The sequence below is a fragment of the Myxine glutinosa genome, unplaced genomic scaffold (genome assembly GCF_964187855.1).
Source record: "Myxine glutinosa unplaced genomic scaffold, kmMyxGlut1.1 SCAFFOLD_2599, whole genome shotgun sequence".
Lineage (NCBI taxonomy): Eukaryota > Metazoa > Chordata > Myxini > Myxiniformes > Myxinidae > Myxine > Myxine glutinosa.
In genome coordinates, this window is record NW_027618693.1 from 1 (window position 1) to 64,205 (window position 64,205).

Genomic DNA, 64,205 nt, shown 5'->3' on the forward strand with positions numbered 1-64,205 from the left:
GAGATACTTCGCTCACAAGGTTCAGACATATATATGGTGGTGGCCATCTTGGATTTTGGCGTGGCGACCCAATTTTCAATAGCGTTCGTCCTTATGCCGAGATACAACCACACACCAAATTAGAAGTTGGTACTTCGCTTATTTTTCAAGATATTCATCTCACAAGGTTCAGACATACATGGCGGCGGCCATCTTGGATTTTGACGTGGCGACCCAATTTTCAATAGCGTTCTTCCTTATGCCTAGATACACCCACACACCAGATTAGAAGTTGGTACTTCGCTTATTTTTCAAGATATGCAGGTTACAAGGTTCAGACATACCTGGCATCAGACATACATGGCGGCGGCCATCTTGGATTTTGACGTGGGTTGCACCCACACACCAAATTTGAATGCGGTCCTTCGCTTACACACGCACGCATGCACGCCGGCAACGCACGCACGGACGGACGGACGGACACACGGACGGAGGGGAAAGCCATAGTCCCCCTTTCGCTCCGCTGAGCGACGGGGGACAATAACTCCATATCGGGAATAGGTGTTGTTAACGATAACGTCATTGGTGCCACAATGACGTCTTAATTTGACAGGGACAATGCTTCGTCTGATCAGTTTGAAATTTATTGAGCATGCATGATCTCTGCAACAATTATATTAGAGAATATAAATTTATGATGTCATCGCTCATGTGATCTGGCAGCCATATTGAATAAAAATAATTTTAAAAAGAAATGTTCAAAAACAGAAGAGTTGGCTCACACCAAGTTGACTGCGCAGGGTAAGTATTCTGTGAATACCATCTTTTTCTTTTTTTTTAAAAGTGATTATTCTTTATTTATTAGCAGGGCCAAAAATTATGCAAAGCATGATATTTCAAAAAGTTGTGGACCGATTATGACAAAACTAGCTGGACGAGTTGATTAGGTGACAAGAACAAGCCAATTAGAATTTGGTTCAGGTCAGAATCTAGATATGGCCTATCAATTGAATAAAAAAGTAAACTGTTTAGCCTGGCGGATGTACGCCCTCCACAAAGTCCGGATCGAGTTTGACCCTGCTATATCCCTTTAAATGCTGAGTGTTAAAAGCAAGGAAGCAGCACGTACCATTAAAACAAGACCAATAGTGGAACAACGGTGCAGCAGGGCTTGTTTTATACATTAGTTGTTGTTATATAGCCCCACCCAGTTCTCTCAAACAAGCCCGCAGCACAAAGACGGCCGATCGATCTCGCAGGAGCGACCGAGAGATCCCCCACATCCAAGATGTGTATCCACACCTTCACGAAGTCAGGGTCACAACAGAGTGAGAGAGGAAAAGAAAGAGAGGAAAAGAAAGAGAGGAAAAGAAAGAGAGGAAAAGAAAGAGAGAGGAAAAGAAAGAGAGAGGAAAAGAAAGAGAGAGGAAAAGAAAGAGAGAGGAAAAGAAAGAGAGAGGAAAAGAAAGAGAGAGGAAAGAAAGAGAGAGGAAAAGAAAGAGAGGAAAGAAAGAGAGGAAAAGAAAGAGAGGAAAAGAAAGAGAGAGGAAAAGAAAGAGAGAAAAGAAAGAGGGGAAAAGAAAGAGAGGGGAAAAGAAAGAGGGGAAAAGAAAGAGAGAGGAAAAGAAAGAGAGAGGAAAAGAAAGAGAGAGGAAAAGAAAGAGAGAGGAAAAGAAAGAGAGAGGAAAAGAAAGAGAGAGGAAAAGAAAGAGAGAGGAAAAGAAAGAGAGGAAAAGAAAGATGAAAAGAAAGAGAGAGGAAAAGAAAGAGAGGAAAAGAAAGAGAGGAAAAGAAAGAGAGGAAAAGAAAGAGAGGAAAAGAAAGAGAGGAAAAGAAAGAGGAAAAGAAAGAGAGGAAAAGAGAGGAAAAGAAAGAGAGGAAAAGAAAGAGAGAGGAAAAGAAAGAGAGAAAGAGAAAGAGAGAGAGAAAGAGAAAGCGAAGAGAGGAAAAGAGAGAGAGAAAGAGAAAGATAAAGATAAAGAGAAAGAGACTGACAGTAGAAACTGAGACTTGCTTACTTCGACCAGTGTTAAGCTGTGCCTGAAGCTGTTGTCCTGTGAGCCGCCTATCACGCAAGCTGTTGACTCTCAGAAACTTGTCTTCTGATTCTGTTGTGGCTTTGGGTCTGCCAGACCTCTTCCTGTCAGAGTTTCCTCTATGGTTGTCATAATTTTATTATAAATTATGACTAAACCTAGGTTTAGCAACCTAGGTTTCATCATAATTTCCAATATACTACTTCCTGCAGTGCAATATTGTCCAAATAATGCTTCAGAGGGTGTAATGACAGTCTGTTCCAATACTGCTTTTATACAGACAGGGGGTTTTTAATCAAGTAATCAGCAGAGGTTGGGACACCTGCAGGAATTGTTTGCATCACCTTTCAAGGCTTAATTTACTTACATTGCTGCAGAACAGCTGTAAGTTGTTAACCCATTACTTGTTCCCTGAAGAAGGCCTTTTTTTTTTTTTGCAATAATTGTGAAATTTAAATTATTTTCCCATTTTTGCGAACCTAAACTTTTTTTTTTTTTAACCTCAAGCAGTTACTGCTTACCTTTGTACCATTTCAGGTTATTCACCAGACTTGAATTGCTGAAATTCAATAAAAACTGGAAAAATTTAGGTGTTCTAAAACTTTTGACCGGTAGTGTATATAGATCCAGGTAGATCTGCATAGGTCGGTGCTTCGATCGTCGTGCTGGAGAACCTCGCCTGTAATAAGTTTGTTTAGGCGGTTTGTCAGATTAAGCGTATACCTGTGATCATACAAGGATGATCGTGTGATAAATAGTTGCAGGGATTATGCTAATTCCCACGTGTGTGAAACCTGTGATCATCCCGGTGTCCCGTATGGCAACGCACTCAGATACATTAGCGAGGCCCATCAGCGCATACACACTAATTAACTTCCCTCTCATAATAAAACCTGACTGGAGGAACAGACCGGAAGCAACCACACACTACGGCGGCATGGCAGGCAAACATCGCACAGGCAGGCGGGGAACCATGCCCAGTAAGGCGCTTGACTGGCCAGGGGGAAGGGCGAGCAACAACCAGAACACCGATTGGAGAGGAAGGTGAAGGACGTGCCACACTGATTGGCCACCCACCAATGACTAACACCAAAGGCGCGAGATGCTCGGCCAATCAGTGAGGAGGGCACGAAAGAACCACAAGAGGCAACGCGCTGATTGAAGGAGAAGCGCCGGCGACGTATGAGGGCGCGAAAGACCACCAATAAACGACACACTGGTTGGAGGGGAAGAGAGCTGACGTCAGACGAGCGACAAAACGACTCGCTCGCTGGTATTTCCTCTTCTCGTTGTTGGATTCCTTCCTGCCCGGACCTCTTTTCCTTTCTCTCCGTTTGGACCTCTTCCCTTGCGATCCGAAGATTGCCTCGCTTGTTGGGCATTGGAGAGACGTTGGAGCGCCGACGATCCTCTTGCCCGGCATTCACGCGGGGACGCGAGGCTTGCCGGCAGCAGCGTACGTGGGCCTGGGGGAGCGGAAGCGAGGACGCATCGAGGCCTGCTGAACGGGGGCACGGGGAGGCCTGCGTCGGACGACCGTGCTCAAGCCCGACGATTCCTGACGGACGCTGCATCCAGACAGATAAGCCACACCACACAGAGCCACAACGATTGCTTTTATTTAATTCTTCCTTTGTCCTGTTGTTGAAGTCTGAGTGGGATCCCAACCGAGGTTTATTCATTTATCGTCGCGTCCATTGTTCTCGGGTTCCGAATAATAAATCGTTCCTTTTTTGTGCATAATTCCATTTTCGTTTGTGAGTTACTTTTTGCAGGTTGAAGACTGTACGCGGACCGTCAGGTAAATCTCGCTGCTTCTTCTTCTTTCCTTTCCTCCCACGCATAGAGTGAAATTCGCCATTGTCCCGAACACCTCAAGTAAGCTCGATTGCTATTCGTGATTTCCCCGGTCTTAACCGAGGGGGAGTCATGCGACAATACATTTTTTGTGCTAAAAATGCACAAAATACTTGTGTTCCCCTTTAAGGTTTCCAAAATATCCACAATACTTTGATGTTTACAAAGCAGCCTTTTCTGCTGCTATTATCCACTTTTATCCGATGTTTAGGAACAGACTGAAACAACTGAGATGTGGCTGAAGGAGTAATCTTTAAACGGATATTCGCCTGGCATAGATATTCTCGTGTCGGCAGATAGTTAAGACAACTCTTGGACGAATAGCCGAACTGCTTTAACTCCGAGGCAACCAGCCGAATATATGGCGGTTAATTTCCGTGCACAGGATGGAAGAGATGCGAGGCATTTATACAACGAAAGACATGGGTTTATTCCCGAACCCACAAAACATGCAAACACCACAATAACTTCAACAATAATGATTTAATGACAATAAAGCAAATACGACGCGGATGAAATAAACGTTGAGGTAAAAACCGATTTCTCCAGAGGTACCTCATAGACCCGACTCACAAACATGACAGGGGAAAGATAAAATAAAAACAAAAAAAATCTCCCTTTTTGTGGTGTCACTTATCTGCGTCCCAAATGGCCCTTTTTAGCGACTTATGGCGGTTGTCATGTTCAGGCCTCCCGTGCCATAGTGCTCAATTCGGCGACGCTCGACAAAACCCCGTGCGTCTAGGCAAGTGGTGAAGCCGGCCTCCTCCGCCTCCGAATAGACTGGAGCCAAAACAACCCTAAAAGGGTCGATGCAGCAAAAGCTCCAAAAAGCGCGCATACTTTTTAGCACAAAAAATGGCCAGCGTCTTGTCCGCTCCGACCACCAAGCGCACTCTCCTTCTTCAAAACCCAGAGCCAATCAGCTCGTTTCCCTCCCAGTTCGCCCCACCCACGTCCTACGGCCCAATCTTGTCACTCGGAGCGTGGCCTGCCGGCTTTCTTGACCACTCTCTCTCCCCTCCCCCCGTATTCGCCGCCTCTTGTGGGCAGGGCCATTTTCTTATTAGGTACATGAGGGCAGGCTTAGTCCGATCGCGTCCTGCCTGCTTGTAGTTATAAAAAAAAAAAAAAAAAAAAAAAAAAAAAAAACACCTTTAGAGGCCATTTTTCCCCGCAAGCGGGGGTTGGCCTTTTTCGGGAACCGTGGTAGTTGTTGTTTTTCGGTCCCCTTTTTGAAGCAATGTTTTACGGCCGGATGCCCTTCCTGACGCCAACCCTTTTTGCCGCCTTTAACGACAAGCAGGGAATTACCAGTGAACTGGTACTCAATTAGCCGACCTCGGAAGGATGACAGGCTGAGTCAACCCCCCTGGCGTTAATTCAGCGATCGACCGGGTTTCGAACCCAGGATCCTAGGATCCTAAGCTGACACCCTAGCCGCTAGCCCAACACCAGGGCTTGTAGTTGATGGTTGTAATTTAAAGGAGGTTTTACATGACCGGCCATGGCAGGAAACACGTTAGGGTAAGACTCCAGAGGGTAAGCACACGCACTGGAGAAAATTATCCTTAAACCCTACCACTAATTAGCAGTGCAACACCCCATGTGGTGAACATTTAATCTTGGTTAACCCCCCCCCCCCCCCCCACCCCCCCCAAAAAACGTAAAAATATTCAGAAATGCAAATGGAGCAAGTGCATTGAAGTTAAGGGCCACAATCATGAATATTAGAGGCTGGCATGTCTTGGACTATTGTGTGCATCTCATTCCAAATAACATTTTTAACAGCCCTCATAGTCACGCATTTGGGAAAGGGATAAACTGCAGGAAGGAACATACCTTCCGAGAGGAGATAAATCCCGTGTATATTGCCTTCCTGTTATCTTCTTTCTTCTCAAAATCATCCTTTGACAACTCGATCTCATGGACATCCATCGAAGCTGCTGGCTTGGTAATCATCTGCACACACAAAATAAGCAGAAGCATCAAAGCAGCAGATTTGGGTGATGAAAAAAAGAAAAGTATAAACTTGTTACAACGTTGAATGTTTACACCGTGAAAAGCAATTAGTTCTGAGCTTTTTAATGTTGCTTGCCTTTTAACTTTTTTCTGCCTCCGCAGCCAAAAGCTGGAGGCTGGAGGAATTATGTTTTTGGATTGTCCGTCCATGCATCCGCCCGTCATTTAATTTTTGTTACTATAGTAACTTGTGAACCACTGAGGCTATTTCAACCAAACTTGGCAGAAGGTTCGATTGTAATACATCGATGAAGTGATTACATGTCGGGTCCAAAAGGTCAAAGGTCAAGTGATCTTTGATTGAAAATCTGTTACCACAATAACTTGTGACTGAAGGGATTTCACCTAAATTTGGCACAAATACCGACTCCACTACAAAGAGTGGATTACATTTTGGGATCAAAAGGTCAAAGGTCAAGTGAACTTCAATTGAAAATTTGTTACCACAATAACTTGTGACTGAAGGGATTTCAAATAAACTTGGCACAAGTTTGGACTGTAATACAAAGAGGAGTGGATTACATTTTGGATTCAAAAGGTCTAAGGTCTAAGGTCATGTGGCCATTAATTGAAAATCTTTTTTACCGCAATAACTTATGAACCACTGAAAAATACTTCAACCAAACTTGGCACAAGTCTAGACTGTAATAGAAAGTTGGTTCCATGCTCAAAAGATCAAATGTCGAAGTGCATGTGCTCTTTAATTGAAAATAATATTGCTATCACATTAACTTACGGCTGAAGGGATTTTGACTAAACTTGGCACATGTTTGGACTGTAATACAAAGATGAGTTGATTCAATTTTGGGTTCAACAGGTCAAAGGTCATGTCATGTGCCCATTTAAAATCCTTTTTCAGATCATAACTCCATTTGGAAGCATTCGCCCTTTTACATTCTCTTTTCTCTCGTGTGCTTTCTAATGTGGCCTTCAACTCTTCTTGTGACCATAAACAGATTAAATGTAACTGGCCGCACAGGTAGGTTGGCATCGCCATGGATACTTTCACGCAGATTTATATTTCCTAGTTTGATTTTTTTTTTTTTTTTGACAGGATCTAAGGCTCATGGAGGAGCAGTAACACATCGTGCACACTGATGTCAAACACACAAGACAACACCGGACAATATTTCAGACAAGCACAGCCAACGAGTTTGGGGAAAGTTAAATTCCAAGCAAAGAGCATGCTAGGTACCAGCGACACCATCTTCATGGCATATTTTTCTCTCAGCACCGAGCGGGACAAATGAAGGAATAAATTTCCTCCTACCCATGGGAGCCAAATGCTGAGCGTCAAGCAACATGTACCCTTTTTAAAGCCTTCGGTACGACTCGGCTAGTGTCAGAATCAAACTGCCGACCTTGCAGAGTGGACGCTCCGTCTAACCATTAGTCCAACAGAGTCTATTTGCATTCACAAAAGTTTGGTTTCACATATTAATGGCATTTAACGATGTCTATCGTCGATGCTAAAGTCAGGTAAAAATAACTAGCGCAACTTCTGGTAATGGTCCAATGCCCATCTGGCCTGTGAAATACTTGGAATATCCCCACCCACACCCCCACCGATTGTTGTGTTGGTAACCAAAACCCACAATCATGGCTACAATTTATCTGCCGATAATCAAAAATGTGGCAAGAGGAAAAGAAAAGAAAAAAGCGAAATTTCTGGTCTGGCGAACTGAAAAAGCTGTTGAAATTTACAGAACGGTCAAGATGGCCCAGCAAGGAAGTGTGTTCAAGAGCACTTTGTGGGCAAGAGGTTTTCAATGAAGACAATTAAGAACGATGTCCCGCACTGACTTCAAACAAATGCAAAACAAAGTCGATTCTGAGTAAAAGTCGAGGCCCTGACTTTCGAGGAAAAAGTATCGCCTAAAATGCAGGAAAAAAAATACGGTACGTACATTGAAAAAGTATCATTTTTGGCAGGTACATACAAGTTCAATTGCGAGTGGAAACAAAAGTCCATGTCAAATTGGTATCGCCGAAGTGCTTGATGGACGGGAATGACAAAGAACTTGATTGACAGGGTATGATAAAGCAGAGGAAGATGACGCACCCTGACACATTGTCCAATGTGAAACGATGCCTGCTTTCCGCCCACACCAAAGAATGAGATGTTGCTGTTGAGACTTCTCAAACTTTTACCACATTTGGCCTGTTTAGCACTGTTTTAATAGGAAAAGAGGGAAAACAAACAAACAAAAAGCCAAGAGAATAGGAAATGAAGGACACTATATATTGTATTTAAAAAGCATATGTGGTTCTGACTGTGAACACTGACAAGAGGAATCTGCTTGCTGTTCACTACACCCCCTAAGGAAAATATTACAGTGCAACCCAAAAGGTACAAAAACATTACATTATCCACCTTAAGGGAGTGGCTCTCAAATAATCACACATTTCCATTTATGGGCCAGCTCTCCATAATCAATCAATCCATAATCACGAGTTTCCTGTAAATCTATCACAATTCGCGTTATTAAATTGTTTGTTGACAACATTAAGTTACCATTTTGGTTTGCGATCGGAAGTAAAATGAAAGCCGGAAATGGGCGGAGGAATCGGTTGCCGTCAGCATTCCTGCCGCTCACAGTTCAATTCAGCCAATCGGGTGATTGGCAAATTTGAAGGTGTACGCCCCAGTGTGCAAGTGATCAAGTAACGGCCGCGCACACATTACAATATGTTGAAGAATCCTTTTTCTCCATTATGTGTCAGCTTGTGCCATGTGAGAGGGTGAGGATGAAGGCAAGTGAGGAAGTGAGGTAGGTTGAGCCTAACTCCTGTATTTTAAAAAAAACCCAATTAAATTGCCGACCACTGACTGTGTTACGAAGATGGAACCAAGTAGAAAATTTCTGAAATATTCTGTGTACCGGAAAGATGTCGTTTTTCAAAGAGGAAATGTAACTCCTCTCCGGCCTTGCTCCTCCAGCTCTCTCTGGGCTCTGTCCCCCAAATATTCCTACAGGTCGCACAAGATCTGCCTGCAACTCTCTTATGGTTAAACTGCCAAAATCAAGACTCTGCTCACCTTCACTCCTTCATTCCTCTTTTCTCCTGCCTCTGGAACAAACTCCCTCACTCTCTTCAATCCCACTCCTCCCACCATGTCTTTAAAACAGCTGTTCACCACCATCTATCTTCCCCCATCCAAAACCTTGATCTTTTCTACCCCCGCTAATTTCACCCCAAATCCACTTTTTTGAAATACCAACTTCTTTCCTGGAAGTCCTTGGTGTCCTTGTGTTTATACTTCTCCCACCCCCCCCCCCCCCCCTTCCCACGCCGCCTCCCCCTCCAACACATTCCCGATGTCCCTGCTCTCAAATGTTGTGTTTATGTGCTAAACCCTTCTCTCCCCATCTTGTCTACCGCTCCCCTCTTTATATACTTTGTTTGCTTGTTTGATTTGTTTGTGTGATAAATGTTAGCTCTTTCACGAGCTATGAAAGAAAAGTTACAAAAATACAATACAATTCAAATATCAAAATTCAATACAATTCAATATTCAATACAATTATAATTAAATATATAATTCAATACAATATTCAATACAAAATTCAATACAATTCAATACAATTCAAAATTCAATACAATACAATTACAATTCCGTATACAAAAAAGAAAAAAAGAAAAAAAAGGAATACATAACTTTTAAAAGGATATTACTTTCCGGCACACCGAATAGATCCAATGGTCTCTAAAAAGGTGAAACGTTAAGTTGTACTGAAATAGCAAAATTATAGGCAAGGAAATAACAGAAAAATACAGCAGCGCTGCACGTACGCTTCCGTGCTTTTTCTGCAGTGGACAAACTTGGAAGCACGGTAGATGGCCCAGTTGTTCAGCTCCTTGGTCGTCATGCCTCTTCCGTTGTCGATGACAATCACAGTGGTCTTGCTGAGTGAGTCATCATATACCTGCATTCGGGAAGGAGGAAAGTGACAGACGAAGAAAACGAGGGGTCATGCTAACAGCAAAAAGCCTTCATTATAAAGCATAGGCCCAAAGTTGTGGCTTTGACAGATACATACCACTCTGATTTCAATTTCTCGCTTTCCTTTATTATCAACAGTAGCAGCCAGGGAATTGTCAATCAACTCTGCTAAAGCATACGCTGAAATACAAGAATAAAGGGTGGGGAAAGTTGGAGCGGGGTGGATGCAGGTTCAAATTTAGCACACAAATGATCTCAGAACAACAAAATATATAAATAAGGACAGCAGAACAAAGAGGAGGTTGGGAGAAAGGAATAGAGGGATGGGTGGGTGGGGGAGGGATCAGGGTGATTGGGCATTACATGAAAGGGACGGTGAGGGTGGTTGAAAAAGGGTGGTTGGGGTGTGTATGGGGTGGTGAGGTGAGGTGTGGAGTGCAGTGGCATGGTGTGGAGTAGTAGTGTAGAGTGATGTTTGGTGTGTGCGGCGTGGTGTGGGGGTGGTGTGGAGTGGTGTGGAGTGGTGTTTGGCGAGTGTGGCGTGTTTAGGGGTGGCGTGTTGGGGGTGGCGTGTTGGGAGTGGCGTGTTGGGGGTGGCGTGTTGGGGGTGGCGTGTTGGGGGTGGCGTGTTGGGGGTGGCGTGTTGGGGGTGGCGTGTTGGGGGTGGCGTGTTGGGGGTGGCGTGTTGGGGGTGGCGTGTTGGGGGTGGCGTGTTGGGGGTGGCGTGTTGGGGGTGGCGTGTTGGGGGTGGCGTGTTGGGGGTGGCGTGTTGGGGGTGGCGTGTTTGGGGGTGTCGTGTTTGGGGGTGGCGTGTTTGGGGGTGGCGTGTTTGGGGGTGGCGTGTTTGGGGGTGGCGTGCGTGACGAGACGTGTCGAAAAATTCACAATTTTTGTGGACGGAAAATGCATCACATACAAAGACTATTACAAATGAAATCAATTCCTCCAATGTCAATGGCCCAAGGCTCCTTACGCAAGGGGTTGTGTCCTTCACTGGCGTAGTACTCGTACATGCCACTTTTAACCAGCGTGTCATAGTGTGGCAGAAAGTGCACCTCCACTTGAGTTGGAGATTCAAGCTGCTGCTTTGCATCAGATAGCACGCAGATTGTAGAGCGCTCAGTCACATGGAAAACTGCAACAGGTAACACGCACAATGTACAATGCTCTTACGTTCTGTCAAAGCAGTCTCTTGGCAAGTTTTACCCTCCTAGAATGGGTATCGATGGGACACGAGGTAACACAAGGCACTCTGCAGAATGAATGAATGAATGAATGATCGTTTTAAGGCCATTTTCCCCGCTAGAGCAGGGGTCAGCATTGCAGGCCCCATGACAATCATGGTTCCCTGTTTGAGGCAATGTTTTTATGGCCGGATGCCCTTCCTGGCGCCAACCCTCAGTCGCCTCTTACAATGCGCAGGGATACAGTGTACCTATTCTAAGCCAGGGTACACACCAGGATCATTCATCCCAGCAAGCTGGTACTCAATTTGCCGACCTCGGAAGGATGGCAGGCTGAGTCAACCCCCCCTGGTGTTAATTCAGCGATCGACCGGGATTCGAACCTAGGATCCCAGGATCCCAAGCCGGCACCCTAACCGCTAAGCCAACACCAGGCTGCAGAGGATGCAGGAATTTGCAATCTGATCCAGTTGCCAATGGCAAATCACTGACACCTCATGAAAGACTGGAGGCTATTTAACGTGCACCAACTACAGGGTTCGCACACCTGGGTCTATCATCAATTTCATGCATGTCCATCATTTTCCTTGCCAGTTTAACCTAAATAGCTAATTACAAAAAAAAAAAAAAAAAAATGCCAAGAGTTTTCCAAACAATAATAAACCTTCAATAAATAATGTTTGTCTCTATCCAGGAAACATGGTTTTATTTAAATATTATTAAAATCGTAGCCGTGATGCTGACGCAGCCCCCCCCCCCCCACCCCCCAGAATTTCCATGTGTTAAACGTTTCCCAGTGTGTACCCTGGATAAGAATAGGTACGCCGTATCCCTGCGTGTCGTAAGAGGCGACTAAGAGGGTTGGCGTCAGGAAGGGCATCCGGCAAAAAAAAAAAAGTCTCAAAAAGAGAACCATGACAATTACAACTACATATGGGCAGGGGTTAACAAGGAGAGATGCAGAAAATAGGGCAAAATGGAGAAGATTGTCATGGGGACCACAAGGCTAACCCCCGCTCTAGCAGGAAAAATGGCCTTTAAAATGCATGTTGTTTGTGTTGTTGAATATGGGCAGGGTACAGCCCGAAGTGGAGATCGGTTTCTGAGGTTTGGGACATGGAATGCAGGGACAATGACAGGGAGATCAGGAGAAGTGGTGGAAGTATTGGTCAGAAGAAGAGTGGACATATGTTGTGTGCAAGAGACGAGATGGAAGGGAAGTGGTGTGAGAATGGTGAAGGGTAGGCAGGGACAGAAATACAAGTTTGTGTGGCAAGGGTGCCCGGAAGGCGTGAATGGTGTTGGTGTCCTGTTTTCTGAGGAGTTTGTAGACAGTATGGTGAGTGTGACTAGAGTGAGTGATAGGTTGATGGTGAAAATGATGATTGGAAAGCTCTTGGTGAACGTCATCTCGGGATATGCTCCGCAGGTTGGTCGAAGCGATGAAGAGAAGGACAAGTTCTGGTGTGCGATAGAGAAGCTGATGGAAAACGTGAAAGATGAGGAAGTTGTTGTGGTAGGAGGAGACCTAAATGGACATGTGGGAAGGAGTATGGATGGTTTTGACGGAGTTCATGGGGGTTACGGATATGGTGTGAGAAATGGAGAAGGTGAAAGGATTTTGGAGTTTGCTGATGGAGCTGATTTGTTGATTTGTAATACTCAGTTTCAGAAAGAGGATAATAAGCTTGTTACATACACGTCAGGTGGGTCGACGACAACCGTTGACTACCTGATGGTGCGTAGGCGAGATAGGGGGCACCTCCGGGACACAAAGGTGATCCCGGGGGAGGAGGCTGTTTCACAGCACCACTTGGTTGTCTGCGACGTAAGGGTGAAAGGTGCGAGGAGAGCTCGGTGGGTGAAGTACCAACCGAGAATGAAGGTGTGGAGGTTGAAAGAGGTGACAGTAAGGGAGGCATTAAAAGAGAGGCTGAGTAGGGTCGAGGATGATGTGGTTGAGCTTGAAAGTGGTTGGATGTCAATGAAACCTAGTCTGTTGGGAGCCGTTGGTGAGGTATGTGGATGGACAAAAGGACCACCGAGGCACTCGGAAACATGGTGGTCGAATGATGAAGTTGGAAAGTGGATTGACGAGAAGAGGAAGAAGTTCAAGGAGTGGCAGAAGGCAAAGGGTACGGGACCAGAAAAAGCAGAGCATGAAAGTTATGAGGCAGCCAAGAAGGCTGCAAAGAAAGAGGTAGCAAAGGCGCAGGAGACATGTAGGAAAATGTTCGGAGAACACTTGGATTCGGAAGAGGGTCAGAGAGCGGTATTCAGGATTGCAAAGCAGATAGCGAAAGAGAGGTGTGATGTGATGGGGGTGAGTTGCTTGAAGGATGAAGTGGTACAAATCGTTGTGGACCCAGATGGAATTAAAGGAAGATGGAAAAGATATATGGAAATGCTGTTGAATACAGAGAATGAATGGGATGGCAACATAGAGAGTAACCCAGTTTTAGGACTGGCAGAGAAGATAACTGAGAAAGAAGTTGAGGAAGCGATAAAAGCAATGAAGAGTAGAAAAGCGGGAGGGCTGACGGGAGTTGTGGGAGAAATGTTGAAGGCAGCAGGAAGTTGGGGTGTGAAGAGAATGACAGAGATCTGTAATCTGGTGGTGAAAGAAGGCCGCATTCCAGTGGCTTGGGAACTGAGTACCCTCGTCCCTCTTTTCAAGGGGAAAGGTGACCCTCTGGAGTGTGGCTCGTACAGAGCGATAAAGTTATTGGAGCATGGAATGAAGGTATTGGAAAGGGTGTTGGAGAGGAGGATAAGGAAGAAGGTGAAGATCGACGAAATGCAGTTTGGATTTATGCCAGGAAGAGGAACGACAGACGCGCTCTTTATTGTGAGGCAGTTGCAGGAGAAGTACATAGAGAAGAGGAAGAAGTTGTTTCTTGGGTTTGTTGATCTGGAAAAGCATTCGATAGGGTTCCACGCGAAGTCGTGACATGGGCATTGAGGAAGTTAGGAGTGGAGGAATGGTTGATCAGAGTAGTGATGGCAATGTACAAAAGAGCGCGCACAGCTGTAAGGACGAAGGACCGGAACTGTGGTGAGTTTGAGGTGAAGGTGGAAGTGCATCAGGGGTCGGTATGAAGTCCATTACTATTTGTAGCTGTGATGGAGGTGCTGGCTCAGAACGTAAAGGAGGGTTTACCGTGGGAGTTGTTGTATGCAGATGATCTGGTGTTGATTGCGGAAAGTATGGATGGACTGAAGGAAAAGATGAACAAGTGGAAGGAATGCATGGAGACAAAAGGTCTGAAGGTGAATATCGGAAAGACGAAGGTGATGGCAAGTGGTAAAGCATGTGGTGAGGTGGAAAGAACTGGGAAGTGGCCATGTGCTGTGTGCAGGAAGGGTGTCAGAGTGAACTCCATTTAATGTACAATGTGTGCTGAGTGGGTTCATCAAAAATGTAGTGGTCTGAGAGGGTCATTAACCAGTGTGGCAGCTACATTCAAATGTAAGGTGTGCACAGAGGGAGCTGCAGATGGAGGAAATGTTGAGTTGGATCTTGGAGACGGCGTGAAGCTGTAAGGTGTGAAAACATTTTGCTACCTCCGAGACATGCTGAATGGAGAAGGTGGATCAGATTCGGCAGCAGTTGCTGGAGTGAGATGTGCATGGAAGAAGTTTCGGGAACTGAGTGGCGTGCTGAGGAGGATGGGAGTGTCGTTGAAGCTGAAGGGAAAGGTGTATGCTGCATGTGTGAGAAGTGTTGTGATTTATGGGAGCGAGACATGGGTAATGAACGTAGAGCAGCAACGAAAGCTGGAAAGGGTGGAAATGCGAATGGTTCGGTGGATGTGCGGAGTATCGTTGAGAGAGATGAAGACAAATGATGAATTGCGAAAGATGATGGGAATAGAGCCTGTGATGGATGCTGTGAAGAGAAACAGTTTGAGATGGTTTGGTCATGTGTTGAGGAAGGATGAAAGTGACCGGTTGAGAAGAGTGATGGAAATGAATGTGGAAGGAAGTAGAGGACGGGGAAGACCGAGAAAGACTTGGCTAAAGATGGTCGAAGAAGAAATGCAGGCAAGGGGGTTAACAAGGAGAGATGCAGAAATTAGGGCAAAATGGAGAAGATCGTCATGGGGACCGCAACGCTAACCCCCACTCCAGCAGGGAAAATGGCCTTAAAATGCATGTTGTTGTTGCACTTGACAACTCACCAAATGATTCTTCATCACAGATTTGTTTTCTTTCCACATTGGTAAGTACAAAGACCTCCTCCGTGGGAATGTTTAACTTCTGCAGGAAAGATTGGGAAGAAAAAAGGAAAATAAAGGAGAAAGTGAGCAATAAGACCTCGTATCGCAAAAATGGGAAAGGTTAATATACAAACTACTACCCCTGGTGAACCGAAGACCTTTACTTCATCTAATATTTTGCCAAACCACGCCCGCAGCTCTCCGTGGCACAAAACCACGCCGGGCAGCTCTCCATGGCACAAAACCACACCCGCAGCTCTCCGTGGCACAAAACCACGCCCGCAGCTCTCCGTGGCAAAAAACCACGCCCCCAGCTCTCCGTGGCACAAAACCACGCCCCCAGCTCTCCGTGGCACAAAACCACGCCCGCAGCTCTCCGTGGCACAAAACCACGCCCGCAGCTCTCCGTGGCACAAAACCACGCCCCCAGCTCTCCGTGGCACAAAACCACGCCGGGCAGCTCTCCATGGCACAAAACCACACCCGCAGCTCTCCGTGGCACAAAACCACGCCCGCAGCTCTCCGTGGCACAAAACCACGACCCCAGCTCTCCGCGGCACAAAACCACGCCCCCAGCTCTCCGTGGCACAAAACCACACCCCAGCTCTCCGTGGCACAAAACCACGCCCCCAGCTCTCCGTGGCACAAAACCACGCCCCCAGCTCTCCGTGGCACAAAACCACACCCCCAGCTCTCCGTGGCACAAAACCACGCCCCCAGATCTCCGTGGCACAAAACCACGGCCCCCCAGCTCTCCGTGGCACAAAACCACGCCCCCAGCTCTCCGCCGCACAAAACCACGCCCCCAGATCTCCGCGGCACAAAACCACGCTCCCAGCGGCACAAAACCACGCCCCCAGCTCACCGTCGCACAAAACCACGCCCCCAGCTCTCCTTCACACAAAACCACGCCCCCAGCTCTCCGTGGCACAAACCCAAACCCCCAGCTCTCCATGGCACAAAACCATGCCCCAGCTCTCCGTCGCACAAAACCATGCCCCAGCTCTCCGTGGCACAAAACCATGCCCCAGCTCTACGTGGCACAAAACCATGCCCCAGCTCTCCGTGGCACAAAACCATGCCCCAGCTCTACGTGGCACAAAACCATGCCCCAGCTCTACGTGGCACAAAACCATGCCCCAGCTCTCCGTGGCACAAAACCATGCCCCAGCTCTCCGTGGCACAAAACCATGCCCCAGCTCTCCGTGGCACAAAACCACGCCCCCAGCTCTCCGCGGCACAAAACCACGCCCCCAGCCCTCCGCGGCACAAAACCACGCCCCCAGCTCTCCGCGGCACAAAGCCACACCCCCAGCTCTCCGCGGCACAAAACCACGCCCCCAGCTCTCCGCGGCACAAAACCACGCCCCCAGCTCTCCGCGGCACAAAACCACGCCCCCAGCTCTCCGCGGCACAAAACCACGCCCCCAGCTCTCCGTGGCACAAAACCACGCCCCCAGCTCTCCGTGGCACAAAACCACGCCCCCAGCTCTCGGTGGCACAAAACCAGGCCCCCAGCTCTCCGTGGCACAAAACCACGCCCCCAGCTCTCCGTGGCACAAAACCACGCCCCCAGCTCTCCGTGGCACAAAACCACGCCCCCAGCCCTCCGTGGCGCAAAACCACGCCCCCAGCCCTCCGTGGCGCAAAACCACGCCCCCAGCCCTCCGTGGCACAAAACCATGCCCCAGCTCTCCGTGGCACAAAACCATGCCCCAGCTCTCCGTGGCACAAAACCATGCCCCAGCTCTCCGTGGCACAAAACCATGCCCCAGCTCTCCGTGGAACAAAACCATGCCCCAGCTCTCCGTGGCACAAAACCATGCCCCAGCTCTCTGTGATGGGTTAAGAGACAAGAAGAAGTTAAGAGTTAAGTTAAGTTAATAAGAACCTCAAGTTAAGAGACACCTCATAAAGTAAACCACATGAAGACACCTCATAAAGTAAACCACATGAAGACACCTCATAAAGTAAACCACATGAAGACACCTCATAAAGTAAACCACATGGACACCTCATAAAGTAAACCACATGGACACCTCATAAAGTAAACCACATGAAGAGACACCTCATAAAGTAAACCACATGAAGAGACACCTCAAAGTAAACCACATGGAGACACCTCATTGAAGTAAACCACATGAAGACACCTCGTAAAGTAAACCACATGAAGACACCTCGTAAAGTAAACCACATGAAGACACCTCATAAAGGAAACCACATCAAGACACCTCATAAAGTAAACCACATGAAGAGACACTCATAAAGTAAACCACATGAAGAGACACCTCATAAAGTAAACCACATGAAGACACCTCAAAGTAAACCACATGGAGACACCTCATAAAGTAAACCACATGGACACCTCATAAAGTAAACCACATGGAGACACCACGTAAAGTAAACCACAGGAAGAGACACCTCATAAAGTAAACCACATGAAGAGACACCTCAAAGTAAACCACATGGAGACACCTCAAAGTAAACCACATGGAGACACCTCATTGAAGTAAACCACATGAAGACACCTCGTAAAGTAAACCACATGAAGACACCTCATGAAGTAAACCACATGAAGACACCTCATAAAGGAAACCACATCAAGACACCTCATAAAGTAAACCACATGAAGAGACACTCATAAAGTAAACCACATGAAGACACCTCATAAAGTAAACCACATGAAGACACCTCATAAAGTAAACCACATGAAGACACCTCATAAAGTAAACCACATGAAGACACCTCATAAAGTAAACCACATGAAGACACCTCATAAAGTAAACCACATGGACACCTCATGAAGTAAACCACATGAAGACGCCTCATAAAGTAAAGCACATGAAGACACCTCATAAAGTAAACCACATGGAGACACCTCATGAAGTAAACCACATGAAGACACCTCATAAAGTAAACCACATGAAGACACCTCATAAAGTAAACCACATGAAGACACCTCATAAAGTAAACCACATGAAGACACCTCATAAAGTAAACCACATGGACACCTCATGAAGTAAACCACATGAAGACGCCTCATAAAGTAAAGCACATGAAGACACCTCATAAAGTAAACCACATGGAGACACCTCATGAAGTAAACCACATGAAGACACCTCATAAAGTAAACCACATGAAGACACCTCATAAAGTAAACCACATGAAGACACCTCATAAAGTAAACCACATGAAGACACCTCATAAAGTAAACCACATGGACACCTCATGAAGTAAACCACATGAAGACGCCTCATAAAGTAAAGCACATGAAGACACCTCATAAAGTAAACCACATGGAGACACCTCATGAAGTAAACCACATGAAGACACCTCATAAAGTAAACCACATGGAGACACCTCATAAAGTAAACCACATGGACACCTCATAAAGTAAACCACATGGAGACACCTCATGAAGTAAACCACATGAAGACACCTCATAAAGTAAACCACATGGAGACACCTCATGAAGTAAACCACATGAAGACACCTCATGAAGTAAACCACATGAAGACACCTCATGAAGTAAACCACATGAAGACACCTCATGAAGTAAACCACATGAAGTAAACCACATGAAGTAAACCACATGAAGTAAACCACATGAAGTAAACCACATGAAGACACCTCGTATTCTCAGAAATCAAAAGAATAAAATGAAGCTTAACTTTGTCAAAGGGATCGAAGTTCTACAAATCGAAGTCAAGATCAGCAAAATAACAAATACGTCACAGATGTGACAACAGGTTTGCAGGACGAGTTTCGCATCGTTAATCGGTACCATTATCATGCAAACGGAACCCAGTAACGCCAATGACGTCGCGACGCCAATGACGTATCGGGCCTGGGAGGCCTGGGAGGCCCGAAGGGCGTGAATATGGGCTCGTGTGATGGATTCGCATTTTTTATCGTAACTGAACAAATTTTCTTTTGATAAACAAGCATTCTGAGTATTGCGCTGCAATACATGTCCCCTACCGGCAGTCTGTCGTCCGGAAAACTGTTGGGGAAATTACCAAGGGCTATTTACCCACAGGTTCTGAATCGTTCCCAATCGCTAATTACCTCAGGACGGGCTCACCTGTGATTCGCACTCGGGACTTCGATTTTTACACCTTGCAGTCAGGTCAGCAGAAGCACGACAACAAAAGTTGTTCATAAAGAACCGTTTGAGTCGCTAAATATAAGTAATTTATTATATTTTCTGGTTCACGATCAATGATCGATGTGTATATTATATATGTTGCTCGGCTTGGCTCCGCCCCTCCCGAAAGCGCGTGCTGCGTCGCGCTTTTGACGTTCGCGAGACGAGGCTGAGGGCGCGCGGTGCGGCTTGAGAACTCTCGAATAAACAAGAGATATCCATTTTTTAAATATTTTCGTTTAATTAACGATATCTGCCAAACCACGTGCCCTATCGCAAATTCCAAAAGGATATTTTAGTGGACTGACATGCTGAACAGATCTGACGTTTCCTCTCGCTCGATTGGATCAAACATGAGGGAGCGGCTCGGTTTTAAAGGTTCATGCTTTAAAACGTCATAACTCTGAAACCATGTGATGCATGACATCACCATTGTTCGTCATGGGTATGCGATTCTGCCTGCAAAGTTTGGCCTCGATCTGTTTGGCCGTTGCAGAGAAAAAGGGGTTTTCGTGTTTTCACGAAAATCAATATGGCGGCCGAACCACGTGATCTGTGACGTCATAATTACCATTAAAATATTCTCCAGACCGAGTCCCTCCTACGGTGAAAATTTGATCTCAATCGGTCCTATTATTGCAGAGAAAATCTTTTTTAAGGGAAATTAAAACTTAAAATGGCACTGAGTTAAGGAGCATCAGAATTATCAGAATTCCCAAAGTTCAAAGTGCCATAACTTTGTCAAAAATGATCGAAACGTCGTGAAGTTCGAACTTAATCTGTAACTTATCATGAGGAAACCATGTACCAAGTTTGAAATCATTAGCATTAAGAGTTTAGGGAAAAAAAAGTCCGGAAAACTGTTTTGCGTGACTGACTGATGGAGGGACTGACTGACGGAGGGACTGACAGACGGACGGAGGGACTGACAGACGGACGGAGGGACTGACAGACGGACGGAGGGACTGACAGACGGACGGAGGGACTGACAGACGGACGGAGGGACTGACAGACGGACGGAGGGACTGACAGACGGACGGACGGACGGCGTGCAAACCTATAGTCCCCTCCGGTGTACACCGGTAGGGGACTAAAAAGCAAAGCAATACGTGTCACAACCTTTTCGGAGCATCCAGGTAAGGTCATGCAAATTTAAAGCTTAACTTTGTCAAATTTTTATAATAAAGTTATTCAAAAACGAAAAAGCTGCCCAGGCCTCCCAGACCCGCACGTGCATCGTCGGGTTAACGGCCACAGTTATTCCCGCCTTAGGCCGTTTACGGGAGAACGTTTTTAGCCCAAGTCTTTCACGAACCCGCTGGTTAGGCCTGACCGCTCGACTCTTGCCCAATAAACCAAGTTACCGCGTTAGTCTCAAAGCCTCCTGTTCTCTCTGGATTTAAAGAGTAAAAATCCCTTAACAAAGTCGATAAATTTTTTTGCCAATGATCAATGGTATTTTTGTGTGGTGACGTTACGCACCAATCTTGAGATCATTACGTACTTACCTGTATCACGTGTTTTCTGAGCGCCGCGTAACTCCGGGGTATGACCAAGGGAAAAGGTGCCGTCTTGGTCGAGTCATTTCGCCGGTCGAATACAAACAGACTGAGCCGTGACGATACTTGGTTCTGCAGACCCACGGATCCTGACAAAGGCAACAGAGACATTTCACATCCGACACCAGCCCGCTCATTTGCGGCTGGCGCGTACGCCGGGTAGTCCATAATTTCGGGGGACAGACGGAAGTAATCTACTTCCTCTTCATTACTCTCGAAGAAACTTTCGAATGACTACAACTCCCCACATAATTCACAGTTTTTATTTTATCCTTTAAAAAAAACGACCGCCGAAGAAGCCTGGATGAAAAACAAAACTATCCAGGTTTGCTTTCCATGTAATCCAAACACCACCCAGCCGCCACAGATCAAAACATTTCTGAGTTCCTACCAATATCAATGTGCGCACTTGAGGCGTCCATCGTTTCCGGGGACGGTGGGTATCTTCTTCTTCCTTTTCTTCTGCTGCCTCCTCGCCGCCTTTATACGCCAATAAAAATTCGAAGGATTATTATTTCCCACATAATTTACACATTTTTTATTTCATTACTTGAACAGAGGTCCAAGAAAGAAGCCTGGATGAAAAAGAAAACCATCCATGTTTGCTTTAAAAACATTTTTATCCAAACAACACCACCCAGCCACCACAGATCACGGACGTATATAAAAATATATATATAATATATATATTTTTTAAAATTATATACGTCCGTGTTCTTACGTCGTTGGGGAAAAAAAAGCAATCTTGGACTGAACTGAAAGATGTCCGTTTCGATCAAACGTGCCGTGAAAATGCCATTTTGTTTTTCGCAATACACCGCTCCAATCGGTTACATTAGGGACTAGGGTTTGTGCAAAGATGTTTCGCAAGAAATGAATTACATGTTGATGTTGCTGAAGAGGAAACGTGTAATTACCTGCGCAACCAAAGTTGTGTTTGCACCCCTGTCTGTCTGTGAATAAGATGTCTCATATATATCATATGGAGAGGTTGTGTGTGTGACGAGGACGAATAGATTCGATTTTGGTGAAGTTCTGAATATGGATTCGGATATGAGGATTATTTAATTTTTTAAGTGATTCTTCACCATTGAGGAGAGATCGGGCCAAAACTAACATATATATATATAGCAGAATATCTCAAAAAGTTATGGACGGATTTGGACGAAACTTGGTGGAGAGGTTGGGTGTGTGACAAGGGAGAATCGATTCAATTTTGGTGAAGATCTGAATATGGATTCGGATACTAGAATTATTTAATTTTTAAGTGATTCTTCACCATGGGCATTGTGAGTTCGGGCCAAAACCAACATGAAGGAGGATATCTCAAAAAGTTATGGACGGATTTGGACGAAACTTGGTGGAGAGGTTGGGTGTGTGACAAGGAAGAATTTATTCGATTTTGGTGAAGATCTGCACATGTATTCAGATACCAGTACGAAAATTATTTAATTTTTAAGTGATTCTTCACCATGGAGGCCTTGCATCACGTGAGCGTCGTCCATGGCAAACGGTTCTGACCGCCATCTTGGGTGGCACAAACAACATGGCGGGAAAGCTGTCGTTTGATCAGACGGACCTGTCGGTTTAGGCCCGTAGCTTGCCCGTTGAGGCGTTTTCGCGGTATTGCGAGAAACTGAGGCTGTGTCATCTGCCTGTGGACCCGGACGCGACAGCAATTACACAATGGTCCAAGGATCGCGATGTTCTTCCTAACCTTTCCTACCCGGACATATTGATATACTGTGGCGGACACGAAAGCCCACTGGCGTGGTGACATCATTCCGCGCACCAAGTGGGCGGCGGCCACGCCCGAGAGAGAGGCGTGGCCTCAAGATATACACGGGGCACGCAGCCCGGAGCAGCTCAGTGCTGCAGTTTGAGTACTTTCAATAAAGACTCTTTTATGAACCGCGTTGTCCGCTTGCTCCTTGCGTAAGCATTAGCATGCGCAGCATCGCACTTCATATGGTGACCTCGACGTTGGATCTGCCATAGCGATCCTTCCGAACACGACGCCATTGCAATGGCAAACAACAACGCAATGTCGATTAAACTTCCCGAATTTTGGGAGGCTCAGGCCGAAGTCTGGTTCGTCCAAGCCGAAGCCCAATTTCAGCTTCGGCGCCTCACCGGCGACGACACGCGCTACTGCCATGTCGTCCCCTCCCTCGGGACCGGCACGGCCGCTCGAGTTGTGTCCGTCCTTCGCCACCCACCGGACGGCCACAAGTACGAGGCACTCAAGCGGCTACTCCTAGCCACGTTCGGCCTCACGGACGACGCATGGGCCGACCGCCTCCTGGATCTCCCTGAGCTCGGCGACACGCGCCCGTCGGTCCGAATGGACCATATGCTGTCACTGTTGGGCGACGAAGCCCCGGTTCTCTATTCCGGGCGCTTTTCCGTCGCCAACTTCCAGCGCAGGTTCGCCTCGCGTTGGCCGGGACCGTGCTAACGGAACCCCGAGCATTGGCAGCCGAGGCGGACAGGTACTTCGCGGCTTCGGATACGCGGGCGAGAGTCGGTGCGGCCGTCACGGACCTCGAGGCTGATGCTGCTGATGATGCTGATCCACAGCATCAGCTTACACAGCATACGCAGCATGCTGATACGCACCTCATGACCGCCGCCACGCCCCGCCCACCGCCGCGGCGAAAACCGCCACCGTGGGGAAAACCGCCAACTCCCCCGGCCTGGCGGAGCCAGCCGCACTCCTCCAGCTCCACCACCTGGTGCTGGTTCCACGCCAAGTTCGGCCACGAGGCTCGGCAGTGTCATCCGCCATGCTCCTTCAACAGGTCGGGAAACGGCCGGGCCGGCGCTCAATAGTGGCGATGAGCGCCGGCCGTTCGAGCAGCCTGCTGTTCATAACGGACACCTTATCCGGGCGCCGTTACCTGTGCGACACGGGAGCGCAGGTGAGTGTCGTTCCCGCCGGTACGTCAGACAAGCACGCCGCGAGCGGGGGCCCCGCGCTGCTTGCCGCGAACGGGACGCCCATCCGTACGTACGGAAAACGCTGCCTCTCTCTGCGGTTCGGAGGGCAGGTTTTCCGATGGACGTTCGTCACCGCCGACGTGCCCATGGCACTGCTTGGCGCGGACTTCCTGTGCGCTAATGGGCTCCTGGTCGACGTAAAGCACAGACGTCTTGTCCAGGCCGAGACGTTCACCTCGCTCGCTTGTGCGCTGCCCAGCTCGTCGAGCAGCTCAACGAGCGGCTTGCCAAGCGGCTTGCCGAACGGTTCGGTTCCGGCCACGTTGATCTGTACGCTTCCGGCAGCGGACGAATTCACCCGCCTCCTCGCCGGCTTCCCGGCCCTCACGCGGCCCACCTTCTCGGCGGGGGCCGTCAAGCACGGGGTGGCCCATCACATCCCCACCGTCGGGCCACCGGTCTACGCCCGGGCACGCCGCCTCGAGCCGACGAAGCTGGCGGTGGCAAAAGCGGCGTTCGTTACCCTGGAGCGACTCGGCATCGTTCGGCGCTCGGAGAGTGCTTGGGCGTCGCCGCTGTACATCGTGCCGAAGCCCGGCAGGGGATGGCGACCGTGCGGGGACTATCGCCGTCTCAATGACGCCACCACTCCCGACCGCTACCCCGTCCCCCACATTCAGGACTTTTCCGCCCGTTTGGCGGGCATGTCCTTCTTCTCGAAGGTGGACCTCATACGCGGCTACCATCAGGTCCCCGTCAGGCCGGAGGACGTCCCGAAGACGGCGGTCATCACGCCATTCGGACTCTTCGAGTTCCTGCGGATGCCCTTCGGTCTGAAGAATGCGGCTCAGGCGTTCCAGCAACTGATGGACAGCATCCTGCGCGACTTGGATTTTGTCTACGTCTACCTGGACGATATCCTCGTCGCCAGCGCGTCCCGCGAAGAGCACCTACGCCACCTCCGCACGCTCTTCGAACGCCTGGGAGTTCACAATCATGGCCTGATTGTGAACCCCGCAAAGTGCCGGTTCGGCATTGCCGTAATCGATTTTCTGGGGCACCGTGTCACCAGGCACGGAGCCGTCCCTCTGCCGGCCAAGGTGGAGGCGGTGAAGGGGTTTCCGTGCCCCCGCACGATCAGAGGGCTGCAGGAGTTCCTGGGCATGGTGAACTTTTACCATCGGTTCCTGCCCCGTATCGCCCAGCTCCTGCGCCCCCTGCACGAAGCTCTCCGAGGTAAGCCGGGCAAAGGCGACGTTACCTGGACCGAGCAGATGGACACGGCGTTCACGGGCGCGAAGCTCGCCTTGGCTAATGCCACCATGCTCGGGCACCCGGCGCCCGATGCACCAATCGCCCTCACCACCAACGCCTCGGACTACGCCGTGGGCGCGGTGCACGAGCAATGGGTGCGTGGAGCTTGGCAACCGCTGGCGTTCTTTAGCCGGCAGCTTCGCCCGCCCGAACGCCGTTACAGTACCTTCGACCGCGAGTTGCTCGGGCTTCACTTGGCGGTCAGGCACTTCCGCCATCTGCTCGAGGGCCGTGCGTTCACGGCCTTCGTCGACCACAAGCCGCTGATCTTCGCGATGGGCAAGGTCACCGAGCCGTGGTCGGCCCGGGAGCAGCGTCACCTCTCGGCCGTGTCCGAGTACACGACAGACATCCAGCACGTCGCGGGGAAGGACAACCCGGTGGCGGATTGCCTTTCCCGGGCCGTCACCCACGCAGTCCACCTCGGCATCGACTATGCCCGGATGGCAGCGGACCAGGCCGCTGACCCCGACGTCCAGGCCTTGCGGACCGCCATCACGGGCCTCCGCGTCACCGAGGTGCCGTTCGACGGCGCGGGCGCGGCCCTCTTGTGTGACGTCTCCCTCGGGCGGCCTCGCCCCATCGTGCCCGCGGGCTGGCAGCGCCAGGTGTTTGACGCCATCCACGGCCTGTCCCACCCGGGCGCGAGGGCCTCCCAAAGGTTGATCGCCGACAAGTTCGTCTGGCATGGCCTCCGGAAGGCCGTCCGCGGCTGGGCCAGGACGTGCCTCACGTGCCAGCGCGCCAAGGTGCACCGGCACACCCAGGCCCCGTTGGCCCCGTTCATGGTGCCGGAACGCCGGTTTGACCACGTCCACGTGGACCTGGTGGGACCTCTGCCTTCCTCGCGGGGTTTCACCCACGTCCTCACCATGGTGGACCGCACCACCCGGTGGCCGGAGGCCGTGCCCTTGGCGTCGACGACGGCGGCGGACGTCGCGCAGGCTTTCATCGCCACCTGGGTCGCTTGGTTCGGTGCCCCCTCAGACATCTCGTCCGACCGCGGCCCCCAGTTCACCTCGGAGCTCTGGGGGGCGGTCGCGCAGGGGCTCGGGGTCCGGCTGCACCGAACCACGGCCTACCACCCCCAGGCTAATGGCCTGTGTGAGCGATTTCACCGCTCATTGAAGGCCACGCTCCGGGCCACCCTCTGCGACGGCGGCTGGGTCGACAGGCTCCCCTGGGTCCTGCTGGGCCTCCGGACAGCGCCCAAGGAGGACCTGCGCGCATCCGCGGCGGAGTTGGTCTTCGGGCAACCACTGCGGGTGCCGGGCGAGTTCCTCCCCGACTCCACGGCACCATGGTCCGCGGCACAGCAGCGCTCCGCTCTGCTGCAAGAGACCGCCCAGAGGTTCGCCCCGGTGCCAACGGCATGCCACGGGCACCCACCGACGCACGTCGCCCCGGAGCTTCGCACGGCGGAGTACGTCTTCGTCCGCCACGATGCCCACCGGACACCACTGCGGCCCCCGTACGACGGGCCTTTCCGCGTGCTGGAGACCGGGGCGAAGCACTTCACCCTGGACATCGGCGGTACTCCTGACCGCGTTTCTGTAGACCGCCTCAAGCCGGCCCACCTCGACGTGGACCATCCACCGCCAGTGGCCCGACCCCCGCGTCGGGGCCGCCCCCCTGCGGGCGGACCCCCGGCACCGCCCAGCCCCGCCGCCACACCGCCCCCCGGTCCTGCACCCATCCCAGGGGCAGCCAGAGGCATCCCACCTGGCATCCCTGCACCCCGGACGCCGCCGATCGCCAGGGGGCGCTTCGGCCGGGTCATCCGTTTGCCCCGCAAACTGGCCCTCCAGGTGCGCGGGAATTCTGGGGGGGGCACGTGTGGCGGACACGAAAGCCCACTGGCGTGGTGACATCATTCCGCGCACCAAGTGGGCGGCGGCCACGCCCGAGAGAGAGGCGTGGCCTCAAGATATACACGGGGTGCGCAGCCCGGAGCAGCTCAGTGCTGCAGTTTGAGTACTTTCAATAAAGACTCTTTTATGAACCGCATTGTCCGCTTGCTCCTTGCGTAAGCATTAGCGCGCGCAGCATCGCGCTTCAATACAACCTTTTCATTGACAGCACTGTTAGTCCTTACACCTTCGGGCTTCGGGCCTACAAGAGCCTGGAGGCTTATAAATATTTTGTAGCTGGTTTCGTGTCAGATGTGCTTTGCGTTCGGACTGATAACAGCATCCGAGTGCTGACAGCAAAGGTGAGTCAAAGGTAGAGATATCTTGTTGAGAATCGAGTACTTTAGATAGACTACTTGCTGTTGTAATTTTTGTTTTTATTTTCAAATGATATGAAAATATATTGAGACTAAAAATCAGTAAACAATGGCTCAGTTTTATTTGTGTTGTGTTGTGTTGTGTGTTGTTTATCTTTGCCTTGCAAAAAAAGAACTGAATAGTGTCAATTATAGAAGCAATAATATTTATTAATTTACATGTTAAACAAGTCTTGGGAAAGAAAAAGTTTCAAAATGAAATGCTACATTTTCAGACCACCTTGATATTACATAAAAGGTTTGACAGAACATAATGAAATATGTATCTGGTCACTTTAATGCTGAAAGAAGTTTGATATGTTGAACATTAATAATAATAACTAGCCGAAACCCGTGGAACATCCACGGAAGGGAGGATGTGGTGTATGGATGGCATAGGGGATTTGCTTGTCCGAGTAAGAGTTCGGAAGAAAGATGAGAATGAAGAGTGCGTATATGAACAACGTATTTATTGCAATCTACTTAAATGACAACGCTACGATATACTTTTGAAAAATGAATGGATTCGTAATAGGAATCGGCATAGCACCACTCTGGGATTGTCCACTCAGTGGACGGCTTGCTGTCGCCTTCGACTGTCCAATCAGCGGACGGCTTGCTTCGCCTTCGCCCAGCAGACGCCAATACGATGGCGTCGTAAGATGGCGTCGTATCGGCAGTTAATCGGATGCTTTTGGGCCCCAACGTCGGCTAATTCAGATTTTTCGAGTATGGCTGTACGTGATAAACAAAGAGCGCGGTTCGTAGATCGTAAATCCATTAGTGCCGTGGGCATCGGGTCACTGGGTGCGGCGTAAAAGGGATAACAAAGTCGAGTCCTTACGCTATTATTATATAGATAATTGTTATTTTGTAAACAGTGTTATGTTTGGATGTGCCAGAGAGAATATCATGCATATATTATTTCATCAATCAAAGGGTACAACAGATGGACACATATTGCATGAAGCAGCACACACAACAGCCATTTTGTCAACAATGTTTACATCATCTTCTGCATCACCACAAACTAAAGAGATAGGTATTGGTCCTCCATCATGGTGTACTTTTGTTTCCACTGTCCGATCACGCGCTCAACATGACTGCGAACATGAGCAATTTCTCGTATTTCATCAACTTCTCGTCGTGATAGCTGTTTTCTCCCTTTAGTGAATGCTGGAATTTTCAATTCGGCACAATAAATGCCAACAGAATCTTCAAGAGTGAATCCTCGGTCTGCTCGAATAACGTCCCCAGGTAGAAAATTATTCAGGATTCCACAGTTTTCTGTGATATATTTGTCTGAGACACGTCCACCCCATCCTTTGGAAATGTAAGAAATACTACCTTGGGGGGTAATTGCGATAAGAAACTTAACAGTGTTGTGCTGTTTGTACCTGCTCTAAGTCTGCGCTCGAGCTTTATAATCTGACGGTTTTTCAATAAACACCTCTGAACAGTCCAAAATGCACACACAATTCCTGAAACATCTCTGGAACTCGAATGGCTGGGTACACCTCAGTTCAGCATGAGTAATAATAATAATAATAATAATAATGCATTTATTTTGCATAGCGCTTTTCAGGGAGCCCAAAGACGCTTTGACAGAGTGCAAGACATAATGCATAGCAAAACATAAAAACAATTGCAAAAAACAAGAATCAATAGGGAAATATTCAAAGCACAAAGGAGGGAGAAGGAGAGGAGATAGTCAGGGGTTAGATGCTGTGGGTTAAATGTTGAATGCAGTGTTGAACAGGGAGGTATTAAGTGATGTTTTGAATGTGGTGAGTGAGGAGGAGTCTCTGATGGTGTGAGGTAGTGAGTTCCAGAGGGTGGGAGCAGCGATGGAGAAGGCCCTGTCCCCCCAGGATCTGAATTTGGTCCGGATGGGGGGGGGGGTCAGGAGGTTGGTACCAGCAGAGCGGAGGTTGCGGTTGGGAGTGTGTCTGGAGAGGAGGTCAGCCAGGTAGGATGGGGCCAGGTTATGGAGGGCTTTGTAGGTCAAGAGGAGGATTTTGTACTGGATTCTCTGGGGGATGGGGAGCCAGTGAAGCTTGTAAAGGACGGGGATGATGTGGTCACGGGTCCGGGAATGGGTGAGTAGACGGGCAGCGGAGTTCTGAATGTATTGGAGTTTATTGGTGATTGTTGAGGGTGAACCATAGAGGAGGCTATTGCAGTAGTCCAGACGGGAGGTGATGAAGGCGTGGATGAGGGTTTCTGCAGCCATGGAGGAGAGGGATGGACGGAGACGGGCGATGTTTTTCAGGTGAAAGGAGGCTGTCTTTGTGATCTGTTTAGTGTATTTGTCGAAGGAGAGAGTTTGGTCAAAGATGCCAAGATTCCGGATGTGAGGGGAGGTGGATACTGGGAAACCGTCGATGTTGAGGGCAAAGTTATTGGTGGATTTTATGAGCGTTTTTGGGCCAATGATGATTATTTCAGATTTATCATAGTTAAGTTTGAGGAAGTTAATTTGAAGCCAGGATTTTATTTCAGTGATGCAGTTTGTCAGGATAGAGTGGGTGGCGGTGGAGATGGACTTGGTGGAGATGAAAAGCTGGATGTCATCGGCGAAACAGTGGAATTGGAGACCATGACGGCGGATTAAGTGACCGAGGGGGGACAGGTAAAGGATGAAGAGGAGGGGGCCAAGAACTGAACCTTGGGGGACACCTTGGGGGAGGGGAGCAGTGGGGGATTTGCAGTTATTGATGGAGATGAACTGGCGTCTGTCAGAGAGGTATGATTTAATCCAAGAGAGGGCAGTGCCAGTCAAGTTAAAGGTGGTTTCAAGTCGGGTGAGGAGGATGGTGTGATTGATGGTGTCAAAGGCGGCGCTGAGGTTGAGGAGGATGAGAATGTTGAGGTTGCCGGCGTCAGAGGAGAGGAGAAGGTCGTTGGTGATTTTGAGGAGAGCAGTTTCAGTACTGTGGTTGGAGCGGACGGATTGGAATGTTTCATACAGGTTATTGGCAGAGAGGTGATGTTTGAGTTTAACGGCTACAGCGCGTTCCAAAACTTTCGACAGAAAGGGTAGGTTGGAGATGGGTCTGAAGTTGTTTCGGGTGTCAGGGTTTAGTCCAGGTTTTTTCAGAATTTTTTTTTTTTTTTTTTTTTTTTTTTTTGTATACAATATCGAGGCTCGTGAAAGAGCGAACATTAATCACATGAACACACAGAAAGACAAACCGACACATAAAACATATAACATAGGGAGCGGTAGACAAGATGGGGAGAGAGGGGGAAGGACACAAACGCAACATTTGAGAGCAGGGACCGAGAGACATGGAGACATCGAGAGATCTGAGAGAGGGCGAGGGCTTTGGGGGGGGGGGCGTGGGAAGGGGGCAGTGGGAGAGGTATAAAACATATGGACACTGCCAGGACTTCCAGGAAAGAAGTTGGAATTTCAAACAAGGTGGATCTGGGGTGAATTAGCGGGGGTAGAAAAGATCAAGGTTTTGGATGGGGGAAGATAAGAGATGGTGGTGAACAGCTGTTTTAAAGACCTGGAGGGAGGAGTGGGATTGAAGGGAGTGAGGGAGTTTGTTCCAGAGGCGGGAGAAAAGAGGAATGAAAGAGTGAAGGTGAGCGGAGAGCCGAGATTTCGGCAGTTTAACCATCAGAGGGTTGCTGGCAGATCTTGTGCGACCTGTAGGAATATTTGGGGGACAGAGCACAGAGAGAGCTGGGGGTGCAAGGCCGGAGAGGAGTCGGTAGAAGACAGAAAGACCACCTACCTGCCTGCGGTGAGTGAGTGAAAGGCCCTCAGAGATAGCTTCATCGCGGGAGATTCCAATAATTCTGAAAGCTTTGGTTTCAACAGCGTGAAGCCGAGCTAGGTGTGAGGCAGGAGCACCGGCCCATAGGGGAGAACAGTATTCCATTGAGCTGCGGATGAAAGCCTTGTATGTGGTGAGGAGCTCAGGTGTGCCGAGGAAGGACTTCGCACGACGGAGGATGCCCAGTCGGCGACTGGCTTTGGAGGCCAGCTTGGAAATGTGGTTTTCCCAAGAAAGATCATGGCAGATAGTGAGACCCAAAATCTTGAGCGACAGAACTTCTTGGAGAGGATTGTTGAGAAAGTAGATGGGAGGGTTGTCCAGTCGATCTTTTCGGAGAGACATAGTAAGAGTGTGAGATTTGTCAGGATTGAAAGACATGTTCCACTTGTTTGACCAGTCTGTGATTTTGTCCAGGTCTTCAGAGAGTGAGGAGGCAGCAGACTGCCGATCTGAGGGAAGAGGAATGGAGCGGCAGAGAGTGGAGTCATCAGCAAAGAGATAGAGAGGATTTTCGAGAGAGTCAGAGAGATCATTGATGAAGACCAGAAAAAGCACGGGGCCCAGAACACTGCCTTGGGGAACTCCAGCCTGAACAGGAAGAGGAGATGAGAGAAACCCATTCAGGGCCACACGTTGACGACGACTAGAGAGGAAGTCCGCCAGCCATGCGTGGAGATTTCCATGGATACCAAAGGAGGAGAGTTTGGTGAGCAGAGCGGGGTGATGGGGGTAACAGCAGCAATTTTGAGGGATGGTGGGACGATGCCTGTGGACAGGGAGGAGTTTATTGTTGCAATGATAAGTGGAGAGAGAGCAGGAAGGTAGGCCTTGACAAAGCTGGAGGGGATGGGGTCAAGAGTGCAGGTGGCAGTTTTCATTCCTATGAGGAGTTCAGAGAGGTCAGTAGGGGAGATTGGGGAGAATTGAGACAGGGGATGGCAGGATAAGGGGGGGCAGGTGGTTTGAGGGGGAGCGGGTGCGGCAGTGGTCAAGCTGTTGTAAATGTTTTCAACTTTGCGTTGGAAGAATGAAAGGAAGGAGATGTAGTTGTCTACTGTGAATGACTGGGTGGTGGTGTTCAGGGGGCTGAGGAGTTTGTTTATTGTAGAGAAGAGTGCTTTTGGGTTTCCGGAGCCAGAGTGGATAATTTGAGAGTAGTAGGCGGAGCGGGCGTGGGAGAGGGCATCTTTGTAGTGTTGTAAGTGGTCCTTGTAGGCTTGGGAGTGAATTGTGAGACCTGTTTTATTGCGGAGTCTTTCAAGTTGGCGAGCACGAGTTTTCATCAGGCGGAGTTCAGGGCTAGACCAGGGAGCAGAATGGGTGAAAGAAACTGTTTTGGTTTTTATAGGCGCAAATTGGTCAAGGCAGGAGGAGAGAGTGTGGTTGTAGTAGTCAGTGAGATCAGAAGGGTTGTGGAGGTCAACGAAGGGAGAAGTGGACATTTTTTCAGAGAGGGTGGATGAGAATGAGGTCGGTGAAAGAGCGTTTAGCTTACGGAAGTTGATAGTGCGATAATGCCTTGGTGTTGGGGCGGGGATGTTGATGGTCATCGTGATGGCTAAGTGGTCAGAGAGGGTGAGGTCGGAGCCAGAGAGATGGTGCAAGATTAATCCAGTAGAGCAGACAAGGTCCAAAATGTGACCACGGTTATGGGTAGGAAGGTTGACATGTTGAGTGAGGTTAAAGCAGGTGAGTAAATCAGTGAAGTCAGTGGTTATCGTGGAGTCAGTGGAGTCCATGTGGATATTGAAATCACCAAGGAGGAGGATTGAGGGGGAGAGGGAACATAGCTGGGTCAGAAAGTAGGAGAAGTCAGACAGGAATGATGGGTGTGGTTTGGGAGGGCGGTAGACAACAGCCATGACTGACTGTGTGTGACCAGAGAGTTTAAAAGCCAGGTGTTCAAATGATGGAGCAGACGCGATGGAGATGAGGCTGGTCCTGATGTCTTGTCGGTGAATAACGGCAATTCCACCACCTCGGCCCTACGAGCGTGGTTTATTGATGTAGGAATATCCATTGGGTGTGGTGAGGTTGAGTGCGAAGTAGTCCAGAGGTTGTTGCCAGGTTTCAATGAGACAGAGAAAGTCCAGTTTATTTTCCAGGATGTAGTCGTTGAGGATGAGGGATTTGTTGTTGAGGGACCGGGTATTGAACAGGGTGAGCTTGATGTTGTTTTGTATGGCGGGGATGAACTCAGGTGATTTGGCCAGGGTTCGCAGACAGGAGGTGCGATTGTGTGCGTTGCTGTGACCAGGTGTGCTGGGACGATGAGTGGGAGTGCGCTGAGCCGACCAGAGGACGGGGATGGAGTGACCTGATTGTAAATGAACAAACTTACGACCGGAGCCACGGTGAATGTACCTGGGTCATCGCAGGAGTCCATTGGATTTGATTGCAGAGATGCATGAAGGGGTGGAGCGGGTATTAAGCAGAAGAAGCCTTGCGGCGGAGTACCGCAGAGCCATGCCAGGCAGGAGCGAAGAGACGAGCACGAGGCCAAGGTTGAGGAGGCGAAACAATGGCCACAACCCACGGGAGCGGGCCCGAGGAAACAGCGAAGGAGCCGGGCAGGTGAAGCCAGGAGCAGAGCCGGGACCGAGCAGAGGGCAGACAGGAGCGAAGAGACAAGCACGAGGCCAAGTTTGAGGAGGCAAAGCGGCAAATGCAGCGGCAAACGACCGCCGCCACTAATCAAGATCACGGCGGCAAACCGCCACCACCACCGCTGCAAACAATGGCCACAACCCACGGGAGCGGGCCCGAGGAAACAGCGAAGGAGCCGGGCAGGCGAAGCTAGGAGCAGAGCCGGGACCATGCAGAGGGCAGACTCAATGGCCAAAAATCCGCCACGACCACCAGAGAAGCAAGCTAAAGACAATGGCCCAGTCGGAGAAGCGGCGAGCAAGCGACGCCAGCGTCCTCTCCGGACCGGACCGGAAGCGGCAATCAAGCCAATCTTATCAAGAGTAGGCCATCTTATCAAGGGTCTCAGTCTTATGTACAAAACATGAATCCACTTCCTGAAAATTCTAGATGTAGTAGAAGGACTAACGCCAAATCTGTATGCAAGATCTTCACCCTTTAAATTCAGTCGCAGTCTCATCAATACAATCATCAGCTGCTGGAAATTTGTCAAAATCCGAGATTGAAAATCTTTCACACATGGATACAGTATCTGCAAGAGGCACATTAAAGTCGCAAAATTAGGCAAACCGGTGCGGAACAAAACCTTCTCATCAACCTGAAATCTTTTCTCATTTAGAGACAGTTAATGCTTTTCACATACTCTTCATTTTCCTTTCTCAATGAATTGAAGTCAAAGGAAGATCTTGTCCCCAACTCGCTGATGTCCTTCATGGTCAATTCTGTTTGGCATGCCACAGGTGTGCAAGTTTCATCATAAACATCTTCGACATCATCGTCCAGGTGAGTGAGTACCATGAGAGCATTGGCTGCTCCTCGCCTCTTCATGGACTCCTCTCGCTTCCCACGTCGCTCTTGCACGTTATTGTATCTATAATTAATATAAGATGAAATTCATGTACTATAGATACTATATAGTGTGCTTAAGAAATTAATCTATGAATTAAAAATAAAGGCTCTACCTAAAAACTGCTGAGGAAAAGTCGGCATTTGCGATTTGATATAATAAATTAATTAATAAGTGTATTTCAAAGGTCTATTTGTTTGGCATCCAAATTAGTCACCTTGTATAAATTTGAACAATTTTAAACTCAATACTAAATTTCTACAAAGTTGCTTCCAGGAATATTTAAATCGACTATGCAGGTACAGAATAATCTCTTGTATTTTCCATTATTGCAAATTAAAACAGACTATGCAGACTCTTCAAATTAGATTCTAATGTATTTTAGGTTTAGAGTCAAAACAATTTCATTTAGGCCTAGATCTACAAAATTACACAATATTTACAAAAGTCAAGGCTACTTCTCACCTGTCCATGCTTTCGGCTATTTTCTCCTGTTTCGAATGGAGTAGAATTGCTGAATATCGTTGGAACATAATCTGGGTGGGTTGGATCAAAACTTATTCTGCCTGCAAATAAATCAAAATGCGAGTGTACTTACCTCCCTTTACCCCTTGTTTACGTTGTCATCGCGGAAATCCCAGCGTGGGTATGGCACCTTTGTAAGTCGCATGTGTTTTAAATTGGTGCAATTTTCTGTCGGGATATACGCATGTTATTGTTAATTACAAAATACCTCATCATACTGAAGACATCACATACTTGTGAAATTAAAGCAGAACAAGCGTTACGCCTCGGTCCCCCGTCGGTGAAGTGATGTGAGTTGACAAAGTGGAAGACGCAGAAAACATGCTATGATATGATATTTCGCTCACAAGGTTCAGACATACATGGAGGCGGCCATCTTGGATTTTGACGTGGCGACCCAATTTTCAATAGTAGTACAGCGGATAAGCTAACCTATTGTGCTTTTTTTTGATAAAAGCACCAATTTTGGCACAGAGGTAGACCAATATATTATGGACAAATTTGGATGTGGAGCCATCGCCCAACTGCCCCCTGGCGGCCGTGGCGGCCATTTTCCAAAATGGCCACCAGCAGACACCCAAAAGACACACAGAAGTTAGATAAAGTTTGCTGCTGAAGGTTTTAGTGAATGTTTATCGAATGTTTTGAATCAAGACATGCCAGATAGCTCTTAGTCACATTTTGGGAGATGCTGCTGATATTAATTAACATATTTAGGCTAATTGCAGATGAAATGGCGACAAGGAAACCCATGATCAGGCATCAAATGCTGACATTCCTTGTGAATAGACTAGATTCATTTAAGTTGTGGAAATGTTATCTGACCTTCTTCCTCTGTCTGTCAATAGCTATTCATGGACAATGCCCATGGCAATTAAGATGTTAATTAACATAATTAGTAACACAATTATGCTAATTACATCGATAATACAACAACAATAACAGAACCAGATAGTGATAATTATGGTGGCTTGCTCTCATCAGATCAATCCTGGGCAAGTCAAATGTTATACTTCTGTGGTCAAGGGACACTACTACATTTAATTATCATGTTAATTAACACATAATCTGCTAAATGCAATATGCAGATAAGTTCACTGTTTTACAGTACCTGTGTACTGTCTGGAACAGTTCAGAATCTTCATCTTAAGTTTGCGAGTTCAGTTCTGAGAGCACTCCCCGTCGCAAGCACACAGTGGTGTGCATTCCAGACTGGCCTTCTTGCACTTGCACCTCTTGATGCAGCCCCTCTGGCATTTGCAGGAGACAAGCTCCCGGCAGACCTTGGATGCCTCGGGGAGCGTTGTCCAGAGAGGTTCATACATATCGCTGGTCTTGATCCAACCCCAGTCGTTTGGTGTTGGCAATGTTGGTGCAGGAACCAGGGCCTGACCCCAGACATGTCCGCCCTGGTATATTGCTCGTCGGACGTGCTGCTTCAGGGCTGCACTTGTCGGTGGGATCAGCTGGACATTGCTCTTCTTTGCAAACAGTTTGCGGCGTGCCTTGTCGATATCGGTTGCGGTGCTTGTTCTGTCGTAAAGTAGGATGACGAACCTCTCGATGGTGTGCATGGCATCTTCATCAATATGATCCGGTGCAGTGGAGAGGTCAGTGAGTGTCTGGGTCAGCTGAGGTAGAGCTGTCCACACTGCCCATGCTGTCCTCTTGCCATGTCCGGCGAAGCAGGAGACCGTGTCGCAGCCCGTCAAAGCATGAAACATCGGTAGTGCCTGTGCTTTCTCAGGGCCCAGAGCCCGCACCATCTCATGGGCTGCCAAGAACCGGAAAGCCTTGCCCGTGCCGAAGGACACACACACTTCGGCTTCCTCCTCCAGGGTGCGTGCCAGAGCCACTGCCAGGACAACAACATCAGTGTCCACTGTGCGGATGAGGATCTTCTTGTGGCCATTGTGAGCAGCGTGGGCGGCATGCAACATCATGCGGCTGTCGGCTTCTTCGTGGTTGCAAGGAGCCAGGGCTGCAGTATCTAGGAGCGGTGGCTTGCTCAAGACATCATCTCCTTCAGTGATGACCAGCTCCTTGGCTGCAAGCTGGAATGAGTCGTGGAGGACGCCAGAGAGGAAGCTGAACAGCTCAGTCTTGTTCTCGTCGAATCTGAGGAAGCTGGCCCAGTTCCCGGGGATCGTTGCACCACCCACCACCCGTCTTCTCGCCCCTTTTCCGCGCTTGGCTCTTGCTGTACCCTTCAACGAGTCTGTATTGTAGCAGTCCCATACCAGGTCCAGTCGCGTGGCTTGATGGAGTTTTGAGAGTATGTAGGGCACAAAGACCTGCTGTGCATACTCGTTGAAGCTTTTTTGCTGTAGCTGGCTTCAGCATCTGGATGATGACCGCTCCATCTAGCACAATGCAGCTGGTTGGAGGAACCTCAGACTTCGGCTGACTGAGGTCTACTAGACAAGCGAGAAGATCACTCTTGACACCCAGTCGGATGCCACCGCCAGCTGATAGTGCAGGGGGGCAGGCTTGGTTTTCATGTTGGAAGAATTCCTCTAGATTCCCATCCCGGTTCTGGCACCCGATATACAGACGAGAGAACAGGTCCACGTCATTCTTGAGGGATTTAATCTGCTGCTTGCCCTTTCCCGGAGGTTTTGAAGCAGGCTGACAGAAGATTTTCAGCTTGTTTCTGTGGATGGCATCTCCTATGGGTTTCGTTCTCTCCACCAGGCGTTCTCTGACGAAGTTGTCAAACTGCAGCTGACCCACTTCGTGTGCATGACGGAGGGCGTCTACAACTCCAGGTGGCGCGATCTCCTTGGTGTCGAGTACCAGCAGATCTTGACTCTCCTCTTCAAATGGATTCCCGAAGTCTTCCATCACGTTGACCATCGACTGTACATCTTTCAGGAAAGCAGTCTGCACACTTGCTGACTGGTCATGGTGCCTTGTGTCTTGTGGTCTGTTCCCCGGGTCAGTTTCATCGTGGAACTGTTCGATGAGCGTGGCAACCTCTGGTCCTGCCACCATCCACCGTCGTAGAGCACTGGGGTTGTCAGTCAGGCCCACTGCACCTCCGTCTCCTTTGATGGCAGCATTGTTCTGCTCATGGGCCTGATCGACGGGGATGGCGGAGAACGACCTGTTCGTCTTCTGGACGGTGAAGTTCCCAGCTCGGAATTCCTGGGCTATTTCAGGGTGTGTCGTCGGCAGTTCCACCATGTCTCGCAGATGCACAGGAATCCAGCGCGCGTAGTTGGTGTGATCCAGGGCATGGAACCACACTGCTAGTTCTGGCAGGGCATCTAGGTACATCGCAAACGACGCTTGGTGCAGAGAGCGCACGTACACCAGGACCGTCACCTCCAGTTGCAGGACAGTTGCACGCTGTTGAACTTGAGGAGCTGGGCGATGCTCAGTGCCGCTGGTGTTGTGCTTTCACTCTGGTGCTTGATACTGGGACCTTCCAAGATCATATTGACCAAGGCAAGCAGCATGGGTGGCACGGAGTCCTGTTGGCATCCTGCAGGAAACCCGTTGAACCCCTTGGCATCTCCGATGATGTGGCGTCTCACAATTTGGGCAGCACGCGGCAGGTGGACAGGATTAGCAAATGGAAATGGAACATGACAAAGTTGTATGAAAGGAGCACTCAGAATCCAAGTGAATTAGGACATGTTCAATTGAGAGATGTTTGTCATGGTTGTTATGCTAATCTATGAATAATTCAATAAATCGATAATAAGATAAGATTCTAAAAACACATGGGCACCTTTCTTTGTTGTTAAGTGCTACCCTACATTAGCAACAACACGCAACATAATGTTTGCACAACATTGCAGATTCAAAACAATCATTTTTTCCTGCACATTTACTCAGTACATCTCATTCACCTAGGGATAAGTCTTCCTCGGCAGCCACATGGTGGCCATTTTGGAAAATGGCAGCCACGGCCGCAAGGGGGCAGTTGGGCGATGGCTCCACATCCAAATTTGTTCATAATATATTGGTCTACCTCTGTGCAAAAATTGGTGCTTTTATTTAAAAAATGCACAATAGGTTTGAATATCCTAGGTAAACCGCCCCACTATAGCGTTCTTCCTTGTGCCTAGATACACCCAAACCCCTGATTAGAAGTTGGTACTTCACACCAGATTAGAAGTTGGTACTTTGCTTATTTTTCAAGATATTCATCTCACAAGGTTCAGACATACATGGCATCAGACATACATGGCGGCGGCCATCTTGGATTTTGACGTGGGTTGCACCCACACACCAAATTCGAATGCGGTCCTTCGCTTACGCACGCACGCACGCAAACACGCACGTCCGCACGCACACACGGACGGACGGACGGACACACAGACGGAGGGGAAAACCATAGTCCCCCTTTCGCTCCGCTGTGCGACGGGGGACAATAAATGCAACACGGTTGTATTACCGGTGACGAAGTGATGGCTGCAGACATAGCTGTGGGGGGTCGACTCCCAGTCTTTCCTACTCAGCGCCGCTTTCCACAGTCGTTTTAGCGTTGTGTCGTCCGGAAAACGGTAGAATGGCAAGCCTGATACCTTATGAAATCGGGCTGTACATCCGACAGCACAACAACTCTTTACCATCGTGTAGGGGGCAATTTATATGTGAGACGAGTTTCAAATTGCCGCCATTTATGTATGGTGGCAGAAGCAATGTTTTGCCACCCAAGCGGTCACGTGACTAAGACGATGACGTCACATGCAACTTCCCTATTGAGAGATCGGGTGAAAAGCGATCTATAACATGATATTTCAATAAGTTATGGACGAGTTATGACTAAATTTGGTGCACAGGTTGTATGGATGACGAGGACTAATCGATTAGATTTTGGTTCAGGTCCAAAACCAGATTCAGCCCATCAGTATCGAGATGGGTCAATATACCATCAGATCCTCAACAAATTCTAACAAAAGGTTTTTCAGTTTCTTTTTTTACCTACTGGGTGTTTTAAACGACAGAAAAAGTCTACCAAAATCTGAACACCGTAGGTGGGTTAAAACTGGGTCAGTTCCAAGATGGCCACCACTGACCCTTAAAATCAGGAAGGCAGCTGTAACTTCCTTATTATTAGGTGTACGACAATATTTTTGGTATTTCTCCGAGGGTTTTAAGGGTCAAGGAATTCATTGGTGCCAATAAAATTTCAATTCGACTGCTCAGAGCCTTATATCAAAGATTGCGGCCAACAATCATGAATGAAGGCACCCAACAATAACTCATATTATTTCACCTGTAAAGCAGTTTTATGGCCAAAGAATGCAAATATCCGGGTTTTTTCAGTAAATTTTATTGACATGTTTCAGAATAATGTATTTCAGAGAATACACTGAAGGATTCAGTGAAAGATCTTATACATACTAAATGCAATAGTAAAAAAAAGAGTGACACTCCAGAGTCCAGACTTAATATTTGGTAGCACGGCCTTTGGACAAAATAACTGCAGTCAAGCATTTCCTATAGCCATGAATGAGCTTCCTACACCTCTCTACTGACAGTTTGGCCCACTCTTCTTGTGAAAACTGCTCCAGTTCTCCCAGATTTGAAGGGTGCCTTCTCCCAACTGCTGTTTTCAGATCTTCCCACAGGTGTTCAATGCGATTTAGATATGGACTCATTGCTGGCCACTTCAGAACAGTCCAGGGTTTTGTCTTGAACCATTCCTGGGTGCTTTTTGAAGTGTGTTTGGGGTCATTGTCCTGCTGCAAGACCCATGACCTTCGACAGAGACCTACCTTTCTGACACTGGGTTGAACGTTGCGCTCCAAAATGCCTTGGTAATCTCCTGATTTCATGATGCCATGCACACATTCAAGGCAACCAGTGCCAGAGGCAGCACAGCAACCCCAAAACATCACTGAACCTCCTCCATGTTTGACTGTAGGGAAGGTGTTCTTTACTTTGAAGGTTTCATTTTGTTTTCTGTAAACATAGAGATGATGTGCTTTACCATAAAGCTCTAATTTGGTCTCATCTGTCCACAGGACATTCTTCCAGGAGGATTTTGGCTTGTTCAGGTGTGTCTTGGAAAACTCCAGTCGGGCTTTCTTTTGTCTCTCTCCCACAGTGGGGTCCTCCTATGTCTCCTACCGTAGAACCCCCTTTCATCGAGTTGGCGACGGTTGGTGTGAGTTGAAACTGTCGTACCTTGTGTCTGAAGTTCAGCTTGAATATGTTTGGCAGTTGATTGAGGTGCTTTCTCCACCATTCGAACAATCCTTTGCTGCAATCTTTGATCAAGTTTTCTCTTGCGGCCACGACCAGGGAAGGTTGGCTGCATTGCCCGGGGTCTTAAACTTCCTGATAACATTGCGTACATTGGACAAAGGAACATCAAGGTCTCTGGAGATGGACTTGTAGCCTTGAGATTGTCCATGCTTGGCTACAATCCTGTGTCTGACCTCCTCAGACAATTCTCTGGTTTTCTTTCTTTTCTCCATGCTCATTGCGGTACACACAGTGACACAAAACAGCAGAATGACTCCTTTTCTCCATTCAAACTGGTTGAATGAGTGATTTTTATATTGCAGGCACGTGCAAATCACCACAGGTGAGTTCAATTCCAAAGTGAAGGAGAATCACCTGCTTGAAATCTAATTATTTCTCACAACTTCTAAAAGGTGCCAATAATATTGTCCGTGCCATTTTAGGATTTCTGTGTGGAATAAGCTAAGATTTAGTGATTTTTTTCAGCTTTTTTTGTTTTGTTTCAAGAAATACAAATGTGGATACCAAAATATTTTTTAATTTAAACCATTTTCTGGAAGAAATGGTGAATTATTTGAAAAAAGTGCAAGGGTGCCAATATATTTGGCCACGACTGTTTGTGAGATCATTGAACTCCTGCATGGCAGTGTTGAACTCAGACATTATGGGGGCTGACATTGTCCCCAATGCTCGCTCTTCTTCTGTCATCTTACTGGCACGAGTCAAGCCGCCTGTGCTTTTTAGTGACTTCATAAGTGTTTGCTCGATGACTACATCGTAACCGAGGCCTGCCCAAAACTGATTTGTTCAACGGATGACATGGAAACCTTCTTGGAACTTCCTGTAGATATCTGGGTGTTTGATTTCCAGTTCACTCATTTCTTGGATGTAGAGATAGACAGACTTCAGGTAGTTGTAGTGTCCTGCTGCAGAAAATATCGGCAAGGCGTCGGAAACATCACGCAAGTGATTCAGCCAAGACCCAGTGCGATCTGCTTTGATCAGCGCTCGTGCAGTATGAAGCATCCGCTGATATCCTCCTAGCCACAAGTGACTCGTTTTAGATTGAGCACTAAGTTCAGCTTTCTTCTTGTCAAGTTACTCACTAATCCGAGCGACCGTAATGGATGTTACAAGACATTCAAGAGTGGAGTCACCCTTCAACAAGTCACTCCTCTATTGGTGAAGCAAATTCAGGATTTTCATCAACCACAGATTTCACAATCTTTGGTCTTTTTTGGCCGTCCGTGGTGCCACCACAAAAGCATGGCCCACAACACCTCCCCCTAGTGGTCCTCATAATACACTATACCAGGTACCTATGAGAAACCACGTCGGACCCACACTCGCTCGGGTGACGCCCAGACCAATACCATCGGGCGGCACCCCGATGGACCAGGGACGTCAGACTCCACCAGAACCTCCCCCCCCGCCCCCCACCCCGGTGGGGCCCAGGCCGTACCACGACACCCATGGTCGGACCCCACGCCCAAATCTTGCCAGCACAGCCCCCCAGCTGGCTGGCATCAACCAATTTCAGAAGTGAAAACACTTGTCGAGCAGAAGATGGCCACGGAATACCCTTTGAACTGATTCACCGGTCATCATATGCACCTCAGCATTTTCACCGTAAACCACTTCGAAAACGCTTTTAAGTCCTGTGCCCTCCATCAGTGTACCACTGTACCTATTACTCCAAGCAGATTCATGAATGTATTTTTTTTTTTTTTTTTTTTTTGTATACAAGATCGAGGCTCGTGAAAGAGCGAACATTAATCACACAGAAAGACAAACAGACACATAAAACAAATAACATCGGGAGCGTTAGAGAGAAGGGGAAGGACACAAACACAACATTTGAGAGCAGGGACCGAGAGACATGGAGACATCAAGAGAACTGTGGGAGGGAGAGGGCTTTGGGGGGGAGGCATGGGAAGGGCGGGGGGGGTGGGAGAGGTATAAAACATATGGACACTGCCAGGACTTCCAGGAAAGAAGTTGGAATTTCAAACAAGGTGGATTTGTGGTGAATTAGTGGGCGTAGAAAAGATCAAGGTTTTGGATGGGGGAAGATAAGAGATGGTGGTGAACAGCTGTTTTAAAGACCTGGAGGGAGGAGTGTGATTGAAGTGAGTGTGGGAGTTTGTTCCAGAGGCGGGAGAAAAGAGGAATGAAAGAGTGAAGGTGAGCAGAGAGCCTAGATTTCGGCAGTTTAACCATCAGAGGGTTGCTGGCAGATCTTGTGCGACCTGTAGGAATATTTGGGGGACAGAGCACAGAGAGAGCTGGGGGAGCAAGGCCGGAGAGGAGTCGGTAGAAGACAGAAAGACCACCGACCTGCCTGCGGTGAGTGAGTGAAAGGCCCTCAGAGATAGCTTCATCGCGGGAGATTCCAATAATTCTGAAAGCTTTGGATTCAACAGCGTGAAGCCGAGCCAGGTGTGAGGCAGGAGCACCAGCCCATAGGGGAGAACAGTATTCCATTGAGCTGCGGATGAAAGCCTTGTATGTGGTGAGGAGCTCAGGTGTGCCTAGGAAGGACTTCGCACGACGGAGTCGGCGACCCAGTCGGCGACCCAGTCGGCGACTGGCTTTGGAGGCCAGCTTGGAAATGTGGTTTTCCCAAGAAAGATCATGGCAGATAGTGAGACCCAAAAGCTTGAGCGACAGAACTTCTTGGAGAGGATTGTTGAGAAAGTAGATGGGAGGGTTGTCCAGTCGATCTTTTCGGAGAGACATAGTAAGAGTGTGAGATTTGTCAGGATTGAAAGACATGTTCCACTTGTTTGACCAGTCTGTGATTTTGTCCAGGTCTTTAGAGAGTGAGGAGGCTGCAGACTGCCGATCTGCGGGAAGAGGAATGGAGCGGCAGAGAGTGGAGTCATCAGCAAAGAGATAGAGAGGATTTTCCAGAGAGTCGGAGAGATCATTGATAAAGACCAGAAAAAGCACAGGCCCCAGCACACTGCCTTGGGGAACTCCAGCCTGAACAGGAAGGGGAGATGAGAGAAATCCATTCAGGGCCACACGTTGACAACGACCAGAGAGGAAGTCCGTAAGCCATGCATGGAGATTTCCATGGATACCATAGGAGGAGAGTTTGGTGAGCAGAGCTGGGTGCCAGACCGTTTCGAAGGCACGTGATATGTCAAGGGAGACAGCTCTAATTTCCTGTTTGGCGTTGAGGACCTCCATCCATTGTTGAGAAAGCAGAAGCAGCATGTCCAGAGTAGAGTGACCTGGTCTGAAACCAAATTGATGATCAGAGATCAAGCCATTGGAGAAGAGGAAAGATTTCATATCCGAAGCAATGATGGATTCCATGACTTTGCTGATAATTGGGAGCAGGCTGATTGGTCTGTAGTTGCAAGGATCTGTTTTTGCACCTTTTTTGTGTAAAGCGGTAATGTTTGCTGATTTCCAGGATGCTGGCAGATGACCTTGAGCAACTACTAAGCATTAGAACGATCTCCTTCAAGTGACGACTCTGCGGTGCAGCACTGATGATCCCAGGAGCTTTCCAGTACAGGGATTGATCAAATGTCATAACTGGAGGGACATGGTGTCTGCTGGCCAGGTTGCTGAGGAACTCCAACGTGGACAGAATGCAACTTTTGTGACCAAGATGCATATCGATCATAGGCAAATACAGAATGGAGGACTGGCCGGGATGCGGGATGCGTATACCCCTGATGAATGATTTGCATCATCCCCTGCCAATTTGGAGCTGGCTGTTTGAAATGGAATGAAAGTTCCCGTAAGATATCAACCCTCATGTCACCGTTTTGGAGACCGGGAAGTTCTAGTCAGGTTCACTATGTTAACAAATACAATTTCGTTCAAAATTTTGGGAGATTAGCAAACCTGTACATTTTTGGAATCATCAGAGCATGGAGAATCCGAAAATAAATTTTGGCATTTGCACAGACACCTGCATGGCCGCCATTTTTGATTTTCAAAATGGCCGCCATAAAATACATATTTTGCGCTATCTCAGCTTCTAGTGAACCTAGAAACTTAATTAAATATGCTAATCCTATGTTTTCTGGGTCAAGGAATCCAATAAAGGCCTCAAAATAGTGCTCAGGATTATAGAAAAGCAACAATCAAAGGTAATTGAAAACCATTGTCTTTATATTTGTGATATAACTGTATTACATAATACATGATATTGCAAGTCCTTTGAAGTTATAGGTATGGGCTTATAAAGCAAGAAAGCAGCCTTGTTAGTATCAGATTGAACTATAAGTCCGATACACAGGATCGACTTGGTCTATACCGTTCAGGAATATGCTTTTACAGATCTTCATCACTGTCCTGAGTGTCATCTGGAAAGTCCTAAAAGTGAAGCAAGTGTTAGGATTAGAAGTCTAATGATCCCACGAATGGTTTTCTTGACCCAGAAAACATAGGATTAGCATATTTAAATAAGATTCTAGGTTGACTAGAAGCCGAGATAGCGCAAATTATGTATTTTATGGCAGCCATTTTAAAAATCCAAAATGGCGGCCGTGCAGGTGTCTGTGCAAATGTCAACATTGTTTTTCGGATTCTCCATGCTCTGAATATTCCAAAAATGTATAGTTTTGCTAATCTCCAAAAATTTTGAACGAAAAAACAGTGAACCTGACTATTCTTGAAACTTAATGTTTCGAAGAGCATGGGTGGCGAAACGATACTCGATGGTATCAACTTTGGACATCTACAATTTTCAGTTCAGAAATGTTTTGCCTTTTGACAAGATGCATCGTCTTCCTCCCTGGGGTCAACGCAGCTATCATGCCCATCCCGTGGAATGTACCTTTACCGTCGATAGTAACAATATTGTGATCCACATTGTCACCAGAAAATAACAATGACAAGTACAATACATCCATGTCTTCACCTAACAAATCTGGTGCGACACAGTTTGCGGCATTCTTTTCAAATTGGAGCACTTCACCATCCGACGAGCCGTTCCCCATCTCATGAAGAGTGTCCACGAGGAATTTGGACCGATACAGATGATGCACCTGTCCTGCTAGACCAATCTGTAATGGTGTGATGACAGCCCACGGTCTTCCTGCTTGTACTATGGCTTGTCCAATACTAGCTACTTTGTGTTGCGTGCTTTTCCCTTCAAACAGATACTTCAACATGTTTCGTAGTGTCTCTGGAAGGAAGCCCAGCGCAGAGTCGAGTTTAACATCATCAGCTTTTGGGTATTAATCAGTATCAGATGGTACATTTGATTTGATATCGCTCCTGATCAGCCTTGCTGGCTCTCTATGTGTGATGTTTTCTCTTTAAATGTCACTGTAGTTTGAGCAATTTCCCTCTGTGATATAGATTGAGTCCCCATATTTAATTATTAATTTGTATACAAGATCGAGGCTTGTGTAAGAGCTAACATTAATCACCAAAAAAAAAAACCGACACAAAAACATAAAATAAAGGAAGTGGGAGACAAGATGGGGAGAGAGGGAAGCACACAAGTACAACAGTAGAGCACAGGGACATTGGGAGATCTGTGGGAGGGAGAGGGCTTGGGGGGAGGAGGCATGGGAAGGGGGGGGGGGCGGTGGGAGAGGTAGAAAACACATGGACACTGCTGGGACTTCCAGGAAAGAAGTCGGTATTTCAAAAAAGTGAATCTGGGGTGAATTAACGGGTGTAGAAAAGATCAAGATTTTGGATGGGGGACGATAAGAGATGGTGGTGAACAGCTGTTTAAAAGACCTGGAGGGAGGTGAGGGATTAAAGGAGTGAGGGAGTTTGTTCCAGAGGCAGGAGAAAAGAGGAATGAAAAAGTGAAGGTGAGCAGAGAGTCTTGATTTTGCCAATTTCACCATAAGAGGGTTGCTGGCAGATCTTGTGCAACCTGTAGGAATATTTGGGGGACAGAGCACAGATAGAGCGGGGGGAGCAAGGCCGGAGAGGAGTCGGTAGAAGACAGAAAGACCACCAACCTGCCTGCGGTGAGTGAGTGAAAGGCCCTTGGAGTTAGCTTCATCGTGGGAGATTCCAATGATTCTGAAAGCTTTGGTTTCAACAGCGTGAAGACGAGCTAGGTGGGAGGCAGGAGCACCAGCCCAGAGGGGAGAGCAGTATTCCATTGAGCTGCGGATGAAAGCCTTGTATGTGGTGAGGAGCTCAGGTGTGCCAAGGAAGGACTTCGCACGACGGAGGATGCCCAGTTGGTGACTGGCTTTGGAGGCCAGATTTGAAATGTGGTTTTCCCAGGAAAGATCATGGCAGATAGTGAGACCCAAAAGCTTGAGCGACTTAACTTCTTTGAGAGGATTGTTGAGAAAGGAGATGGGAGGGTTATCTTGTTGGTCTTTTCAGAGAGACAAAGTAAGAGTGAGATTCAGGATTGAAAGACATGTTCCACTTGTTTGACCAGTCTGATTTTGTCCAGGTCTGCAGAGAGTGAGGAGGCTGCCGACTGCCGATCTGAGGGATGAGGAATGGAGTGGGAGATAGTGGAGTCATCAGCAAAGAGATAGAGAGGAATTTCCAGAGTCGGAGAGATCATTGATGAAGACCAGAACTGGCACAGGGCCCAGAACACTACCTTGGGGGAACTCCAGCCAGAACAGCAAGGGGAGATGAGAGAAACCCATTCAGGGCCACACGTTGACTACGACCAGAGAGGAAGTCTGCAAGCCATGAGTGGAGATTTCCATGGATACCATAGGAGGAGAGTTTGGTGAGCAGAGCTGGGTACCAGACCGTATCTAAGGCACGTGATATGTCATGGGAGACGGCTCGATTTCCTGTTTGGCATTGAGGACCTCCATCCATTGTTGACACAGCAGAAGCAGCATGTCCAGAGTAGAATGACCTGGGCTGAATCCAAATTGATGATCAGAGATCAAGCCATTGGAGAAGAGGAAGGATTTGATATTCAGAGCAATGATGGATTCCATGACTTTGCTGATTATTGGGAACAGGCTGATTGGTCTGTCGTTGCAAGGATCTGTTTTTGCACCTTTTTTGAGCAAAGCAGTAATGTTGGCCGATTTCCAAGCTGATGGCAGATGACCATAAGGAAACAAATTTTCATGATTCAAAAACTCCTTCATTTTGTCCTGAAGGTATGAAATCGTCAACTGTTCCTCATCATTTGTGTCTAGATATGCACACATCCTGAAGAATTCCTGCTCTTGATCAGCATCTTTCGGCCGTCCAGATTTTCTGCATTTTGCATCCATTCCGCCCTGCAAGTTCAGCGGTGCATCATACCCATTGCGAGAAGGCATGTATGGTGGCATATGCAGTCAGCAGCATGAAGATCTCCACCATAGTACTCAATCATCAGAACGTCTTTCACAGCACTACAGGATGGTCCTGGCAAAGGAATCTGTCTTGACGTAGCTGTAGTCCGAACCTCCAAGGGCAACCTGGGTCCCACAGAAAAGGTAATCAGACTTGCTGTTGAAAGGCCCAGCAGACACACGTGCACTTCTCTTCAGTGAGAGTATGGAGGAGCTTGAAGCACTCATGTTCCAAACCTGAAAAAGAAATAAAAACATTCAATATTGAAGAAATGAATGCTGAAAGAAGGTCAAAAAAGTAATATTTAGTAAAGAAAACAATGAAGCAAAAACCACTGTCCTGTATCAAATTGTTTGGGAGTGTTGGCCGCAATCTTGGATTTACGGATTCAATGGACCAAGTCATAAATATCCATTGTCACCAATGAATTCCTTGACCCTTAAAACCATAGGTTAGACACAAAAAATATTGTTCTACACCTAATAATAAGGAAGTTACAGCTGCCTTCCTGATTTCCAGGGTCAGCAGGGGCCATCTTGGAACTGACCCAGTTTTAACCTACTTCCGGTGGTCAGATTTTGGGAGAATTTTTCTGTAGTTTAAAACGCCCATTAGGTAAAAAAAACAAAAAAACACTGAAAAACCTGTTAGAATTTGTTGAGGGTTAGAGGTTTTTTTTTTCATAAATTGACCCACCTCGATATCAATTCCGGCGTTGTATCATGTATTCATCTGCAGGTGAGTGAACATTTTGTGTTGTAGCTCCTCCATGAGCTTTAGACCCTGTAAATAAATTAAATATATAGCTTGTCAAAATTATTTGAAATCTGTCTCCTTAAAGTTCCACAAATTAGGCCAATGGCAATGAACACCTCACCATCAGCCATGGCCTGTCCGAAGCCAAACACACAGCGGCAGACAGGGCATTCTCCATCAATCCAAGTCTCCTTGGAAAATCAGAGCTACTCAGTCAACAAGGTCTTGGTCGGCAGCACGACCGGGGCTCAAACTCAAAACCCCAATATCTCAGGCCAGTCACCGTAACCATCAAGCCAACACCTGGCTTACCTCCATCAACCCTCCATAATCCACCCTCTTGATTTCTGATTTCAGTGTTCTCACTTTTCTTGTTTGTTTATTCCCTTGGTGGTTGTACCCAATTGTTGCCCCACTACCCCACAGTCAATTTAACCTTGCCCTTGTAGATCTCATCAGATGACTCACCATAAAATATTTTTGAGACCGTCTTTCATAGGCCGCCACACAAGCCATATTGACAAAAGTTTGGGCAAGAGCAAGAAGATTTGCATGTGAAGAAGAGTGCCAATCATGTCGTCTGCCATTACGGTAGAAGTGAAAGCAGAAGTTCTAAAACAGTACTGTATTGGAAAACAACAACATGCATTTTAAAAGGCCATTTTCCCTACAAGAGCGGGGGTTAGCCTTGCGGTCCCCATGACAATCTTCTCCATCTTGCCCTATTTTCTGCATCTCTCCTTGTTTTACCGTGGGAGTTGTTGTATGCAGGTGATCTGGTGTTGATTGCGGAAAGTATGGATGGACTGAAGGAAAAGATGAACACGTGGAAGGAATGTATGGAGACAAAAGGTCTGAAGGTGAATATCGGAAAGACGAAGGTGATGGCAAGTGGTAAAGCATGTGGTGAGGTGGAAAGAACTGGGAAGTGGCCCTGTGCTGTGTGTAGGAAGGGTGTCGGAGTGAACTCCATTCAATGTACAATGTGCGCTGAGTGGGTTCATCAAAAATGTAGTGGTCTGAGAGGGTCATTAACCAGTGTGGCAGCTACTTTCAAATGTAAGGTGTGCACAGAGGGAGCTGCAGATGGAGGAAATGTTGAGTTGGATCTTGGAGATGGCGTGAAGCTGGAAGGTGTGAAAACATTTTGCTACCTCGGAGACATGCTGAATGGCGAAGGTGGATCAGACTCGGCAACGGTTGCTCGAGTGAGATGTGCATGGAAGAAGTTTCGGGAACTGGGTGGCGTGCTGATGATGAGGGGAGTGTCGTTGAAGCTGAAGGGAAAGGTGTATGCTGCATGTGTGAGAAGTGTTATGATTTATGGGAGCGAGACATGGGTAATAAACGTAGAGCAGCAACGAAGGTTGGAAAGGGTGGAAATGCGAATGGTTCGGTGGATGTGTGGAGTATCGTTGAGAGAGAGGAAGACAAATGATGAATTGCGAAAGATGATGGGAATAGAGCCTGTGATTGATGCTGTGAAGAGGAAAAGGTTGAGATGGTTTGGTCATGTGTTGAGGAAGGATGAAAGTGACTGGTTGAGAAGAGTGATGGAAATGAATGTAGAAGGAAGCAGAGGACGGGGAAGACCGAAAAAGACTTGGCTAAAGATGGTGGAAGAAGAAATGCGGGCAAGGGGGTTAACAAGGAGAGATGCAGAAAATAGGGCAAAATGGAGAAGATTGTCATGGGGACCGCAAGGCTAACCCCCGCTCTAGCAGGGAAAATGGCCTTTAAAATGCATGTTGTTGTTGTTTGTCTCCTTGTTAACCCCCTTGCCCGCATTTTTTTTTTTTTTTTTTGTATACTGAATCGAGGCTCGTGAGAGTTTCTTCTTCCACCATCTTTAGCCAAGTCTTTCTCGGTCTTCCCCGTCCTCTACTTCCTTCTACATTCATTTCCATCACTCTTCTCAACCAGTCACTTTCATCCTTCCTCAACACATGACCAAACCATCTCAACCTGTTCCTCTTCACAGCATCAATCACAGGCTCTATTCCCATCATCTTTTGCAATTCATCATTTGTCTTCCTCTCTCTCAACGATTAAGTATTGGAAACTCCTTGTTTGGAAACTGTATTGGAAACTGTATTGGAAATTGGAAAATTGGAAAATTGGACCAGTACTGTATTGGAAAATTGGAGTTAAATAAAGAACCGTAAAACCATTTCCTGGACAAAGTGAACAAAAATACAACAGGATATGTCGGCAATAGCTTTTAAAGAATGACGTCATTGTTACAAATTAAGTTTTATTATTATTATTTTTTTAAGGTGGAAGAAAAAGAAACTAAACAGGTATTTGTAACAAAGCCTCAAATTGCAACATTAAGCAAAGTTGAAACTCGTTTGAAAAGGTGCACAACAAAGTCCATCCTCGTCACAAACGACTAGTCGACGAATGTACAGCTTAAGGGGATAACGCGTCCTTAGTCGAGGCTGCTGTCGGCAGGCCGCAGGTAAGTTTGGGGATGAAATGCAAATTCTCCGGAAAATGATGCAAACAAAGAACACACTCAGCAAAAAGTCCAGAAAGTTGGGAATCCATTGAACAATTGGAAAAACAATAAATTATTTCCTAGCGAGCGATCTTTGGGTGACATTTTGCTGTGAACAAGCGTGCCAAAGCAATTTATTTATTTAGCTTTAAGTCCCATAAGATTAAGACCCATGACAAAGAGGACGGGAGGGGGGGGGGGGAAGGGGAAAACGGGGAAAAAGGGGGGAAAAGGGGGGAGAAAAGAGGAAAAAGAGGGGAGAAAAGGGGAAAACATTCCGGGTATCTCCACAAGCGTCACATTACAATCACACGATCTGCAGCTGTGCCAAAGTACAAATTATTTTAACGATGCTCAAAAGCCCCTCTTGGATAATCCAAACTACCGAGTAAACGAGTCGTTAACGGCGCCCAGACGTCAACATCGCTGCACGGACGGGTCTAACGGGCTCCAACTTCAATGCCTAACAGGTGTCATGAGGACGAGGGGTGTTCAAAGCTGTGAAGAAGCAACGAAACAACTCGTGAAGACAACAAGACTGTGACGACGACAAAAGCGTACTTTGGATTACCCACAAAGGAAGAGAAACGCAGAAAAAAAAACCCCGCCATTATTTGCAGATGACACGTTGCAGGCATGTCGATCGATTTCCATCGGGCCAAGGCCAATTCTGCTGCATGATTTTCCACGATCAGACCAAAACCTCCGGCAATCAAGCCAGGGTGACGCTGGCAGCTTGAAGGTACCCGTGCAGGTACTGCGTCACCTCGGGGCTGAGGTCACTGCTGATCATCGACTGAACCTGGAAGCAAAAGGAATACTGAGGACGTCGAATCCGGGTAGATGAGGCAAATCTTTTTAGGATTGGCGAGTGCCACGTACGTACCCGCCCGGGACAGGCTGTGCTGAGAGTGCGCAGGGAGTGGGCGAGATGCAGCTTCGCATTGGCGATGTTGGGCCCCACCGGGTCGTGCTGTGGGCGTCCGGCAAAAGCGAGCTGGGAGAACGCCGCCTGGTAGCCAGGTGACTCTTCCACTTCAATAAAATGCTCATCGCATGGAGCAGAGTCGTCTTCAGGGAGCTCGAACAGGCTGACCAAGGCCTGAAGGACCGGACTCCTAGTGGTGTGGGAAGTTTAAGGTCGAATGCAGTCGGAGACAGAGTCAAAAACAAAATCGGCACTTGGCGATAGTTTTCATGAAAAAGAGGCTTGCAGAAGGTAACGAGTGCTTGGAGGACGCAAGCAAAACGATCCACACATTAAGGAAAAATTACCAGAGCTTGCTGTAACCGGAGTTCATCATGGCAGGGCACTCCGTGAGAATTCGAGTCATGCCAACGGCACAGATCTTGCGTTCAACAGTGCCGGATACCTTCTGCACTTCCGGGACCAGCACCTTCTCGAGCACCATCCCAAAGAGACTGCATTCAATGGAGAAGATGCACAGTAAGCAGGAAGAACACTAAGTTTCCACATGGAATATCAAATTTAGAGTCAAAACATTGTTTGTTTCCCCGTTTTGAAGAGAAAGATGCTGATGAGACCGTACAGAATTGTGGTGAGGATCAGATGCTCAAGGGAAAAGCGTACAGAATTGTGGTGAGGATCAGATGCTCAAGGGAAAAGCGTACAGAATTGTGGTGAGGATCAGATGCTCAAGGGAAAAGCGTACAGAATTGTGGTGAGGATCAGATGCTCAAGGGAAATGCGTACAGAATTGTGGTGAGGATCAGATGCTCAAGGGAAATGCGTACAGAAATGTGGTGAGGCCGGCACTGTAGTGCAGCGCAGAGACATGGCCAATGATAAGAAGGTTCGAGCAAAGATTAGATGCAACAGATGACGATGCTGAGATGGTTGGTGGTGCGAAGCGAGACGACCATGTGAGGAACAAATACATCAGAGGAAATATGAAGGTCGTTGAAGCATCTAAGAAGGTACAGGGAAGTAGATTGAAATGTTATGGGAAGGAACGAGGAACATGTGAGTAGAAGGATGATGAGAATGATACCACCTGGAAAGAGACGGTGAGGCAGACCGAAGAGGAGATGGTGTGATTGGGTGGAAGCAAACGTGAAGGGAAAAGGTGTGGAGAAAGAACGGATGTACGATCGACCCAAATAGTGGAGCAGGAATAATGTCAGCGACCCCACCTGAAGTGGGCTAATGATGCTGCAGAAGAAGAAGACCCCTGTGACCCCAAGTCCCCACCCCTGGGGCATGAACCCAGGGTCAGATCAAAAGTATTGTTAGATATTTCATGTGTCGTCCAATGTTGATTACATACATACACAAAAAAGTCTCCATAGTCATAGGCCTATAGACTCGGCTTCAACGCAAGAGATTCCAATTATCTTGAAGGCCTTGGTTTCCATGGCGTCAAGCTGAGCAAAATGTGAGGAAAGGGAACCAGCCCATTGGGGAGAGCAGTGCTTCATCAATCCGTGCATGAAGGCCTGCCGTGTAGGTGGATAAGAGTTCAGGTGCGCCACGGAAGGACTTTGTACAACAGCGGATGCCCAGTCAGAGGCCAACTGGCCTTAGAACCCAACTTTGAAATGTGGTTTATCCAAGAAAGATCATGGATCATAGTGAGACCCAGGAGTTTTATTGACTGAACTTCCTCAAGAGGATTATTAAGAAAGTAGATCGGAGGGTTCACCAGAAGGTGCTTTTGGAGAGAGATCATTGCACCAAGCCATGTGACCGTCACGCATCGACCCGATAAAGATGCGCGTGTAGAAATAATCTTCCGTGGTATTTCAGGGAATGCACAACTCAACAAACATATACTAGTGCTTGCCCGACATCAAAACAATTTCCGAAGTTATTTTGTCACACATTGAAGGTTTGATGTGATGAAAGCCACAAAATAAAAGATTTGATGCAATCCGTTCCTTGCTCCAATCTTTCCCCGAGGCAAATTTCACTGCTCTGCATTGGTTTTGCTAAACCGCAATTGCAAGGATGTTTGAAATGCCTTCCTCTGGGATAGAATGCTCCGAAACTGATCAGCGAGAACAAACTGTTAATACTATTTACGGCTGTGCAGAATCAAATTCACGGTGTGGGCGATTTTCGCAATTCAAGAGAGGTGTCCCATGACTTTTGGTAGCACAGTGTACAATAACTGTTAAATTTAGTAAATTGTCACTGCCTTAGTTTAAAAAACAATTTTAGATCCAATGAAGAGCATTCGGACTCGATAAGTGGGTATGACCCCAAGTTGTTCAGACTTGCCTTTTTGTGCCAAAGGAAAATAATGAGTCCATTAACATCACATGATCAGAACGATCAGAACGGAACAGAACGGAACGGATCAGAACGGATCAGAACGGATCAGTCTCATGCTCAGAGGAAGACAAATGATGAATTGCGAAAGATGATGGGAATAGAGCCTGTGATTGATGCTGTGAAGAGGAACAGGTTGAGATGGTTTGGTCATGTGTTGAGGAAGGATGAAAGTGACTGGTTGAGAAGAGTGGTGGAAATGAATGTAGAAGGAAGCAGAGGACGGGGAAGACCGAGAAAGACTTGGCTAAAGATGGTGGAAGAAGAAATGCGGGCAAGGGGGTTAACAAGGAAAGATGCAGAAAATAGGGCAAAATGGAGAAGATTGTCATGGGGACCGCAAGGCTAACCCCCGCTCTGGCAGGGAAAATGGCTTTTAAAATGCATGTTGTGTGTTGTTGATCAGAACGGAATGGGGCAGGCAGATTATCCCCCACCCTGAAGGCCTGCTAGGTTTTCACCGGCAGTGCAATAGTGACTCGGCAATTCTCCCAAAACGAGCTCGACTTCCTTGATATTCAAATCAAATCCTCAATACTGTTGCCCTCACAGCTGCATTTGAACCAAAAACCGAGAGCCTCAGTCCAGGGGTCCTCTCAAAATACAGGCCACCACTGTACCCAACAGTACCTCAGCATCACAACATGCCATCACTCCAGATATCAAAAAAATATATTAAAAGCACAAAACGAATCAAATTCCTTTTTAAGAAGGATTTACATTTTGCTTGTAAAAATTGCCGGATGTGCAAAAATGAACCTGGGCTGGATGCTGTCGATCAGTTCTAGGAGAGCGATTGCACCATACTTCACACAGAACAGGTTTATGAACACCAGGAAACCTGGTGGGATGGAGGGAAAAAAAATTAATCGGGGTGAGCGAGCTTTAGGACAGTTTCACATCATGAAGATTTGATGAAATACAGCCTGAAATTCCAGAGGTGGGGGCACAGTCAACCTTCCGTTTTGTGCTTCCAATACGGAATCTGGATTTGTCACAATAGGAAAAATTCGAAGAGCATATATTACAGAGACTCCTCCCAGGCACTTCCAGCTGTACAAAGCTGCATATAGAGGAATCATTAAAAGCCAAACAACGTAAGCAGTTTGCGGTTTCAAACCCCACCTGGGTTCCTCCACAGCGGCAAAACATTAACAAGTAGCGCATACATGACAATACCAATGCTACATACCCCTCAGCCGCCGGACAGGACTCATCAATTATTGGCGAGTCATCAGCGACAGCATTGACAGAAATATCTGTGCGTGTCAGTGTGAAGACCTTTCTTTGATTACTATACAATTCCATACACCTTCCCAACCAATCTCCTTACTATCCGTGCTAAGAAGCACAAACGTTTGGTGAGAACGCATCATCTTCAGCCTTTCGCGGTCACACATCGCCAGGAGTTTTTTTTTTTTAAACTGACTGTAGCATATCGTTACGGCTTCGCCTCGGGGTGACCACGGCTCGACAGGTTGCGAAGCAACCACAGACGCCGTCTGATAAGTTTAATTTAAGTAGGGTGCAGCGTCGAGATCAAACTTTATCTTCCCGGCAAATTAAACACCCCAGAGAAGGAACTGTGCTTCCCGATGCGTAATCAATTCCAGGATACGGCCGAGCATTACTGTAGGTTTACATGTTGACTACCGACTACCCACAATGTAACGGCTCCAGAGATCTCCCCATCTACAGTACACTATCTGTAACCAATATAAACATTTTTGTAAAATATTTCGGATTTTCGATTTTGTTTAGACCTCCCACCAGGATCGGGTAAAAATCGGGTACCCCCGCAAAAAGGAACCGTCTGCAATACACCATATGCTGCACCTAAAACATGAATGATCGCACTGTAGTCACAACTAGCGACAAAATCTGGAAACGGGCCGATTGGGAAACATGCATTTAATGCGCTATTTAAAAATTAACTCGACACTCTCATCCGTATCACGCTCCACCAGTTATTTCAGAACGATCCGATTCGTCACACGGCAACGGATTGTTTAACCCCATTATGGGGCCGTTCAAAAATTACGCAACGCTATCGACATCAATTCGATTTTTTGGTCCCTCCTCGTGAATAACACTCAACCCAAACAAAGCCAATGGAAATCTGACGCAACAAATCCGAGCAGTGGATAATCAAGCAGAGGCCTACAGGCCTGATGTCTTAGGCCCACCGGGATGGTGGCCATATTATTTGGTCTGGATGCATTGGTGGGTGGAGTCAAGCAACAAATGTGGGTGTGGTCTGGCAGCTGACTGACCAATGGGTGCACATTTCAAAAATCGACACCCAAAAAGAACCACAACAACAACAACAACAACAACAACAACGCGGAGCTCTTGTAGACCTTGGACATATTGCAAGCAAAAGTAAACCGGCTGGGCCAATCTCCACCAGAATTTGCATACACAATCTGCACATAACTCAGGCTCAGGAACTCACTCAAAAACTCACTCACTCAAAACAACTCAGGAATTAAACACAGCAATAAGACAAAGGGGAAAGTGGGGATGAAACAAAAGGAACAAACCACCTGACTACAAAATGAACAAAAATAGGTGAGGAAGAGGAGAGGGAGATGGGGGGCGGGGGGAGAGTCACAGTAACCTGGAAATATAGCGCTTGGGAATGGGGTAATTTGGGGTAGAAGAGATCATTTATAAATCTTCTTCTAAATCTCTCAAAACGCAGTGAAACTCCACAGGTTAAAGACCAACTTCAACATGATAACCCGTTACCTGTTTATACAAATCAACATTTACAATAAACGTCTCACCTGCACAAACATTACAGTCTTGCATGATAACAAATATTGTATTGTATTATGGGGCATGCAACGTTACCTCACAAAATAAGTTCTGTATTGAATCTAAGGCATGCAAGAGTTACCTGCACACTGTACCAATACACCACCTAGCAGAAGTGTAAAATTGTGACAAAAATAAATAAACAAGTAAAGGTGAGAAAGTGTGAAAATAAAGTTCAGATTCACAAACTGCGGACGTTTATAAGCAGCAATGAGTCCTGTCGTTTGATCGTAAAGGTGACTATTTTAACAAAGATCAACACACAGAGAAATGGCAGGTTCATTCCTACAACGCTATGTCAAAGAAAAAACCGGAGACACCCAAAGGCCCGGTCCAGCAGGGTCACGAAGAGCAAACGAATGGGCGGCTGCGGGGCGCGGCGTTTCGGCAAATTGCAGGCTCACTTTTGATAAACTTTGTGGTCTTGGAACTTTGAAGGCGTTGGAAAAGCAAGATGAAAATTTGTTTCTTGTACTCGTTTATCACACTCCTGCAAAAATGGAGAGAAGGGAACATTTAATGAGATTGCTGGGGTGTGGGTGAAGAAGAGAGGAAGAGTGACACTCAGATGCTTCTCCTAATCGCTTACACCTCATTTTCCCCCTCTCTCTCTCTCTCTCTCTTCAAAGGTCAAAGCTCGTATATTGGTGAGATGTTCAAATTCCTCTGCACGAATCGCAAGGGAAGCTCGTCTCCACGTCTGCCGCGCAGAGGCCCCTCCCGCACCCACAGCACCACACTCAGGGTTTTTAAGAAATAAAACATGTCCATGAAACTCCAAGACGGATCGAGACAAAAACCGGACCTCAGAGGTGAGCGGCAAGCCAACTCCCAATAAGCTATCCTCGTGCCTTACGAGGTCCTTTATTTATTTATTTATTTATTTATATACAGAGTTGACGCAAGTGGAAAAGCTAGAACACAGACTGGACCAGGTCATAGCAGAATGACAAGAACATCAAAAAAAGAGGGGGTGAAGAGTGGGAACACATAAGCAGCAGTCTAGAGGGGAAAAATAGAGGAAACTTGGAGGAAGAAAGAACATGGGGTAAAGGAAGAGGAAAGGGAGAGGCGAGGAAGACCTAGGTGTTGAACCAACTGGATACCGGCACAAACTGTAAGTCACAGAAGTGGAAGAGAAAATTTTGGAAGAAACATAAATCAAAAATAAATAAATAACACGAATTGGATGGTAAGGGAGTGGGGGAGGGGGTCGGGGGCAATAACCTGGAAAGAGGTAGGATAATGTGGGTAGAATATATCATGGTTATGGACCGATTTGAAGGGGGGTGGTGACCTGAAATAGTAATGAACAGCTGACTTGAAGCGCCCAAGAAGGATGAATCAGATTGAAGAGACTGAAGAAGTTGGTTCCACAGTTGAGAGAAACAAGGAACAGATGAGTGGGGGGTGAGCAGCGAGTCCGGATTTTGGCAGTTTCACCAGAAGTGTGTTACTGGCAGACTGAGCGTGCCCAGAAGAGGCCTGGGTTCGGTCTGTGGCTCGATCCCTCTTGGAGTCTCATTGTGTTGTTCGAATCGTCTGCTAATGCGGACTGACATTAGTCTTTGGACACTAGGATTCCCTAATACTCTTCCTGTCATTACAGTTTCAGAAACTCGATACAGATCGATCAAATGACCCATATACATAGTATTAATGATCTTACGCTGTTGCATTCTTAGTCAATGGCCTGTTCACTCGAATTATATGTGTTTCCTTGCTCGCTCCAGAACGCACGAAAATATTTCTCAACCATTGCTCCGTCCTTCACCCTACAAATAAGTTCCGCCACTGCTATTGGCTCTCTTGTTCCACAGCCTCTTACAAATCCAAACTCCACTCTTCCAGTGGCACTCTGCTTCCGCCATGAATCTCAGATTCAAGATCTTTAGAACAGTTTTTCGCTAAATGTGGATTAAACCTGTTGGTCAACCTTTTCGCCCCCTCCCCTCCCCCCAAAGCTAGATGAATTAACGTCTTCACGAGAACGTCCACCAACAGTCCTCTTTCAGACATCTTAGTGTGCAGGCCTTTCACTTTCCTTCTCCCTTGGTCTCCCAGGAAAGGCGCATTATCGCATCGTGCAAAGTGCGTGGCCGCAAGGCCATCGTCAAAACTCACGCGGGCATGTACTCCACGATGCTGTCAAGGAGGTAGAAACCTTGGTGGTCATTCACTTTTGATGCGACTAGCTTCTGGAAGACTCCAAGCAGGCCAGGCTGTGAAAAGAAAGAGAAAGAGAAAGATTATTATAATACAAGCAGAAAGACTCGTATGTAGCAGAAAATAAAAGCAAAGAGGAAGTTTACACATTGAACCAGACTTGGTGGGATCTGGGTGTTTCAGGGAATCCGGAAGAGTATCCTAACTAAACCATCTAGGTTCCGGATTGAGACGAACTCCTCATTCTTGAGCTTGACGACGATACGTCAATTCATGACAGCAACGACTGATTCTGATTAGGAGTGCAGTGAACGATGAATACTCTGATGCGAGGTTGGAAGGAATCGATATAAACTGTTACTACATGGGGATTTTATTTGCAGAAAAACATTTCCACGAACCACCACAAAAACATTTCTGAAGCATACCGGGACCCAAAACACAGCTGCAGTAAGGAAAAACCAACAACAGGAAGCCTGGGTAGGCCGCAAACTTCAATTTGTTCACCAGAGACTGTCTGTCTCCCTCTCCCCCGCCTCCCGTTCTCGGCCTCTCCCCCCCCTCCTCCCGTTCTCGGCCTCTCCCCCCCTCCTCCCGTTCTCGGCCTCTCCCCCCCTCCTCCCGTTCTCGGCCTCTCCCCCCCTCCTCCCGTTCTCGGCCTCTCCCCCCCTCCTCCCGTTCTCGGCCTCTCCCCCCCTCCTCCCGTTCTCGGCCTCTCCCCCCCTCCTCCCGTTCTCGGCCTCTTCCCCCCTCCTCCCGTTCTCGGCCTCTCCCCCCCTCCTCCCGTTCTCGGCCTCTCCCCCCCCTCCTCCCGTTCTCGTCCTCTCCCGCCCTCCTCCCGTTCTCGGCCTCTCCCCCCCCCTCCTCCCGTTCTCGTCCTCTCCCCCCCCCTCCTACCGTTCTCGGCCTCTCCCCCCCTCCTCCCGTCCTCGCCCCCCCTCCTCCCGTCCTCGCCCCCCCCTCCCGTCCTCGGCCTCTCCCCCCCCCACCTCCCGTCCTCGCCCCCCCTCCTCCCGTCCTCGGCCTCTCCCCCCCCCCACCTCCCGTCCTCTCCCCCCCGCCTCCCGTCCTCGGCCTCTCCCCCCCGCCTCCCGTCCTCGGCCTCTCCCTCCCCGCCTCCCGTCCTCGGCCTCTCCCCCCCCGCCTCCCGTCCTCTCCCCCCCCGCCTCCCGTCCTCGGCCTCTCCCCCCCGCCTCCCGTCCTCGGCCTCTCCCCCCCCCGCCTCCCGTCCTCGACCTCTCCCCTCCCGCCCTCGGCCTCTCCCCCCCCCCCCCCGCCTCCCGTCCTCGGCCTCTTCCCCCCCGCCTCCCGTCCTCGGCCTCTCTCCCCCGCCTCCCGTCCTCTCTCCCCCGCCTCCCGTCCTCGGCTCTCTCCCCCGCCTCCCGTCCTCGGCCTCTCTCCCCCGCCTCCCGTCCTCGGCCTCTCTCTCCCCCGCCTCCCGTCCTCGGCCTCTCTCCCCCGCCTCCCGTCCTCTCTCCCCCGCCTCCCGTCCTCGGCCTCTCTCCCCCGCCTCCCGTCCTCGGCCTCTCTCCCCCGCCTCCCGTCCTCGGCCTCTCTCCCCCGCCTCCCGTCCTCGGCCTCTCTCCCCCCGCCTCCCGTCCTCGGCCTCTCTCCCCCGCCTCCCGTCCTCGGCCTCTCTCCCCCGCCTCCCGTCCTCGGCCTCTCTCCCCCGCCTCCCGTCCTCGGCCTCTCTCCCCCGCCTCCCGTCCTCGGCCTCTCTCCCCCGCCTCCCGTCCTCGGCTTCTCTCCCCCGCCTCCCGTCCTCGGCCTCTCTCCCCCGCCTCCCGTCCTCGGCCTCTCTCCCCCGCCTCCCGTCCTCGGCCTCTCTCCCCCGCCTCCCGTCCTCGGCCTCTCCCCCCCCGCCTCCCGTCCTCGGCCTCTCCCCCCCCCCGCCTCCCGTCCTCGGCCTCTCCCCCCCCCGCCTCCCGTCCTCGGCCTCTCCCCCCCCCGCCTCCCGTCCTCGGCCTCTCCCCCCCCGCCTCCCGTCCTCGGCCTCTCCACCCCGCCTCCCGTCCTCGGCCTCTCCCCCCCCCGCCTCCCGTCCTCGCCTCTCCCCCCCGCCTCCCGTCCTCGGCCTCTCCCCCCCGCCTCCCGTCCTCGGCCTCTCCCCCCGCCTCCCGTCCTCGGCCTCTCCCCCCCGCCTCCCGTCCTCGGCCTCTCTCCCCCGCCTCCCGTCCTCGGCCTCTCTCCCCCGCCTCCCGTCCTCGGCCTCTCTCCCCCGCCTCCCGTCCTCGGCCTCTCCCCCCCCCCCGCCTCCCGTCCTCGGCCTCTCCCCCCCCCGCCTCCCGTCCTCGGCCTCTCCCCCCCCCGCCTCCCGTCCTCGGCCTCTCCCCCCCCCGCCTCCCGTCCTCGGCCTCTCCCCCCCCCGCCTCCCGTCCTCGGCCTCTCCCCCCCCCGCCTCCCGTCCTCGGCCTCTCCACCCCGCCTCCCGTCCTCGGCCTCTCCCCCCCGCCTCCCGTCCTCGGCCTCTCTCCCCCGCCTCCCGTCCTCGGCCTCTCTCCCCCGCCTCCCGTCCTCGGCCTCTCTCCCCCGCCTCCCGTCCTCGGCCTCTCTCCCCCGCCTCCCGTCCTCGGCCTCTCTCCCCCGCCTCCCGTCCTCGGCCTCTCTCCCCCCGCCTCCCGTCCTCGGCCTCTCTCCCCCGCCTCCCGTCCTCGGCCTCTCCCCCCGCCTCCCGTCCTCGCCTCTCCCCCCGCCTCCGTCCTCGGCTCTCCCCCCCGCCTCCCGTCCTCGGCCTCTCCCCCCCGCCTCCCGTCCTCGGCCTCTCTCCCCCGCCTCCCGTCCTCGGCCTCTCTCCCCCCGCCTCCCCGTCCTCGGCCTCTCTCCCCCCGCCTCCCGTCCTCGGCCTCTCCCCCCCGCCTCCCGTCCTCGGCCTCTCCCCCCGCCTCCCGTCCTCGGCCTCTCCCCCCCCCCCGCCTCCCGTCCTCGGCCTCTCCCCCCCCGCCTCCCGTCCTCGGCCTCTCCCCCCCCCCGCCTCCCGTCCTCGCCTCTCCCCCCCGCCTCCCGTCCTCGGCCTCTCCCCCCCGCCTCCCGTCCTCGGCCTCTCCCCCCCGCCTCCCGTCCTCGGCCTCTCCTCCCCCGCCTCCCGTCCTCGGCCTCTCTCCCCCCCCGCCTCCCGTCCTCGGCCTCTCTCCCCCGCCTCCCGTCCTCGGCCTCTCCCCCCCCCCGCCTCCCGTCCTCGGCCTCTCTCCCCCGCCTCCCGTCCTCGGCCTCTCTCCCCCCGCCTCCCGTCGGCCTCTCTCCCCCGCCTCCCGTCCTCGGCCTCTCTCCCCCGCCTCCCGTCCTCGGCCTCTCCCCCCCGCCTCCCGTCCTCGGCCTCTCTCCCCCCCCGCCTCCCGTCCTCGGCCTCTCCCCCCCCCGCCTCCCGTCCTCGGCCTCTCCACCCCCGCCTCCCGTCCTCGGCCTCTCCCCCCCGCCTCCCGTCCTCGGCTCTCTCCCCCGCCTCCCGTCCTCGGCCTCTCTCCCCCGCCTCCCGTCCTCGGCCTCTCCCCCGCCTCCCGTCCTCGGCCTCTCTCCCCCGCCTCCCGTCCTCGGCCTCTCTCCCCCGCCTCCCGTCCTCGGCTCTCTCCCCCGCCTCCCGTCCTCGGCCTCTCCCCCCGCCTCCCGTCCTCGGCCTCTCCCCCCCGCCTCCCCGTCCTCGGGCCTCTCCCCCCCGCCTCCCGTCCTCGGCCTCTCTCCCCCGCCTCCCGTCCTCGGCCTCTCTCCCCCGCCTCCCGTCCTCGGCTCTCTCCCCCCGCCTCCCGTCCTCGGCCTCTCTCCCCCGCCTCCCGTCCTCGGCCTCTCTCCCCGCCTCCCGTCCTCGGCCTCTCTCCCCCGCCTCCCGTCCTCGGCCTCTCCCCCCCCCGCCTCCCGTCCTCGGCCTCTCCACCCCGCCTCCCGTCCTCGGCCTCTCCCCCCCGCCTCCCGTCCTCGGCCTCTCCCCCCCGCCTCC

At 49.2% G+C, this 64,205-nt stretch overlaps 2 protein-coding genes across 2 annotated transcripts; both read right to left on the bottom strand.

Moving 5' to 3' along the window:
* Positions 1-5,714: 5,714 nt before the first annotated feature.
* Positions 5,715-21,418, bottom strand: LOC144889322 (structural maintenance of chromosomes flexible hinge domain-containing protein 1-like; the record flags this gene model as incomplete). Its single annotated transcript, XM_078769450.1, is given in 8 exon segments — positions 5,715-5,834; positions 7,957-8,065; positions 9,690-9,823; positions 9,938-10,020; positions 10,814-10,975; positions 15,206-15,284; positions 20,900-21,039; positions 21,342-21,418. Coding segments are annotated over 8 exon segments (858 nt in total), but the record flags the coding sequence as incomplete, so codon positions are not given.
* A 30,287-nt stretch (positions 21,419-51,705) lies between these two features.
* On the bottom strand, positions 51,706-60,333 carry LOC144889321 (exportin-2-like; the record flags this gene model as incomplete). Its single annotated transcript, XM_078769449.1, has 6 exons — positions 51,706-52,801; positions 52,886-53,117; positions 53,275-53,421; positions 56,051-56,132; positions 58,516-58,601; positions 60,236-60,333. Coding segments are annotated over 6 exons (735 nt in total), but the record flags the coding sequence as incomplete, so codon positions are not given.
* Between the last annotated feature and the right edge of the window lie 3,872 nt (positions 60,334-64,205).